At 36.8% G+C, this 70,666-nt stretch overlaps 2 protein-coding genes, 2 long non-coding RNA genes and 1 pseudogene across 18 annotated transcripts in view; 1 reads left to right on the top strand and 4 right to left on the bottom strand.

Moving 5' to 3' along the window:
* Positions 1-19,681, bottom strand: part of LOC146751162 (putative COBW domain-containing protein 7) — a 41,555-nt gene extending 21,874 nt beyond the window's left edge. For 4 of the 15 annotated variants that reach the window (XR_014941825.1, XR_014941826.1, XM_085535457.1 and 1 more), the window contains exons 1-17: positions 19,006-19,681; positions 17,919-17,963; positions 17,315-17,371; positions 15,973-16,024; positions 15,032-15,100; positions 12,830-12,876; positions 12,114-12,200; positions 11,021-11,065; positions 10,413-10,469; positions 9,072-9,123; positions 8,131-8,199; positions 5,929-5,975; positions 5,213-5,299; positions 4,120-4,164; positions 3,514-3,570; positions 2,172-2,223; positions 1,231-1,299 (exon numbers count right to left, since the gene is read on the bottom strand). Coding sequence is in view for 5 of the 15 variants with exons in the window: in XM_085535457.1 (XP_085391583.1) it covers positions 1,231-1,299; positions 2,172-2,223; positions 3,514-3,570; positions 4,120-4,164; positions 5,213-5,299; positions 5,929-5,975; positions 8,131-8,199; positions 9,072-9,123; positions 10,413-10,469; positions 11,021-11,065; positions 12,114-12,200; positions 12,830-12,876; positions 15,032-15,100; positions 15,973-16,024; positions 17,315-17,371; positions 17,919-17,963; positions 19,006-19,169 (1,101 nt within the window). In the remaining 10 variants the exon portion in view is untranslated. The other 11 variants (XR_014941829.1, XR_014941828.1, XM_085535459.1 and 8 more) reach the window with 11 other exon arrangements.
* Positions 19,682-19,793: 112 nt separating this feature from the next.
* LOC146751161 (uncharacterized) lies at positions 19,794-23,427 on the bottom strand. The gene is made up of 4 exons (XM_085535455.1): positions 23,413-23,427; positions 21,494-22,145; positions 20,673-20,710; positions 19,794-20,509 (listed from the first exon to the last, which is right to left on the bottom strand). Exons 1-4 carry the CDS (start codon positions 23,425-23,427, stop codon positions 20,237-20,239), a joined length of 978 nt encoding a protein of 325 aa, XP_085391581.1. The 3' UTR covers positions 19,794-20,236.
* Positions 23,428-33,992: 10,565 nt separating this feature from the next.
* LOC146751160 (doublesex and mab-3 related transcription factor 3-like) lies at positions 33,993-38,908 on the bottom strand (annotated as a pseudogene).
* A 760-nt stretch (positions 38,909-39,668) lies between these two features.
* LOC146751159 (uncharacterized) lies at positions 39,669-40,930 on the bottom strand. The gene is made up of 2 exons (XR_014941836.1): positions 40,320-40,930; positions 39,669-39,905 (listed from the first exon to the last, which is right to left on the bottom strand). It is a non-coding gene; the product is annotated as an uncharacterized LOC146751159 (long non-coding RNA).
* Positions 40,931-46,297: 5,367 nt separating this feature from the next.
* Positions 46,298-52,722, top strand: LOC146751158 (uncharacterized). The gene is made up of 2 exons (XR_014941822.1): positions 46,298-49,757; positions 50,294-52,722. It is a non-coding gene; the product is annotated as an uncharacterized LOC146751158 (long non-coding RNA).
* Positions 52,723-70,666: the final 17,944 nt, after the last annotated feature.

Below are 70,666 nucleotides of genomic sequence, written 5' to 3'. Positions count from 1 at the left end.
CAATAGCAGAGAAAGAACAAATATCTGTGTGGTGAAATGACTAGCAATGGAATTAACAATGGAATACTTTCAAAACTAAGTCCATTAACTCACATGCCAAACGTTGCACTAAAAGAGTTTTCATCACTTGAAAACTGTCTAAAATAGAATGTAAATATTACTCGGATCCCAAAGCTCAGTACAACAGAAGCATACTTCTAATCAGCAGTACAGCTAAGGAGTACAACAGACAGCTTGAAGTGCATCAGCACTGCCGGCTTTATGCTGCTGTTGTTCTACTTGTCAAGAAATAAACCTTTCTTCCAGTGAAGTACAAATAATTACCTTGCTGCCTCTGACACACATATGTTCTCAGGAAACAAATCACAGCACATTTGATTGTTTTCCTTAGACCTTGTCTAATCATACAATCGACTTTTTTATCATTTACTTAGCTTTGTGGTTTAAGGAAAATGAAAGTACATCCTCAAGCATCACCAACGTTCACCTCAGAACTATGCAATGAATCGTACACGGGGATGAATACACTTATGTGTAAATCACATCTTTAAAACTGCAGTCTGATGTAATCAAAAAATTTTAGGTGGACCATCACTAGCATTGTGCTGCATTGTTACACTCAATTAAACTTCTGTTTATTATGCCAATAACTGTAATCATGGACAGAAACCTGTAACTACATCCCTAACTAAGGAGCCATCTAGGTGAAATGGATGAGACCTTTCAGAGCAAAGGAGGGGAAAACAACATCACCTCCTTTCACTTATGTCCTGATCATTAATCCTGTCCCACTCATGTTTGGGACTGCAAGTCTCCCCTTTCACTACACAGCTAGTAGTACTGTGGTTTGCTTCTCTGTCAGCTACCTTGAGTGGTCTCATTGGCCAGCAGGTATTTAAGTGTCTCTACATGGATCAATGACAAACTGATGTTCTCTCTTTTGTCTGCTCTTTGACCTGTATGTGGCTGACAACACACTGCAGTTTCTTTCCATTTAAAAAGAGGGAAAGCACAAAACAAAGAGGTTGGAAGTTGCAGGCAAACCTTCAGTCTTATGACATCCATGGTACATCCAGTCCTATCTTTCACATTCTTTTCCCATGTGATTCCCTAGAATCACAGAAGATTCTACAAAGAGGAAAAATGTTTTCACAAACAGAACGGCGTAAGATGATTTTCTACAAAAGGACACAGTGATTTCGCACTTGACTGCGATGTATTAATATTTACCTGTATAAAGAGATTAACGTTTTCTTCCTTCATATTTCCTAGGACTTCAAGTGTTACTGTCACTATGTCCTGTAAATGGAAAGACACACAAGACAGACAAGATAGATGCTTAAAAGCAGCATTTAGCACAGAACTGCTTATACTCTAAAGGAGTGACAGGCCAGACCCTTTCCCCTTCAATTATTTATTAAAAATCAAAACCACAAAACAGACAAAATACTGTATTTTCTCTCTAAATAAACACAATCACCAAGATAAAAATGCAATTTACACTGTAATATGCAAGGATTGTTTTATTGCACAGAGCAAGAGAGAAGATTCTACCCTGACATAAATAAAAGCTGGGTTACATATCTGGAAAAGCAAAGCATTTCACATTCCTAACCTTCTAGCACACGTGCGGTTATAGGATTTATATCAAATTTATAGGAAAACCTAATTCACTGTTACAGGTTGATCTGTTGATTTTCTGTGTAAAAACAAAGGGAAGCACTCACAGAATGTGTCTCTCTAACACCTTAATTAATGCAAAGTTGTGAACAGCAACTCCCCAATATCTACAAACACTGACATCATTTTGACCTACGGGATAAATATCAGGTGTAAGTATAGGGCTCAATTCTCAAATCTCAATTGCTCAATAAAGGCAAATATTGAAAAGAATAGTATTACTTGTCTGTTGTAGTAATGCTCTCCATGTACAAGAACACTGTTCCAACAATAGAACTCTTAAACCATATTTGAAAGCAGAACTCAGTATATACATTTACTATCTATCTGTATCAAAGTACATGGCATTCAGTGTAATATTCCAGAGATCTCAAACATACTATTCTCTACCTGAAACCTTCTGAAAAAATAAGATGATTAGTATGCCATGGTTGCAGTTATCCTGAACTATCTTCTAACAGCGAGACTGAAGCAGTGCTTGTTGTAATTACCTTGTCGAGATGTGCATCTGTTGTCTTCATACTCTTGAATTTTTTCTGCAAGCTGTAAACAAGCAGATGTTGCATTTGCACTGGATGGATGCAGTGTCATTATCTCAAACAAGATCTACACAAACTCTTCAGTACTGCAGACCAAAACTAAAGTGCTGTTATCAAAGTAATTTTCAACTGTTAATTCAGCTTTAATCTCAGAATAGTTATGTTTAATTATGTTTGTTTGATCTTTCAAATGATCTGTGATAGGAAGTCTGCCATAGCTTAACTGCTGGAATTCCACTGTCAATTATCTAATTTGACTATAGTAATGTACAGAACCATTACGGATTTCCTTTCTAGATTAGGAAAAAAATTCTGACGTATGAGTGATAAAGCAAGGAGTGACCTATTGGATGGTCATTTCTGGTTGGATTAAAGCTGTCCTTGGGCCAAGAGAGTCTGTTATGGTTAGAAACGCTTTGTTCTAACTCAGCTCTCAGTGTCTTACAAGAAAGACTTAGGAGACCCATTTTCACAACAAGGCTAGTAGTACGACCTACTAACTTTTAACCATCATAGAGTAAGTCGCCATGGACTTCTATCTACATTTTACACTCTTACATCTTTATAAAACAAAAAAGCAACTTCTGACATCTGTGGGATGATTTGTTGGGCATCACTTTTTGAAACTATGTTAGGAAGTAAAAAAGGAACAAAGCCATTGCTTCTAAGAGTAAAATGTGCAGTATAAAATGTAGTGAAATACTATACAACGCTTTCTACTTAACTCATTCCCAAAGCTAATTCCCACTGCACACTGTGCAGTGTTTGCTAATTTAAAGCTCAGCCTCTTAGTCATAAAAGAACCAGAGGACATAACGGATCCAGGAACACGCTGAACAACATTTCCAAGGCCTAGGTTGTTGTGGAACTCAGAGTTTCCTGTGAAAACTAAGGTCTCCAGTTCATCACAATGTAAAGCAAGAAAAAAATTAAATCCTCTGAGTTTTAAGAGAACCAGAAAAAAGCACTGAGATCTTATTTAGTAGTAGTAGTACTAATGGACAACTTAAAGCCTCAACAAGGGAAACGGGGGGAAAACCCCAAACAATCGTGGGTGCTTTGGCTCTCATTTCATTTTACAAACCCTACAATTTTTTGCTGCATGTATCTCAAGTGGAAAAACATCCTCTTTCTATTACTTCTCACTCTTACTGATAATTGTAAACAAGTGTCTGAACTAGAACATGGAACAGAAATTCAGATGCAGACTCTGCCTAAATGTAAATGTACCTACTTCATGCGTCTATCTATGCAATGAGCATTACTTTTAATAAAAGTGAAATTATTGCCATACCTGATTCCAGATAGACTGTCAAAAGCATGCAGGTCCAGCACATTGGAAAGATCAACTCTGCACAGACAGGGAGAGAAAGAAAGCTTTGTATTTTCACTGCATGTAAGAATTATGTGTACTGAAGCTTCGATTACTCATTTTTAAACATATAAATAATTGTTCATGTTTGTTGTTTTTTTTTCCTGATCTCTTATTCCAATGCAAAGCACCAGAAGCTAGCCCTATTTTCACATGTCAGCAGTCAGTGCTATCTACCATGGAGTAAAGCAGCTTTCAGCTGTACAGTAATATGGGAGCATAAAAAGAGAATTTTAGTGAATACAGTTAAAAAATAAATTAATACTAAAAAACAAACAAAAAAACAAAAAAAAAAAACCACACAAGAATCTGTTTTCTGAAAGATGTGATTTGTATTGGATGCCTAAGTGTTATCTAATTCTCTGATGGGAACAATCGTTCTGTACCTCTTTGAACACAAGCACACATTAAAACACAGTACAGGTAGGTATGCATGTGCACAGCCAACAGATCATAATGAAAGCTTTGTAAAAATAATGTCAGTGGGACAGGATTTGGTACTTGTTGGAATACAGGTTAATCTAATACCTCGACCTTTGTGTCTCCAAAGTTTCGACAAGTCCATTTATTGACCTAAAACAAATAGAAAAAAGCAAAATGAGGTGCAAACGCAACTGTAATATATCGATTGAACAATTTAACAATGTAGAGCAATACAAGAAACATAACGCCATCTCTCACACTGTTACTCAATGTTTTACAGTCCAAGAGGCATCAAGAAAAAGTTTGCTTTTGTGACATTTTATAGCCGAACCAAGGTCAAAATTCACAACTTCTGACAATAAAATATTACTACTGAACATAGCATTTTTCTTCTCCCCGTACAAACTGCAAGGTTAAGAATTCTCAAGAGTCTGAACCACAAATAACGTTGCAAAGTATTTCTCAATATTCCATTTTGTCTGTCACGGTACTGAGAAAGATGGAACACACCTTTGAACACTGGTTTGATTCAGCCCATTTGTTCTTTTACATCCATGACAATTATTCAGATATCTTCCATACCCCTTTATATTTGCTAATAAACATGTATGGACTAGCAGACATTGCCCCCTGTAGTTAACTCAGACAAATGGCAACAGCTGCCCAATAGTATAAGAATGTGAGCACTTAAGACAAAGGTCTATTATAAGGCATTTTTTAGGCCTAATTTAGCCAAGGAAACGGTGTGGAGTTGCACCAGAAGAGGGTCAGGTTGGGTATTAGGAAAAGGTTCTTCACCAGAGGGCGGTAGACATGGAACAGCCCCAAGCAGCCAGAGTTCAAGGAACGTTTGGAGAAAGCTCTCAGACATAGAATTGGAATTTTGGGTGGTCCTGAGTAGAGCCAGAGGTTGGAGTCAATGGTCCTTGAAGGTTCCCTCTAACTTAAGAGCATTCTTTGATTCTATTCTATAATTCTACACTTCTGAGCAGGTAACATCAAATCTTACTTAGGCAAGCTGATAAGACTGTGGAAGCACAGAAATGCACTGGAAACATCTCCAGAAAGGGGCAGACTCTTTTTCACTGCTTTCTCACTGCTCTTTTTCACTACATGATCTGTTGGAACAATCATGAGATCTAATTTCTAATAACATTTGAGCACGTACAATGTCACGGTTATACCAGAAATTTCATACCTGACAGTTGTTCTGACTTTATTCAATTCTTCCCTTGAAACCAAATCCGTTTTATTGACGATTACAAGATCAGCTAATGCAAGCTGCCTATGCATTTGGAAAAAGAAAAAAGGAACACCTTGAACAAGCAGATTTTTGTAAGGCAGAAGCAGTATGTCTCTCATAGCACTGTAAAATTACTAGATTGTTAGTACAGGAAGGCAAACATTAACCAAACCATCAGCCAACTAAAACATCATGGAATGACTACAGTATTAGCTTCTTGAGGTTACTTGTGGCTTGTGCATTTCAGTAGACAAAAGTAGCAGCAGCCAGTGACATGAAAGACAAGCCATGGCCACTGAAATGTTTACAAGCACAGCATGCTGAGGCTTTTTCACTGCTAGCAAAAATGTATAGCTAATGGTGAGGAGACTATACTGAAAACTGTTTTTGTAGCTGAAAGTTGAGCTTCTTTCAACCTGTTATTTGTACTCTATCTGTTGTAGTTTCCATGGAAAAAAAGAGGAGGCATTATTTTCAGATCAACCTACTTATTAGAAAATTCATATCTAAGCAGAATGATCAAATGAAGTACAGAGTAATTTTTGTTTTCTACCTTTGTTTAAAAGCAAGGGAGGGGAAAACCTTAGAGAAGAAAAAGAATCAATTTTGAATGATCTTCCACACAGTGCAGTCACTGACTATGATTAAAAAAGTGGTTTTGATATCCATACCGAGATGCTTCGTTGACAAGGCCTTCTGGCTTCTCCTCTGTCAAGTGCTAGACAATAATTAAAACAACTGGATTAAGCATGTTTAAAAAATGCTCAAATTAATTTGCATTTAAACTATGCCAAAATCATTTTACACAATGTATGATTTTCATTCATACTTCTTAAGTTACTACATTGTAAGGAACTGATTTTATGGCCAACTATCAATGAAAAAGCTAGAAATGAAAAACTATTTCTGCACTTACCAATCCTCACTGTTCTGTAGGTCTGTTCTTTCAGTACACTTTACTTAGATGCCTCTGTTACCTGACATTTTATTCTACTTCCAGGCAACTAAATCATCTGTTAATCCGATACAGTATGTAGTAGTCTGCCTCACACTCTCACCCTGGGAATGAACCTATTGGTTCTTTTTTCATCTTCTTTCCATTCTATTGCAGTCTCTTCCAGATCATACAGCTCATGGACACCTTGGACTATCTCTTGATGAGATTTGCCTTGAATAGATACGAGTCCCTTACCAGAAAAATAACTGTTAGAGTATATAAACAAACCTTTAAAAACAAAATATTTATGGAGGAAAAAAAAACCCCACAACTTTACAAGTACACAGAGCAGGGAAAAACCTCTGACAAATATGCAGAGGTTGATCAAAATAACAATGCAACAGAGTCATCTCTTGTAACAACCATTCTTACAATTAAGAATTATACTTTGCTATACTCTGCCTTCAGCTTCTCAATTATACTTTGCTATACTCTGCCTTCAGCTTCTCATTTGGACGGTTACCTGGAATATTTGTGCAAATTTAAATGTCATCTCCTACCATGCCACTTTGATTGTATGTATGATATATGTCTCTATGAAAGCCTCATCACCTGTCCAAGGTGATGTAAAATAGGCAAAAATGCTGAGTCTGTTCCCACTGACTTCTCATGCTTAACACTTACACTGTCTTGAAACAGAATCTCTCAATAGCAGAGAAAGAACAAATATCTGTGTGGTGAAATGACTAGCAATGGAATTAACAATGGAATACTTTCAAAACTAAGTCCATTAACTCACATGCCAAACGTTGCACTAAAAGAGTTTTCATCACTTGAAAACTGTCTAAAATAGAATGTAAATATTACTTGGATCCCAAAGCTCAGTACAACAGAAGCATACTTCTAATCAGCAGTACAGCTAATGAGTACAACAGACAGCTTGAAGTGCATCAGCACTGCCGGCTTTATGCTGCTGTTGTTCTACTTGTCAAGAAATAAACCTTTCTTCCAGTGAAGTACAAATAATTACCTTGCTGCCTCTGACACACATATGTTCTCAGGAAACAAATCACAGCACATTTGATTGTTTTCCTTAGACCTTGTCTAATCATACAATCGACTTTTTTATCATTTACTTAGCTTTGTGGTTTAAGGAAAATGAAAGTACATCCTCAAGCATCACCAACGTTCACCTCAGAACTATGCAATGAATCGTACACGGGGATGAATACACTTATGTGTAAATCACATCTTTAAAACTGCAGTCTGATGTAATCAAAAAATTTTAGGTGGACCATCACTAGCACTGTGCTGCATTGTTACACTCAATTAAACTTCTGTTTATTATGCCAATAACTGTAATCATGGACAGAAACCTGTAACTACATCCCTAACTAAGGAGCCATCTAGGTGAAATGGATGAGACCTTTCAGAGCAAAGGAGGGGAAAACAACATCACCTCCTTTCACTTATGTCCTGATCATTAATCCTGTCCCACTCATGTTTGGGACTGCAAGTCTCCCCTTTCACTACACAGCTAGTAGTACTGTGGTTTGCTTCTCTGTCAGCTACCTTGAGTGGTCTCATTGGCCAGCAGGTATTTAAGTGTCTCTACATGGATCAATGACAAACTGATGTTCTCTCTTTTGTCTGCTCTTTGACCTGTATGTGGCTGACAACACACTGCAGTTTCTTTCCATTTAAAAAGAGGGAAAGCACAAAACAAAGAGGTTGGAAGTTGCAGGCAAACCTTCAGTCTTATGACATCCATGGTACATCCAGTCCTATCTTTCACATTCTTTTCCCATGTGATTCCCTAGAATCACAGAAGATTCTACAAAGAGGAAAAATGTTTTCACAAACAGAACGGCGTAAGATGATTTTCTACAAAAGGACACAGTGATTTCGCACTTGACTGCGATGTATTAATATTTACCTGTATAAAGAGATTAACGTTTTCTTCCTTCATATTTCCTAGGACTTCAAGTGTTACTGTCACTATGTCCTGTAAATGGAAAGACACACAAGACAGACAAGATAGATGCTTAAAAGCAGCATTTAGCACAGAACTGCTTATACTCTAAAGGAGTGACAGGCCAGACCCTTTCCCCTTCAATTATTTATTAAAAATCAAAACCACAAAACAGACAAAATACTGTATTTTCTCTCTAAATAAACACAATCACCAAGATAAAAATGCAATTTACACTGTAATATGCAAGGATTGTTTTATTGCACAGAGCAAGAGAGAAGATTCTACCCTGACATAAATGAAAGCTGGGTTACATATCTGGAAAAACAAAGCATTTCACATTCCTAACCTTCTAGCACACGTGCGGTTATAGGATTTATATCAAATTTATAGGAAAACCTAATTCACTGTTACAGGTTGATCTGTTGATTTTCTGTGTAAAAACAAAGGGAAGCACTCACAGAATGTGTCTCTCTAACACCTTAATTAATGCAAAGTTGTGAACAGCAACTCCCCAATATCTACAAACACTGACATCATTTTGACCTACGGGATAAATATCAGGTGTAAGTATAGGGCTCAATTCTCAAATCTCAATTGCTCAATAAAGGCAAATATTGAAAAGAATAGTATTACTTGTCTGTTGTAGTAATGCTCTCCATGTACAAGAACACTGTTCCAACAATAGAACTCTTAAACCATATTTGAAAGCAGAACTCAGTATATACATTTACTATCTATCTGTATCAAAGTACATGGCATTCAGTGTAATATTCCAGAGATCTCAAACATACTATTCTCTACCTGAAACCTTCTGAAAAAATAAGATGATTAGTATGCCATGGTTGCAGTTATCCTGAACTATCTTCTAACAGCGAGACTGAAGCAGTGCTTGTTGTAATTACCTTGTCGAGATGTGCATCTGTTGTCTTCATACTCTCGAATTTTTTCTGCAAGCTGTAAACAAGCAGATGTTGCATTTGCACTGGATGGATGCAGTGTCATTATCTCAAACAAGATCTACACAAACTCTTCAGTACTGCAGACCAAAACTAAAGTGCTGTTATCAAAGTAATTTTCAACTGTTAATTCAGCTTTAATCTCAGAATAGTTATGTTTAATTATGTTTGTTTGATCTTTCAAATGATCTGTGATAGGAAGTCTGCCATAGCTTAACTGCTGGAATTCCACTGTCAATTATCTAATTTGACTATAGTAATGTACAGAACCATTACGGATTTCCTTTCTAGATTAGGAAAAAAATTCTGACGTATGAGTGATAAAGCAAGGAGTGACCTATTGGATGGTCATTTCTGGTTGGATTAAAGCTGTCCTTGGGCCAAGAGAGTCTGTTATGGTTAGAAACGCTTTGTTCTAACTCAGCTCTCAGTGTCTTACAAGAAAGACTTAGGAGACCCATTTTCACAACAAGGCTAGTAGTACGACCTACTAACTTTTAACCATCATAGAGTAAGTCGCCATGGACTTCTATCTACATTTTACACTCTTACATCTTTATAAAACAAAAAAGCAACTTCTGACATCTGTGGGATGATTTGTTGGGCATCACTTTTTGAAACTATGTTAGGAAGTAAAAAAGGAACAAAGCCATTGCTTCTAAGAGTAAAATGTGCAGTATAAAATGAAGTGAAATACTATACAACGCTTTCTACTTAACTCATTCCCAAAGCTAATTCCCACTGCACACTGTGCAGTGTTTGCTAATTTAAAGCTCAGCCTCTTAGTCATAAAAGAACCAGAGGACATAACGGATCCAGGAACACGCTGAACAACATTTCCAAGGCCTAGGTTGTTGTGGAACTCAGAGTTTCCTGTAAAAACTAAGGTCTCCAGTTCATCACAATGTAAAGCAAGAAAAAAATTAAATCCTCTGAGTTTTAAGAGAACCAGAAAAAAGCACTGAGATCTTATTGATTACTAGTAGTACTAATGGACAACTTAAAGCCTCAACAAGGGAAACGGGGGGAAACCCCAAACAATCGTGGGTGCTTTGGCTCTCATTTCATTTTACAAACCCTACAATTTTTTGCTGCATGTATCTCAAGTGGAAAAACATCCTCTTTCTATTACTTCTCACTCTTACTGATAATTGTAAACAAGTGTCTGAACTAGAACATGGAACAGAAATTCAGATGCAGACTCTGCCTAAATGTAAATGTACCTACTTCATGCGTCTATCTATGCAATGAGCATTACTTTTAATAAAAGTGAAATTATTGCCATACCTGATTCCAGATAGACTGTCAAAAGCATGCAGGTCCAGCACATTGGAAAGATCAACTCTGCACAGATAGGGAGAGAAAGAAAGCTTTGTATTTTCACTGCATGTAAGAATTATGTGTACTGAAGCTTCGATTACTCATTTTTAAACATATAAATAATTGTTCATGTTTGTTGTTTTTTTTTCCTGATCTCTTATTCCAATGCAAAGCACCAGAAGCTAGCCCTATTTTCACATGTCAGCAGTCAGTGCTATCTACCATGGAGTAAAGCAGCTTTCAGCTGTACAGTAATATGGGAGCATAAAAAGAGAATTTTAGTGAATACAGTTAAAAAATAAATTAATACTAAAAAACAAACAAAAAAAACAAAAAAAAAAAAACCACACAAGAAGCTGTTTTCTGAAAGATGTGATTTGTATTGGATGCCTAAGTGTTATCTAATTCTCTGATGGGAACAATCGTTCTGTACCTCTTTGAACACAAGCACACATTAAAACACAGTACAGGTAGGTATGCATGTGCACAGACAACAGATCATAATGAAAGCTTTGTAAAAATAATGTCAGTGGGACAGGATTTGGTACTTGTTGGAATACAGGTTAATCTAATACCTCGACCTTTGTGTCTCCAAAGTTTCGACAAGTCCATTTATTGACCTAAAACAAATAGAAAAAAGCAAAATGAGGTGCAAACGCAACTGTAATATATCGATTGAACAATTTAACAATGTAGAGCAATACAAGAAACATAACGCCATCTCTCACACTGTTACTCAATGTTTTACAGTCCAAGAGGCATCAAGAAAAAGTTTGCTTTTGTGACATTTTATAGCCGAACCAAGGTCAAAACTCACAACTTCTGACAATAAAATATTACTACTGAACATAGCATTTTTCTTCTCCCCGTACAAACTGCAAGGTTAAGAATTCTCAAGAGTCTGAACCACAAATAACGTTGCAAAGTATTTCTCAATATTCCATTTTGTCTGTCACGGTACTGAGAAAGATGGAACACACCTTTGAACACTGGTTTGATTCAGCCCATTTGTTCTTTTACATCCATGACAATTATTCAGATATCTTCCATACCCCTTTATATTTGCTAATAAACATGTATGGACTAGCAGACATTGCCCCCTGTAGTTAACTCAGACAAATGGCAACAGCTGCCCAATACTATAAGAATGTGAGCACTTAAGACAAAGGTCTATTATAAGGCATTTTTTAGGCCTAATTTAGCCAAGGAAACGGTGTGGAGTTGCACCAGAAGAGGGTCAGGTTGGGTATTAGGAAAAGGTTCTTCACCAGAGGGCGGTAGACATGGAACAGCCCCAAGCAGCCAGAGTTCAAGGAACGTTTGGAGAAAGCTCTCAGACATAGAATTGGAATTTTGGGTGGTCCTGAGTAGAGCCAGAGGTTGGAGTCAATGGTCCTTGAAGGTTCCCTCTAACTTAAGAGCATTCTTTGATTCTATTCTATAATTCTACACTTCTGAGCAGGTAACATCAAATCTTACTTAGGCAAGCTGATAAGACTGTGGAAGCACAGAAATGCACTGGAAACATCTCCAGAAAGGGGCAGACTCTTTTTCACTGCTTTCTCACTGCTCTTTTTCACTACATGATCTGTTGGAACAATCATGAGATCTAATTTCTAATAACATTTGAGCACGTACAATGTCACGGTTATACGAGAAATTTCATACCTGACAGTTGTTCTGACTTTATTCAATTCTTCCCTTGAAACCAAATCCGTTTTATTGACGATTACAAGATCAGCTAATGCAAGCTGCCTATGCATTTGGAAAAAGAAAAAAGGAACACCTTGAACAAGCAGATTTTTGTAAGGCAGAAGCAGTATGTCTCTCATAGCACTGTAAAATTACTAGATTGTTAGTACAGGAAGGCAAACATTAACCAAACCATCAGCCAACTAAAACATCATGGAATGACTACACTATTAGCTTCTTGAGGTTACTTGTGGCTTGTGCATTTCAGTAGACAAAAGTAGCAGCAGCCAGTGACATGAAAGACAAGCCATGGCCACTGAAATGTTTACAAGCACAGCATGCTGAGGCTTTTTCACTGCTAGCAAAAATGTATAGCTAATGGTGAGGAGACTATACTGAAAACTGTTTTTGTAGCTGAAAGTTGAGCTTCTTTCAACCTGTTATTTGTACTCTATCTGTTGTAGTTTCCATGGAAAAAAAGAGGAGGCATTATTTTCAGATCAACCTACTTATTAGAAAATTCATATCTAAGCAGAATGATCAAATGAAGTACAGAGTAATTTTTGTTTTCTACCTTTGTTTAAAAGCAAGGGAGGGGAAAACCTTAGAAAAGAAAAAGAATCAATTTTGAATGATCTTCCGCACAGTGCAGTCACTGACTATGATTAAAAAAGTGGTTTTGATATCCATACCGAGATGCTTCGTTGACAAGGCCTTCTGGCTTCTCCTCTGTCAAGTGCTAGACAATAATTAAAACAACTGGATTAAGCATGTTTAAAAAATGCTCAAATTAATTTGCATTTAAACTATGCCAAAATCATTTTACACAATGTATGATTTTCATTCATACTTCTTAAGTTACTACATTGTAAGGAACTGATTTTATGGCCAACTATCAATGAAAAAGCTAGAAATGAAAAACTATTTCTGCACTTACCAATCCTCACTGTTCTGTAGGTCTGTTCTTTCAGTACACTTTGCTTAGATGCCTCTGTTACCTGACATTTTATTCTACTTCCAGGCAACTAAATCATCTGTTAATCCGATACAGTATGTAGTAGTCTGCCTCACACTCTCACCCTGGGAATGAACCTATTGGTTCTTTTTTCATCTTCTTTCCATTCTATTGCAGTCTCTTCCAGATCATACAGCTCATGGACACCTTGGACTATCTCTTGATGAGATTTGCCTTGAATAGATACGAGTCCCTTACCAGAAAAATAACTGTTAGAGTATATAAACAAACCTTTAAAAACAAAATACTTATGGAGGAAAAAAAAACCCCACAACTTTACAAGTACACAGAGCAGGGAAAAACCTCTGACAAATATGCAGAGGTTGATCAAAATAACAATGCAACAGAGTCATCTCTTGTAACAACCATTCTTACAATTAATAATTATACTTTGCTATACTCTGCCTTCAGCTTCTCAATTATACTTTGCTATACTCTGCCTTCAGCTTCTCATTTGGACGGTTACCTGGAATATTTGTGCAAATTTAAATGTCATCTCCTACCATGCCACTTTGATTGTATGTATGATATATGTCTCTATGAAAGCCTCATCACCTGTCCAAGGTGATGTAAAATAGGCAAAAATGCTGAGTCTGTTCCCACTGAGTTCTCATGCTTAACACTTACACTGTCTTGAAACAGAATCTCTCAATAGCAGAGAAAGAACAAATATCTGTGTGGTGAAATGACTAGCAATGGAATTAACAATGGAATACTTTCAAAACTAAGTCCATTAACTCACATGCCAAACGTTGCACTAAAAGAGTTTTCATCACTTGAAAACTGTCTAAAATAGAATGTAAATATTACTCGGATCCCAAAGCTCAGTACAACAGAAGCATACTTCTAATCAGCAGTACAGCTAATGAGTACAACAGACAGCTTGAAGTGCATCAGCACTGCCGGCTTTATGCTGCTGTTGTTCTACTTGTCAAGAAATAAACCTTTCTTCCAGTGAAGTACAAATAATTACCTTGCTGCCTCTGACACACATATGTTCTCAGGAAACAAATCACAGCACATTTGATTGTTTTCCTTAGACCTTGTCTAATCATACAATCGACTTTTTTATCATTTACTTAGCTTTGTGGTTTAAGGAAAATGAAAGTACATCCTCAAGCATCACCAACGTTCACCTCAGAACTATGCAATGAATCGTACACGGGGATGAATACACTTATGTGTAAATCACATCTTTAAAACTGCAGTCTGATGTAATCAAAAAATTTTAGGTGGACCATCACTAGCACTGTGCTGCATTGTTACACTCAATTAAACTTCTGTTTATTATGCCAATAACTGTAATCATGGACAGAAACCTGTAACTACATCCCTAACTAAGGAGCCATCTAGGTGAAATGGATGAGACCTTTCAGAGCAAAGGAGGGGAAAACAACATCACCTCCTTTCACTTATGTCCTGATCATTAATCCTGTCCCACTCATGTTTGGGACTGCAAGTCTCCCCTTTCACTACACAGCTAGTAGTACTGTGGTTTGCTTCTCTGTCAGCTACCTTGAGTGGTCTCATTGGCCAGCAGGTATTTAAGTGTCTCTACATGGATCAATGACAAACTGATGTTCTCTCTTTTGTCTGCTCTTTGACCTGTATGTGGCTGACAACACACTGCAGTTTCTTTCCATTTAAAAAGAGGGAAAGCACAAAACAAAGAGGTTGGAAGTTGCAGGCAAACCTTCAGTCTTATGACATCCATGGTACATCCAGTCCTATCTTTCACATTCTTTTCCCATGTGATTCCCTAGAATCACAGAAGATTCTACAAAGAGGAAAAATGTTTTCACAAACAGAACGGCGTAAGATGATTTTCTACAAAAGGACACAATGATTTCGCACTTGACTGCGATGTATTAATATTTACCTGTATAAAGAGATTAACGTTTTCTTCCTTCATATTTCCTAGGACTTCAAGTGTTACTGTCACTATGTCCTGTAAATGGAAAGACACACAAGACAGACAAGATAGATGCTTAAAAGCAGCATTTAGCACAGAACTGCTTATACTCTAAAGGAGTGACAGGCCAGACCCTTTCCCCTTCAATTATTTATTAAAAATCAAAACCACAAAACAGACAAAATACTGTATTTTCTCTCTAAATAAACACAATCACCAAGATAAAAATGCAATTTACACTGTAATATGCAAGGATTGTTTTATTGCACAGAGCAAGAGAGAAGATTCTACCCTGACATAAATAAAAGCTGGGTTACATATCTGGAAAAGCAAAGCATTTCACATTCCTAACCTTCTAGCACACGTGCGGTTATAGGATTTATATCAAATTTATAGGAAAACCTAATTCACTGTTACAGGTTGATCTGTTGATTTTCTGTGTAAAAACAAAGGGAAGCACTCACAGAATGTGTCTCTCTAACACCTTAATTAATGCAAAGTTGTGAACAGCAACTCCCCAATATCTACAAACACTGACATCATTTTGACCTACGGGATAAATATCAGGTGTAAGTATAGGGCTCAATTCTCAAATCTCAATTGCTCAATAAAGGCAAATATTGAAAAGAATAGTATTACTTGTCTGTTGTAGTAATGCTCTCCATGTACAAGAACACTGTTCCAACAATAGAACTCTTAAACCATATTTGAAAGCAGAACTCAGTATATACATTTACTATCTATCTGTATCAAAGTACATGGCATTCAGTGTAATATTCCAGAGATCTCAAACATACTATTCTCTACCTGAAACCTTCTGAAAAAATAAGATGATTAGTATGCCATGGTTGCAGTTATCCTGAACTATCTTCTAACAGCGAGACTGAAGCAGTGCTTGTTGTAATTACCTTGTCGAGATGTGCATCTGTTGTCTTCATACTCTTGAATTTTTTCTGCAAGCTGTAAACAAGCAGATGTTGCATTTGCACTGGATGGATGCAGTGTCATTATCTCAAACAAGATCTACACAAACTCTTCAGTACTGCAGACCAAAACTAAAGTGCTGTTATCAAAGTAATTTTCAACTGTTAATTCAGCTTTAATCTCAGAATAGTTATGTTTAATTATGTTTGTTTGATCTTTCAAATGATCTGTGATAGGAAGTCTGCCATAGCTTAACTGCTGGAATTCCACTGTCAATTATCTAATTTGACTATAGTAATGTACAGAACCATTACGGATTTCCTTTCTAGATTAGGAAAAAAATTCTGACGTATGAGTGATAAAGCAAGGAGTGACCTATTGGATGGTCATTTCTGGTTGGATTAAAGCTGTCCTTGGGCCAAGAGAGTCTGTTATGGTTAGAAACGCTTTGTTCTAACTCAGCTCTCAGTGTCTTACAAGAAAGACTTAGGAGACCCATTTTCACAACAAGGCTAGTAGTACGACCTACTAACTTTTAACCATCATAGAGTAAGTCGCCATGGACTTCTATCTACATTTTACACTCTTACATCTTTATAAAACAAAAAAGCAACTTCTGACATCTGTGGGATGATTTGTTGGGCATCACTTTTTGAAACTATGTTAGGAAGTAAAAAAGGAACAAAGCCATTGCTTCTAAGAGTAAAATGTGCAGTATAAAATGAAGTGAAATACTATACAACGCTTTCTACTTAACTCATTCCCAAAGCTAATTCCCACTGCACACTGTGCAGTGTTTGCTAATTTAAAGCTCAGCCTCTTAGTCATAAAAGAACCAGAGGACATAACGGATCCAGGAACACGCTGAACAACATTTCCAAGGCCTAGGTTGTTGTGGAACTCAGAGTTTCCTGTGAAAACTAAGGTCTCCAGTTCATCACAATGTAAAGCAAGAAAAAAATTAAATCCTCTGAGTTTTAAGAGAACCAGAAAAAAGCACTGAGATCTTATTTAGTAGTAGTAGTACTAATGGACAACTTAAAGCCTCAACAAGGGAAACGGGGGGAAAACTCCAAACAATCGTGGGTGCTTTGGCTCTCATTTCATTTTACAAACCCTACAATTTTTTGCTGCATGTATCTCAAGTGGAAAAACATCCTCTTTCTATTACTTCTCACTCTTACTGATAATTGTAAACAAGTGTCTGAACTAGAACATGGAACAGAAATTCAGATGCAGACTCTGCCTAAATGTAAATGTACCTACTTCATGCGTCTATCTATGCAATGAGCATTACTTTTAATAAAAGTGAAATTATTGCCATACCTGATTCCAGATAGACTGTCAAAAGCATGCAGGTCCAGCACATTGGAAAGATCAACTCTGCACAGACAGGGAGAGAAAGAAAGCTTTGTATTTTCACTGCATGTAAGAATTATGTGTACTGAAGCTTTGATTACTCATTTTTAAACATATAAATAATTGTTCATGTCTGTTGTTTTTTTTTCCTGATCTCTTATTCCAATGCAAAGCACCAGAAGCTAGCCCTATTTTCACATGTCAGCAGTCAGTGCTATCTACCGTGGAGTAAAGCAGCTTTCAGCTGTACAGTAATATGGGAGCATAAAAAGAGAATTTTAGTGAATACAGTTAAAGAATAAATTAATACTAAACAAACAAACAAACAAACAAACAAAAACCACACAAGAATCTGTTTTCTGAAAGATGTGATTTGTATTGGATGCCTAAGTGTTATCTAATTCTCTGATGGGAACAATCGTTCTGTACCTCTTTGAACACAAGCACACATTAAAACACAGTACAGGTAGGTATGCATGTGCACAGCCAACAGATCATAATGAAAGCTTGGTAAAAATAATGTCAGTGGGACAGGATTTGGTACTTGTTGGAATACAGGTTAATCTAATACCTCGACCTTTGTGTCTCCAAAATTTCGACAAGTCCATTTATTGACCTAAAACAAAGAGAAAAAAGCAAAATGAGGTGCAAACGCAACTGTAATATATCGATTGAACAATTTAACAATGTAGAGCAATACAAGAAACATAACGACATCTCTCACACTGTTACTCAATGTTTTACAGTCCAAGAGGCATCAAGAAAAAGTTTGCTTTTGTGACATTTTATAGCCGAACCAAGGTCAAAATTCACAACTTCTGACAATAAAATATTACTACTGAACATAGCATTTTTCTTCTCCCCGTACAAACTGCAAGGTTAAGAATTCTCAAGAGTCTGAACCACAAATAACGTTGCAAAGTATTTCTCAATATTCCATTTTGTCTGCCAGGGTACTGAGAAAGATGGAACACACCTTTGAACACTGCTTTGATTCAGCCCGTTTGTTCTTTTACATCCATGACAATTATTCAGATATCTTCCATACCCCTTTAGATTTGCTAATAAACATGTATGTACTACCAGACACTGCCCCCTGTAGTTAACTCAGACAAATGGCAACAGCTGCCCAATACTATAAGAATGTGAGCACTTAAGACAAAGGTCTATTATAAGGCATTTGTTAGGCCTAATTTAGCCAAGGAAACGGTGTGGAGTTGCACCAGAAGAGGGTCAGTATTAGGAAAAGGTTCTTCACCAGAGGGCCGTAGACATGGAACAGCCCCAAGCAGCCAGAGTTCAAGGAACATTTGGAGAAAGCTCTCAGACATAGAATTGGAATTTTGGGTGGTCCTGAGTAGAGACAGAGGTTGGAGTCAATGGTCCTTGAAGGTTCCTTCCAACTTAAGAGCATTCTTGGATTCTATTCTATAATTCTACACTTCTGAGCAGGTAACATCAAATCTTACTTAGGCAAGCTGATAAGACTGTGGAAGCACAGAAATGCACTGGAAACATCTCCAGAAAGGGGCAGACTCTTTTTCACTGCTTTCTCACTGCTCTTTTTCACTACACGATCTGTTGGAACAATCATGAGATCTAATTTCTAATAACATTTGAGCATGTACAATGTCACGGTTATACCAGAAATTTCATACCTGACAGTTGTTCTGACTTTATTCAATTCTTCCCTTGAAACCAAATCCGTTTTATTGACGATTACAAGATCAGCTAATGCAACCTGCCTATGCATTTGGAAAAAGAAAAAAGGAACACCTTGAACAAGCAGTTTTTTGTAAGGCAGAAGCAGTATGTCTCTCATAGCACTGTAAAATTACTAGATTGTTAGTACAGGAAGGCAAACATTAACCAAACCATCAGCCAACTAAAACATCATGGAATGACTACACTATTAGCTTCTTGAGGTTACTTGTGGCTTGTGCATTCCAGTAGACAAAAGTAGCAGCAGCCAGTGACATGAAAGACAAGCCATGGCCACTGAAATGTTTACAAGCACAGCATGCTGAGGCTTTTTCACTGCTAGCAAAAATGTATAGCTAATGGTGAGGAGACTATACTGAAAACTGTTTTTGTAGCTGGAAGTTGAGCTTCTTTCAACCTGTTATTTGTACTCTATCTGTTGTAGTTTCCATGGAAAAAAAGAGGAGGCATTATTTTCAGATCAACCTACTTATTAGAAAATTCATATCTAAGCAGAATGATCAAGTGAAGTACAGAGTAAGTTTTGTTTTCTACCTTTGTTTAAAAGCAAGGGAGGGGAAAACCTTAGAAAAGAAAAAGAATCAATTTTGAATGATCTTCCGCACAGTGCAGTCACTGACTATGATTAAAAAAGTGGTTTTGATATCCATACCGAGATGCTTCGTTGACAAGGCCTTCTGGCTTCTCCTCTGTCAAGTGCTAGACAATTATTAAAACAGATGGATTAAGGATGTTTAAAAAATGCTCAAATTAATTTGCATTTAAACTATGCCAAAATCATTTTACACAATGTATGATTTTCATTCATACCGCTTAAGTTACTACGTTGTAAGGAACTGTTTTTATGGCCAACTATCAATGAAAAAGCTAGAAATGAAAAACTATTTCTGCACTTACCAATCCTCACTGTTCTGTAGGTCTGTTCTTTCAGTACACTTTACTTAGATGCCTCTGTTACCTGACATTTTATTCTACTTCCAGGCAACTAAATCATCTGTTAATCCGATACAGTATGTAGTAGTCCAACCCTCTAACCTCTCCTCCCCGTACCTGCCATTACAGTCATTAAATTACCTGACTTAAACCTTAAGTCACTTGTTACCACACTGGTGTCAGAGATATGTTCTTACTCCTCCTGCTGCTAGTAATACGGATCAATGACAGTCTCTAAGACAAAGTTCTCCCACAAATTCCATAGCAATGCAAAAATTTATTTGAAATACAACCAAGGTTCTTGAGTGAAATGATAAAACCTAGAACGAAACTATTGTCGTGAACCTGCTTTACCAGGATTGGACTTGATGATCCCCATTTGTCCATTCCAACCCCCAAAGTTCTGAGATTCCATGAATCACATGTCAAGTAACCTGACAACTCTTTGCAGAGATGCTGCTGCGTTGGTAAGAAGCTGAAAATTGCATGCTTATCAGTTCTTTGTTCCTGTTCAAAACACAGTACTAGTGAGCCACAATAAACGAAATATATCCTTATTTGTTGTAAGAATTAAAGCAATTGTAAAAAAAATTAACCAAAATGAACATCATTGCAACAGCTGTTCTGGGTAGCAGTTTATCTAAAACATGTGGGAAATCCAGTATCTTACCTGCAATCCATGCTTTGCATAAACAACAGATACAATACCTAAAGGGAGAACATTAAAATGGAGTAAAACCATTAGCTGCTTTAAGCACTCCTTTCCACACAACTATCATCACATTTGAAATCGTTTATAGTATTTTCAGAACTCCCAGCATATCGCAACACAGCACTTGTCACCTGATTAGTTTGCCTTAGTAACTCATACCTGTAGCTAAAAAAAGTCCACCAAACCAGGCTAGAGAAATTCTTATTTTTTGCTTGTTTTAGTGAATTGAAAAAGCTCTTCCAGTACAGAAGCAACAAAACAAGTAACTGGACCTCTGACAAGAAATCTGAGGATATGAAAACCAAGATTATGTCTCTAAATAACAGTCATTAAATTACCTGACTTGCAACCTTAAGTCACTTGTTACCACACTGGTGTCAGAGATATGTTCTTACTCCTCCTGCTGCTAGTAATACGGATCAATGACAGTCTCTAAGACAAAGTTCTCCCACAAATTCCATAGCAATGCAAAAATTTATTTGAAATACAACCAAGATTCTTGAGTGAAATGATAGAACCTAGAACAAAACTATTGTCGTGAACCTGCTTTAGCAGGATTGGACTTGATGATCCCCAGTTGTCCATTCCAACCCCCACAGTTCTGAGATTCCATGAATCTCAGAATATCAAGTCACATACGACTCTGAGACAGGCACCTCCTTTCTAAATAAAACTCTTAAAGGTTAAAAGGAACATTGGTGCTGATATATGTGAACCATGAACAGGGCTCAGCTGCTTTATCTCCAGGCATTTTCTGGCCATGTGCATGGAGAGCTTACCCCGTTGGCCGCGGCCATCTGGACGACGATCTCGATGGCCGTCTTGCTCAAGTAGCGGCCGTCGCTGCCCACCACCATGGTGCAGCCCTGGCGGTCGCGGAGATCGACGGAGGAGAGCAGGCTCTGCACGAAGCTGGGCAGGTAGTTGCGCTGGCTCTCCAAGAGCCCCGTGGGGCGCCGCAGCCCCCCGCCGCCCGTCGGCCGCTGGTCCTCGTAGGGCGTCGTCTGCACCGTCAGCACCGGGATGGGGTTCCTCTCCATAGCGATGCCCGGTGCCGCCCGCCCGGCCGCGGCTCCACTGCGGAGCGGCGGCCTCACACAGGCTCCCGGTCGGAGCCAACGGCGGGGCGAAGAGAGGCGGTTCCGTCCGCCTCAGCGGCGCGGGCTCGGGCTCCCTGACGGCCGGCCCCCGCGGGACGGAGGCGGGTCGGCTCGCCCCTCGGAGGCCCGGGGGGCGGTGGGAGAGCGGCGCAGCGGGGGTGCCTGGGAGGGCGCGGGGTCGCGCCGCCCCTTCCCCGTTCGGCGGAGCCCCGCCGGCGCCGCGCTGCGCGCAGGGACGCGCGGGACTTCCCAGAGCCGTGCCGTCTGCAGGATGCCCACTGCTCCCAAGGCTGATCCCAGGGAGCCCTCCTGCTGGAGGGGACACCTCCCTCTAGACCAGCTTGCTCAAAGCCTGCTCACGCTTCTTTTCATGCAGTCTAGGCTACTGTTGGCCTTCTGGGCTGCAAGCACGCATTGCCAGCTCATATTGAATCTTACCTCAACCCACAGCCCCACAGCCCTCTCCTCAGGGCTGCTCTCAAGCCATTTCTCTGCCCAACACGTATCTGTGCTCAACGCAGGGGCAGGAAAAAAAGGTTCAGACAAGCTTAAGAGTGATGACTTCAGGGATGCCACATCTGTTTTTCCCAGTGGTTTCTCTTCATCAAAGGTATGTTATGACACAGCCTTCTTTATCTTCCATCACCCTTTCCCAGGAGTGCTGCAGGCCATGTTTCCTGCACACTGGTACCTGGGCACAATGCAGCCTTCCACGTTTAACATTCATAGCTTTCCTTTTTCTTTTTTCTTTTTTTTTTTTTCTGCTGCCTTTTTGCACTGTCTTATCAGAGCTTGTGTACTCAACAGCCATCAACAAAACTATCTTTTAATGTGGCAAAGATGAGTTATCAGGTTGGACAGTTCTTCAAAACACATAAATTGCTCCCGGTACCTACAGAGCTAAACAGAGGAGCCGCACAGCACGCGTGGTCTATAACAGAAGTGAGGATTTCATACACCAGCATCCATCTGCAGCATCCCTGGGAATCATATTTTTGAATAGTTTCATTTTTGTTGTATAAGTAAAATTGACGTATCCGCCAACTAACCTGACTTATCCCAGGACCTCAACTGTCTGGGGGAGAGATACAAACATGGACGCCATGATGTCTTCTCTCAATTTATTGTTGCGTCACACTCCTTATATAACATCCTAAATCCCACGCAGACGCGTACACCCACTAGGCAAAACCCGATGCACGCAAAAGAACCTATACACACACCTACCTAAACCCCCCGCCCACTAACTCTTAACCTACAGGCCCAACTCAGCTATTCTAGAACACTCCATCTACTCAGAACAATTGTATGCACTCATAAATCCTTACAACAACAACTTAGTACCCCAACATAAAATCCATGCAATTTCTTGGATTTAAATGGGACTGTTTATTTATTCGTTTGTTGAAGCTCTTTATTTTTGTTGAAGCTCTTTATTTATTTATTTTTCTTGTCTTGGAAATGTGTCCAGCTGTACTGAGAAAATGCTGCTTTCACGTTCTTCAAATACTGAAGTGTTCTTTTCACTTAGCTAATTAAATTCACCCTTCCTTCACTGACGGTGGTGGCAGAAAGCACAAGTTTAGCTCCTAATGTACCTTGGATGTCGTCATCCAATGTCGCAGTGGTGTCAGTAAAATCCTTCAACAAAAAGCTGAAGACAAAATTCTCTTAAAGAAAAAAACATTTGGAAAGGAAGAGAAAAATATCACCATGAATGTAAAAAGTTCCATCACTAAAAGTACGCAGGCTTTTCCTTCCTTGCCTTTACTACTGCAAAGAAGCATAAAGTCAAGATCAGCTTAGGAATTTCTGAGGAGAAAAGAACGTTATTGCAGAACAAAGCATGTAGAGGCAATAAAATAAATGCTACCACTAGACGGTAGCAAATACTAATTTATTGTATTCTGATAACAGAATATTTGACCATTAAAAAACAAACAAACAAACAAACAAAACCAAACAGTGAAATCCTGTGAGAAGGGAACAAGTGGGATAACTGCCTGACTGGAATAAAACTGTTCTCTCTGGAGACAATAACAGAATTTCTCATTGAGGATAATTCACTTAGTAGGCTCCAAATTCTAATTTCCTGGTCAAGTACCTGGCTTGTCTAATAGTTTGAATGTTTGTCTTCTAAGGTGCTAAGCTTTCACAGAATTATAGAATCACAGAAACCTCAGAGTTGGAAGGGACCTCTGATGGCCATCTGGTCTGACTCTCCCACAACGAACAGAAACTTCAGGGCTTATTCCACGGAACTGGAGTATGAACCTTTCAATGATCCATACTGCACATGATGTTATGATGTGGAATATTGATAGCGGCATTACAAAACCATGACACAAGGGGCGCATTGCCAGGTGTTTTTTGGCAGGGCTGTGTGGAGAGTGTTTATGCAGATACGTGCTGCCGAAGCCTGGAGGGCTGCAACGGTACCGACGTGAGTAAATATGGACAGGCAAGCAGCATATGATTTATTTTCCGCTTTTCTTAGGCGGAGGCAGTTTAAAGGTATAGACTTAGTAAAGGATCTCCCTGCTTTATTGAGCCGCGCGGTCTCATATGGCTTTTTTGCAAATCCCCACTCAGTGCACACCTTAGAGGAGTGGCGGCGGTATGGGGATAAACTGTGGGAGTTAGTTTTAGACGATGATAAGCCAGCAAAAAAGAGAAGTAAGTTGTGGAAAGCAGTGCATAACGAGTTGTTGATGAGTCAGGCGGAAAAAAGGGCAGCTCGGGAAGCTCAAGCTGCGCAAAAACAGAATCAAGATGATGGGCTGCCATGGGGCACTAGTGTCCCGAACCCCCCTGTTTTTTCCTCCGTTACCCTGCCGGCTGCAGCCTCAGCGCCCTCTGCACCCCCTCGCGAAATGCAGGCTGACCTAGGAACGGAGCCCACGGAGGTCTCCTCTAGCCCTCCCCCTCCGCCGTCCGGAGCTCCGCCGTCCGGAGCTGCCTCGGCGCCGCTCCATGTCTCGGCACCGCCTGTGCCGCAGCCGCAGCCGTCCGGCTGCTCTGAGCTCCCGGTGGCTCCGGAGCCGTCAATTCTGCGCGGGTCGGGTCCGATCTCTGGGGCTGGGTCTGATCTTGCGGGGACTGTCGCAAGGGAAAGACGCGAGTTGTGGTCTATGCTGGCAAGGCACGGGATGGAGGATGGCGATAATGAGTTAGTACAGACAGCAACTGAGAATCTTGCATTCCCTGTTGTTTACACTCCCTTGCCGCAGGGAGGAGTCCAGGCTGAGATTCAATCTCTGGACTGGAAGATGTTATCACAGTTGCGGGCTACAGTAGGGACATATGGGGTGACTAGGGAACCGGCCAGGCAAATGATAGATGATCTTTTTAGTGCGCATATCCTTCTCCCAGCAGATATTAGAAGCATAACGAAATTGATCTCTACCCCTCATCAGTTAATATTATTTAATGCTCATTGGCATCAGCAGGCTGTGGCGTCCGCAGCAGTACAGAGAGGACCAGGAGACCCCTTAGCAGGTGTAACAATGGAACAATTGTTGGGTCTTGGGGCATGGACTCGAATAGAGGCTCAGGCGATTTCTGATCCTGAAGTTTTGCGAGAAACTATGAATATAGCCAGGAAAGCTATGGATAGTATAAAAGCTGCGGGGGGAACGCCCATTTACATGGGAATAAGACAGGGGCGTGAGGAGCCGCTAGGTAATTTCATAGATAAGGTAGTGGATGCCATCAAGAAGGCTAGTGTTCCAGAATATATGCAAGGGGCATTGATTAAACAACGTGTGCTCCAAAATGGCAATTCCTCAACCCGATCTCTGGTTAATACATTGCCCGGAGATTGGTCAATCCCCGAGTTGCTAGAAAAGGCTGCTTCGGTTCCAACTGGAACCCAGGCATTCTTAGGAGTGCTTTACAGAAAATTAGTGACGGGTTGCAAGAGCAGGCAAAGGCATTTCAGGAGCAATCTAGATCCTCGCATACTCGGGTTTTAGCAGCCCTTGCACCCCTCCAAGCTGCAGTCGCTACAAGCCCACGCTCGCAGAACAGCTCCCGCATGAAATGTTTCCGTTGTGAAAAAACTGGCCACATCCGTCACGAGTGCCAAGCCACTGGGATTTGGTGCAGCAAGTGTCAATCCAACACCCACAACGCTGCTGTATGCTAGAGGGAGTCGGGAAACGTGAGAAGCAGCGCGAGAAAGAACAGCGGCCGCGCTCCGACACAAGCAGCCGTTCCCAGCCAGCGGCCGCCTGCCGCCCCCCCCCCCCCTCCGTCGTGCGCGGCTGCGTCTGTTCAGCCCGCGTGTAACGTGGTTAAAGACACGGATGGACTGAAACCAGGGGATCGTTGTGACCCAGGTCCAGAAGATCCAGAAAGCGAATCGGATGCATTTCCTCCTGATGACACTTGGAAGGAAGCAGGAATGACAAATTTCCCTACAGCGTACTGTGATGTCTTAGAGCCGTGCAGAAAAGAAACAATATGAAGGGGTGATGCTGACACGTTGCAAACCTTTCCTAATCAGGTCCCCCGTTGGGAATCCCTGCCTTACGAGGCAGTGAAGGAGCTAAGGGAGTCAGTGAGAACATTCGGAGTTCAGTCAGCCTTTCCACACAATGTTTTGGTTACAAACAGTGACAGTTACGCTATGACCCCTCACGATTGGAAAACTGTGTTAAGAATGATCCTCTCTCCTATGCAATACACCGTGTTGATGACTGAATATCAGCTACATAATTTGACTGATAGCTCTTTGCCTCAGACTCGGACAAATCCCTGTGACACAGCACCTCTTCAACTGTGTCAGACAAACGTCACTCACATTCCTGAATTTGGCCGTCTAAAATATGCACATGTAACAATAGATATTCATTCTTCTTACGTATTTGCCACAGCACATACAGGTGAACACAGTCATGATACCCGTAAACACTGGTTATCTGCTTATGCTGCTATGGGAATCCCACATACTACAAAAACAGATAATAGGCCTGCGTATACCTCTAAGGCCACTCAACCTTTCCTCCAAGAAGGGTGTGTTAGACATACTACAGCCATTGCTCATTCTCCCACTGAACAAGCTATCACTGATCACATTTATCAAACATTGAAATCCATTCTTATTATTAAACAAAAAAGGGGGAATATGGGAGACACACTACAAGAAATATTATGCAAGGTTTTGCTTGTTTTGTTTGTGCTGAATTTTTTGAATCGTGTTCATAGAGATACAGCTTATGTGGATCGTCATTTTGAGGCTTCCCCAGTGCTAAAGGAACAGCCTATGGTTAATGTTTGGAATATGGCCACAGGACTTTGGGACTGTCCCCTACCATTGACAACTTGGGGTCGTGAATATGCTCTTATTTCCACAGGGACTGGCCCTACGTGGGTTCCAGCATGATATGTTTGGTCTCATCTGAAGGCAGAAAATAGCATCCAGCCTTTATAGTAATTGTAATTGTGTGTTTCTTACTTAGTGGTATTGCTTTGTAACTTGCTGTGTTATAGATAATATTACTAATAGTTTGACATAGTGTGTGATTTTCTGTTTTACCAATGCAGTCTCAAGATTTAGAGTTGAAGGCATTAGCTAGGATGTTGTGTGCTTCTTCTATTTTAGTAATAGATCAGATGTGTATTAAACAGGATTTGATCTAATCAATGCTAGAATCTACAGGAATAGCTCTTTTAATGTTTTAGTACTGTTTGCTTATGATATTATTAGCCTATTAATTAGCTTTTCTTAATTTGCAAAGACAAAACCTGGAAAGGAATCCCAGACAAAGAGATGACCCTGTATCATAGAACAGATACCTCTTTTACATCCAATTAATTGGGATCTGAAAATATAACCATGCATCATTTGACAAAAGTGCACGCTAATAGAACTAAATTTGATAGTTTCTTTTGTTTTCCAAGCAGGTGTTCCACTTGGGCTCTATATCACGCACTGGCCATGCGGATGTGGTGTACGACTGGAAGAAATCCTTCAGACCCTGAATGCAGGAGAGAATCTGTGATGGGTGAGAGAGGAAAGGTGCACCTTGAAGCAGGGGACGCCCTGCTGGCACTATCTGTCGCATCCACCACCAACACAGCTTGCTGTTTCTCAAGGGTCAATAAGTATTAATGCCCCTAGTGATACTCTAGTCCATTTGTCCTCTAAAATTGGTTCTATTTGACATGCTACTTCATAAAATTGCACGATCATTAATCAATTATTAGCCCGGATAACTCAGTTGGTAGAGCATGGTTATGAGCATCTTAAAAGCATTTATTGCACAAATTTTAGTGGTCATTAAAATCAATATATCAGAGTATATGAAAATTGAAGACTTTTCTTTATCAGTTACAGATTAACACAATGGGACCCTCACAGATTTATTTTCAGGTTGCAGAAACTTAGGTTGCAGAGCAAACACATTTGTCCTTTACAGCAGGTTTAACAGTAATGTTGTTAAGTTGTATTTGACTTGTCTCTCTTTTCACTTTTAGAGTATTGTTAATCGAGATCTTGATTGAGTTATAATAGTTATGTTATTAATTTAAGTAGTGTTGTTACTCTATAGGCAGTATCTTGAAATTGTTGTAATACAAGAAGAATTCTACGGAGCAGCAGCCATGGATCGAGATGAGAAGTTCACAGAGCAGCAGCTATGGAGCAGGATAAAACTACATGAGAACTGATTGAACAAATGAACTGAACTGATTGTTAAATATGATTAATCGGTCAGTAAATCAAACCCCTTTTCAGTTTAAAAGAAAACGGGGGAAGTGTGGAGAGTGTTTATGCAGAATGGCTTTGTGAGAAAGGACATGAAGAGATTCCATTAGTGAAATTGTAAAAGAATGAACGTGACTGAAGACAAAGACGGTCTATCCTAGGGCCGATCACGGGCTAGGCAGCTGAGAAGAAATCAGGATGTGAAAAGACAGGGTATGTAGCTAAAGACAGGATATGTAGCTAGAGGCAAGGACGGCCTGAGGGAAAAACAAGATGTGTAGCAAGGTGAAGACATAGCTGTAAAGAAAAAGTATCCACAAGACTAACCACAAAGGTCAGATGAAGTAATGTGTAACCCACCAATCCTGAGCTTTACTTTTGCAATATGCACGAACTTATTACTGATTGTATAAATGAGATTCTGTAACACCTAATAAACGAGGCTTGTTGACCATGATAGCATGAGACTTGTCTCCCGCGGTTACTTCCAACAGGGCTGCACTGAATCCTTTCATCCCACAGGTGGTATTGGTATTGGGTTTGCCTCTGCTCAGGTGCAACATCTTGTACTTGGATTTATAGAATCTCATAATGTTACTTGTGCCCATTGCTCAGCACTGTCTAGGTCCCTCAGGATGGCATCCTGTCCCTCTGGAGTGTCAACTGGACCCCACAGCTTGGTGCCATCCACAAGCTTGCTAAGGGTGCACTCAACCCCACTGTCAGTATCATTAATGAACATATTAAAGGTAATCAGCCCCAGCATTGGTGTCCAGTTCTTACAGAGCACTGGAGAATTTACAGGTAATAGCCATGTACTCCTTGTAGCAGCTTTTTTTACCTCATGGAGATGGAAAAAGAGACATCTGACGCTCAAACTGAGCTACGAGATCTCCCTCAGATCAGTGGGCAGAGCAGGGATGTACCCTTGTGAGAGTTGCCCGTGTCTCATCTTCATTTTCCATAGAGTGAATACAGAAATAACAAGCCGCATTCCCAAAGGTTCTGTACATGTTTCTGTTCTGCTGAGACTCTAACGAAGCCTGGTCTCCAACGGCAGTTCTCCTAGAAGTATGTCTCCCTCTGCATTCCCAATCTTTCAACACATACGATGCTCTAAACTTACCATCTACAAGGTCTACTGCCCAGTACCTGCACAAAAGTTTGACCTTCCATGTGATGTCAGGACTCACACTGTGTGTCCACGTGTTTGTCACACAGCTGTGGTTACGGCCCTCTGGTACTGTGTTACTGTGGAGATCAATGTAATTAGTCTCTCTAAGGGAAATCTCAGCTGAGATTTCCAGTGTACACACAGCATCCTACCAGGAGCTGCTGAGTCATGCAGAAAGCTGCTGAGACACTGCATTATCAAAATGTGCTTGGGGAAGAAGGCTTGTTATCTGCCAGTGGCAGACGAGTGCAGGAACATTAAGATTCTGCATTAAGTTAGTTGGTTATAGGGAAGGGAGAAGAATGATGCTTGAGGGTTATATGCCCACTAGAATTGAAGTTTGGAAAGTGCGCATTCAGAAATAATTTTCTTTCCCAGTAATGGCAATATGCAATATCAAGTAAGAAATGAAATTGAAGAATTAATCTTCTTCTTCAAATACAGGATGGCTTCAGTATTAAAATTAACATATAAATTTAGCCTCAATCCTACTCGCCCACTCACGTCCACATAAGGAGTGAATGACTGAAACAGTATACTGGGAGAATCCAAATCGTTCTTCAAACGTGTCAGCACGAACGCGAGGCCAGCCTGTTCAGCCAGCGTTCGCAGAGTGGCCCTGGGGCCGCAAGGAGGGCACGTCGGGGCCGCGGGGAGCACGCAGCCAACTGCGGAGCCGCGGGGAGGGACGTGGGGCAGCGCAGCACAGCGCTGTGTTCTGATCGCAGCCGCCCCGCGGAGCGGCTGAGTGCGGAGCAGCCGGAAGAAGGGCTTCCTGCGGAGTTACCGTCTGTGTTGTGCGCACAGGCGGGTGGTGAGCCGTGAAATCACCGTCCTGACAGGAGGAGCACCACAGAAAATGCACCTGGGCTCAGCCGCTCCGCGCACCCAGAGCGAGAACTGCGCCGTGAAATGAGGGGAAGTCCTCTTGCTCCAAGTGACTCGTGGCTGCGGTATCGCCCCCTAAAAAAATAACAAATCAAAATGAAATAGGACCACTTAATTGCAGGACTACAACAAAGGCTTCGCTGATCTTCTTGATGCTTAAGCTCGTTCTTTATGGTTTCCAGACACGCAGCCAGTTTCACTCCTTCCTCTTCAGCCACGCGTCTTCTCCCTTATTTTACCACGAGACGGAGCCAGAAAACAGAGGGCTGGGACCTGGGACCTGCAGGAACCAGGGCTGGGAAGTGCATGGCCTGAGACAAAACAGGTGTTCTCAAGAACGTCTGCTGATGCAAAGGAAAAGGTGCAATTGGGTAGTGCGTGTGGGCCAGGTGCCAGGAGTGGGATGAGATGGAATGGGATGGGATGGGATGCAATAGTACATTATGGTGCATAGGGAAGCAGAGGTTCTCTCATCTCCTATTTGCCCACACTGTAAAGGCAGGATGGAGTTAGGATTACCCACAGGTAAAGACATAAGGAGCAGACTCCAGCACCATGGGGCCCTGCCAATATGCCAAGGGCCCCAGATCCTTGCTGCATGTTGAGTGAAGTCTAGAAATGACATCCACATTTAGTGGCAGCCTGGAAACACAGCTGTATGAACAGTATCCTTTCCTAGACATATAACTGCTGGTCAGTCCAATTGGTTTGTTTGGGTCAGTTTGGTTGGTTGGTTAGTTTATTTTCCTGTTGGTTTGTTTGCTTTAATGGAACTTGTAAATAGCCAAAATACTGCAGAAGTTGTCTGCAGACAAACAAAATGTGTTTGGTTTTTGTTTTTAACATGTTTATGTTTACTTTATTTAAAAATGATAATAATAATAATTGTGAATTTAGTCAAAAGATATTCTATGATTCCTGAAAGAATGACTATTTTAATTTCAGCGCTTTCACAAAGAAAAAAAACAAAAACAAAAAAACAACCCACAACAGTTTATCAAAAGAGATAGGATTTAATAATTGCTGATAACTGCATTGCTGACCCTGCATTTTTTCACCCATCATGTTTGTAGTATGAACAGTTTGCCCCAGCTTGGCCAAAGGTCATCTTTCTCTGAAAGATATGTTCCACTTCCAAGATGTCAAGGTTCTGCTCACTGAAAACCCACAGACCACAGTGCATAAGATCACTGTGAGCTGTCGGTTGCCACTGTTTGGTCTTCCTGCTGGAGGTTATTCACCCTCTGCTGGGAAACAAAAGAAAGAAGAAGAAACAGAATTCATTCAACCTATGAGGGTGCCTATACAAAAGCCTCTGCTGGAGGGAAATCTGCTTGGTGCATGAGCTCAAAACCTGAGCTCACGGACCTGTTTGTTCGCATCGAGCCTTTCACACCTAACTCCTCTACGATGTCGGAGCACAGCATTTCACTACCTCATCTCTTTCTGTTTGCAAGACCAAGCTTATTTTATGAGTGTCTATTACTTTTCTGCTTGGAGTGTCTTGAAGATGAATTTGTTTACAAATTCCATGTGGGCACAGGAAAACGTGTCAGTACAAAACTGTAATTCTGCATTATGAAAATTCCAGATGTTCTTACATTTGCATAAGGAATGCTACTTATTTTCTTTTCTCCCACTTTCCACCTTTCCCTCTTTGCTCTCTAGCATACAACTACAAATTGCTTTACTGAACAGATTGCAAAAATACACAATGAAAAGTGTATTTCTGATCATTTATCCCCCAGAGAAAATAAAAACATTATTTATTTTATTCTCCTTCTGCTTGTGCCTGTTCAATATCAGTATAAACTGTGGGATCCATTGAGTACACAAACATTACGAAGTATGAAATGCCAAATGAGAACACAGGCATTCACATTAGCAGTGATACTAGGCAACATGCCTGACAAATTCTAAGGTCCTACAGCCCACCTGCTTTAGGCTTCCCCCCTCTAGGGGAACCCTCATTGGGTTTGAGGGGTAGGGCTGATCTGTACACATGGCAGGCCTGCCAGCCATTGCATCCACACAGAAAGAAGTGTTTTGGAAAATCCAACTGCCAAGCAGATGTGGTCAGTGGCAAATGGTTCAAAAAATGGCACAAATACCTTAACAGACAAATATCTAGGTGGAGAGTGAATGTAGTGGCATTCTTCACCAGAAGCAATTTGTAGTGTTATTCTGACACTGTAATGAAAGTAGGATAAAAGGGGAGTTCATGCATGCAAACATGCAATAAATTGTTCAAATAATTACTTTTCCAGATTCGGGAAAGCTGCCATTTAACTCCACACTGTTTTAAAGAAAGGTCTGCTATTACACCCTATCTCCTATTTCTATTTCTATAGCATAGGGGGAAAAAAAAATAAAAAAAAATAAAAATTAAAAAAAAAATGTTTCTGAAGGGGCAGGAGAGCCTCTTATTGACTTATATATATTTTTTTTTTCCTGCTTACTGTGACTGTTACAAGTTCTGCTTCACTCTCCTGAACTTGGAAGTGTCTGTAGCACACATCCAAGGACCTAAGCTTCCTTCATGATAGCATTTGCTGAGACTCAGTTTCAGGCTATGAGGCAGGGGGGCAGAACCTGGACTGGGAAAAATAGACTTGCGTTGTCTGCTGTTGCTGGAACTAGACATTGTTGCCCCAGCTGGCAGTTAATCAGCTCTCTATCCTCAGAAATGCTATTTGCCCAATATAAATGACATAAACCAAGATGATCATCTTAGTTTATTTTTCTAGAGTCCTTAGCATGCTACATTAACCTGACAATGTTTAATCTTGTGTCCATTTCACAATACACTTCATGCACTTCACAGCCGTAATTGGTTTTACACTGACATTACACATTTTGACCTAGCCATGGGAAAAGAATAACTCATAAGATTATTTTTCTAAAAAATGTCCAAGCTCAAACAGTACAGAAGCAGTTCATGCTAGTTCCATGTGCATAATTCTTCTGCCTTTCCTTTCAATGCAAAGATGATGACTGGTCCCTGTTTTAGTCCATTTGCAATTGAACTACTTTTGTTTGATTTCTTATGTCCTGAGGAGTTCTCTCTTATAAAACAGCATTCAAGTATTCTAGTTTAATATCCCCAGTTGTCTGAGTTAAGGAACAAAGTAGACCTTGAGCTTCTGTTTCCGCTATGAATCTTCCAGAGTCCCGTAACCGATGGCCATAAAGTCTTTCCTTGTTGTACGCACTCAGAGCTAAAGCCAGAGTATTGCTATTTGGCATTATCCAATGAAGTGCAAGAAATTAAATACGTTATGTCTTTTTATATAGTCAAGTTTTAATACAATTGCAAGTGTTTCATGGAGTATACGTCTCTCCTCTTCAGGCCCAGTAGTTCAGCTGCACTGCAAATATCACTTACTTATCATATGGCAACTGTCATCCTAAGAAGATGTGTTGAGTATTCTTGAGTCTGAAGAATCAGACCTTTCATCATACTCATCTTCTGTGTCAAGAGGTTGCTTAGACACAATAGGACATCCGTCATCAGGGATTGAGATCCTAGGATCTTCTGATGAGCGAGAAGGAAGGACAGAAGAGCTTTGGAAGATGCTGGCCGAGTTGCTAGAGAAAGGACTGACATACTGGGACCGCAGCTGGTACTGCTGCTGCAGCATCATGGTGTTCCAAAGGGTGACATCATTAGGCAGGAAAGGACTGGACTGGTTTCTTGCCAAAGTGTTCCTCAGCATTAGTGGGTAGCGAGGTGGCTGAGGAAATGGGTGCTACAAAGGTACAGTCAGAGGATTGGGCACAACATTGCTGGAGTCAGCAGAGAACCTCAGTGTGTCAGGGACCCTGAAGGCTGAGCCCACTGACCACTTGGAAGAGGAAATAGGATAGGAACTCAGCGTGTGTTCAAAAATATGCCCATTGGAAGGTAGAACTAGACCATCTGACTCTGCAGAAGTTCTCTCACCACTGGCCACTGAAGACCGGCTGGACAAGAGAACCTCTAAAAGGGCTCATCAGGTCACCACCACATCCTTTCAGGATCAACTCCAGCACCATTGGCTTCTGGTTAGGGAAAATCTTTTTCAGCACTTCCAGTGGAGGTCTGTTGGCTTTCAAGCTGAAAGGTAAAGAAACTGTCCCAGAAGGACCTTCTATCAGTAGGTGATTCTGCTCTGCATGGTACTTGGGGCTCTCTGGACGGCTCTCTGTGCTCCCACCAGTTTTCTGAACTGCGTAACATACCTCATCCACTTATACAATTTCTGGGCTTTCAGAGGTGAAGCAGGTTCTGGCTTTAGCCATGTCTGGGGAATTCCTTTGGTCTGTGTCTTTGTCACTGTAGGTCTCAGCATTGTCTGTTCCGCTGGCATCACCCAGCCTCTCCTCACTGATGTCTGCAAAGGAAGGCAGAGAAGTCAACAAATGCTAAGTCCAAATGCCTCTATGGACACCAGAGGACAGACTCTCTCAGGGAACAGAGCAGGCTCCTAGGGAAGGAAAGAAAGAATAAAGAAAAAAAAAGCATTTTTCTGATAAAATTAAATTCTCTTTACAATGTCACGTGAGAACAAAACTGCAAGAGTCATGAGACATGACCTAGGCATTTTGTGCTTCTTTTCAGTCATCTGTCTCATTCTTCCACGTATAAGAAAAGCATCCTTTTTTCTCCTGCATCAGATGTGCTATATTAATCCTTCCATCCTTCTTCACTAGTTACAAGACAGCAATGAGCCAACCCAGTGTGCAAGTTCTCTCAGAGGAACTTGAGCATTTTCACTCTGGGATTCCTATTGCACTGGTTGTAAGATGTAAATATTCAGAGAGAATACCCTGGAAGACCAACATTTCCTCTGTAAGTGCAGCAGCACTGGTAGAACCACTGCACCACATCTGCTGGCTCAGAGCTGTTCATATAAATCAATATATCCTAGTTCTTGTTCTGCAGAAACCAGTTCATTCCCCAGCAAGAAAAACAGGTTTCTCTTCCAAACCTGATATCTTCATTGATTAGAACACAACATTTAGAAAAAAAATAATCTTTTTTTGGAAAGGACCCCTTGAAGGCATCTGGTTCAACCTCCTGCTCAAAGCAGAAGTAGCCTAAAATCTAGAGCAATTTGTTTTAGTCCCTGCTCAGCTGAGCTTTAAATATTTCTAAGGCTGGATGCTTAGCAACCTCCCTCAGCACTTGTTTCAGGTACCTTGCCTGTCGTGTGTGAAGCTAAGAAGGGCAGAGCAAAAGCCCACGGACCACGTTTTTACCAGAGGTACACACAAAAAGGGAGATACCCCAGGGCTCCAATCACAAAAGGGGGCAATGTATTTGCTTGAAATCCTTTGCAGTCATTTACCTAAGGATGTTGTTCTGCTGACCTCCCTCATGCAAGTGCAGTGCTGACCTGACAAACATCAGCAGCTGGGGAAGGGGACACTGCCAGCTGGTGCAGACAGAGGCTGTGTTCACACAGCAGAGCTTCTGAATGCACAAATGTGAAAGATGGTCTGCAGAAACCAATGGAAGTACTTGTCTGGTTTCCCAAGCCCACAGTGATGAGCCCAAGTAGATATGGCCTGAAGCAAGCAAAGGCTTCCAAATTGTGCTCACAGTCACCCCTACCAGACTGAGAGGGAACTAAGGGCATGTAAATGGAAAATCCTGGCCACTGGCCTCCTACAGGTCTGCCTCACTCTCTCACCCTGGGAATGGACAGGGCATTTCTGGTGCAATTTACCCACTTTGTCACTCTGAGAAAGGAGTCTGAGTAAGCTGAGCAGGAGGTCACCATGCTGTCCAGAACGGGAGATACATTCCTCTGCTGTAAGTAAACCATCAGCTCCTGGCAGAGCAGAGCAGACAGTCAGCATGGCAAAGGGCTGTTCTCTGCCCGAGGCAGGAGCGATGGCCGTCCTGTGGAGCCGCGGGTGTTGCTGGCTCGGGTTGCAGAAGATGAGAGTGGGAATAAAGCTGAGGTGCCCTTCTGAAGACCCCATCTTTCTCTTTGAATTGCCTGACCTGTGCTGGTTACCCGTTTTTCATCTGGTTATGCTCTCTGTCCAGAGCTAATAGAGAAGCACGTATACAATATGAGGCAACGTGCATATGAACTTCTTTATGCTCTCTGCGTTAGTCTTGCCTTAGCATCCAAGGGGAATGCAGAAAGCAAACAAACCGGTAGCATTATCTTTTTGAGAGAATGTTAAGACCTAGGGGTAGCTTTTACTTGAAAAAGAAAAGAGAACGGGAGGGTCATGCTACCTTTCCCTCTTAATCCCCCCCCCCCACCACCCTCCCCTCTCACACACACACACACATCTTCACGCCTTCACAGCCACGTATTTATTACCAGAGAAGGGATATTAAGAATAATTCACGAGCGAATGAAAGAGCAATTTACACACTTGAGTCTTAGAGAGCAGCCCGAGGACAACTAATTGCCTCTGCCCCTGTCGTGATTTGTGATTCTTAGGTCACAGATCTAGAAAGGCTAGAAACCAGCAATTAACATGTAGATGAATAAAGACGATATTGCATAATGAAAAATAGGCTGCTTGTTCCCAAAGAGCTTGAGATAGTGTATAAGATGAGCCCAAAACACCCCATGATAGTCTGAGTCTCATGTCAAATGTGACACCAAAACCATTTCTTAGTGCAAAACCTACCAGGAGCTCCAGCCAGCAGATAATACTGATTCATACACCCAAGGCTGCACAGTTGGATCTGTCATTTGCTTGCCTTCATTTCATCAGTGGAAAAAGTACCCAAGGATCCAACCCACAGCCTTCTTCCTGCCTCCAGTATTTTTGCCAGTGAAACAGAGGACTCTGGTGGAGAAAAAGGATCATTGTCATCATCCATGTTGTTGATCCTGATGAGGATTAGGGTAGTGTTACAGCATGAACCATGAAAGCTGACCTTTACAAGCAACAAATTCCATGTAGCACTTGAAAAGCGGTAGCATCTTCTTGGCCTTAAACTGTGAAAATAGCTTCCTGAACAATCACTTTGACAATGCCAGTCTTACAGGTTACACTGGTTTATATAGGCATGTCAGTAAGGCTAAGTAAAAATAAAGGCATATGAAGTGCTACATGATATATGTCAGCAGAAGACTGAAAAACAAGGGTCTAGGTCCTTTTGTGTGTGGGAACTTCAAGCTGAGTGCAGGAAGATGCTCACATATCCTCTTGTGAGCATGGAAGTGGCACTGCCTCGTTACAGTTTCCTCCTTCTTCCTGTTCCCTGAGAATGTTACAGGATAATTCACTCCCAGCACAAATGGTGGGGAAAATTTATCCTCTGCTTATGCTCTAGACCCACACCCTTGTCTGCTAGTGAAGATGTGTTCATTCAAATATACCATTATGTTGTTAAGCATGAGGAGACATCAGAGCAGCCTTTTCTCATGAGCCAGCACTTAACAGTGAAAGATAAGATCTCCTCAGCTTTTATGATAACATCCACAGAAAAGATGGCTGTGAAGTGGTTAATGTGCTGAAAGATCTCAAAACAGTTTGGATTCCTGTCATGGAGGGCCCTGCCAAGGGCTCACATCCAGTCCTTGATGTGAGTTATCTCTGGTGTGTGTGGCTGTGGGAAGGAGAGAATATCCCTTGAGCAGCTGCACATTCAGAAGCTGTGCATCTGACCAATGTGCAGATGGGGCTGAGTGGGAGCAGGAACAGGAAATGGCCTGTGATGTCTTCACCATCTGATGACAGCCACTATTGGGTCTCCAGGCTGTTTGATCCAGCAAAGTAGCTGATTGCCAGACCAAAAGCATGAAGGAGACATCTCAACTGGCTCCCATACTGCAATCTGGAGGTGAGGATGAAGATGTTATTCAGCTCACATTCTAAAATAAAATAAAATAAGATAAAATAAAATAAAATAAAATAAGGAAATATTATTTTCTATTTGATAGTTTGAGTATTTGCTTACAAATTACTAACAAAGTGCAAAATCCAATAATCTTTCTGGGTTGCTACTGGAGAACAGCCCAGTTTATTTTTCACACTGCCAAAAGACTTGTTTTTCCTTTGACAGAGGGCCTGGCAGTCATCTCCCGGTGCCTCAAACTACTGTAATGCATTTGATATCAGTCCACCCAGCAAATCTAGCCAGCAGCAAAGCCGGAAGCAACATTCAGCCACTCCCTATCCGAAAGAGCTCCTCCAGGTGCTCACAGCACCAAGCCCTTTCAGTGGTTCTCAGGGAGCGCTGCAGTGAGTTGCTGGTGAACCTGCGGGTGACGCTGAGAAGAGGGGTTACAATGCACCCCACCCCTGCTCTGCTCATATCGCTCCCAGAAAGATCCTGGGGCTGCCCGGGATCGGGGAAGGGTCGCCCCGTTCTGTAACGTCAGCTCATTCGTTGGTGACATCACCGAGCGTCCGGCATGAAACGGGGCACGGCCGCTAGATGGAGCCGCTTGCCCGACGGAGTGATCCTGGTGTACTATGCGGGTTATGGCGCAGCCGTTTTCAGCCCGGCTCCCAAAAGCGGATCGTCTCTGCTCTCCACCCTCAGGTATGTGTCCAGATTGGGCTCAGCTCAGGGATGCATTCAAAGCCAGTTGAGGTTCCAGACGCTTGGAAGTTTAAAATACAAGCCCATTTCACAAGGAGCTCTCAAATGTCTTGTATATACAGTTCACTTTCAGCTGAACTCACACATTGCCGGGGGGGGGGGGAGATGGGACGGGGGGGGGTAAGATGGGGGGGGGGGGCGGGTGACAGGACTTGAGCTGTAAGGCTGGAGCATATGCCAGATCTTCAGTATCAGTGGTTTTTTTGGTGAAACAAAAAGGCGACCCAAGTTTGTCTGGGGACTAATTGTATTCAACTGCAGACAAATTAAACCCAGGTCACTGTGGCTGGTTGCTGGCCGCTGCTTTTAGGGTGTGCAAGGGTCTGTGAAGCAATGCTGCAGAGGAAGTGAGGACTCAGAGAAGGATGGGGTGGTTGTGCTGCTCTCACCACACCCACAGCCACAGCTGATTCCCCTGTTGCCAGACCAATGTGACTGCAGAAATAGTGAAAATCTGTCAAAAGAGCAGCCAGAAGTGATGGCCAAATCAGGAAATAAGTGAATGCCAGACAATAACTCAACAAGCAGAAAATTTTATTGAGATTTCAAATGTTAAGTATATAGCAGTCATCTGCAGAGTTAGTTGCAGCTTTCCATACCCATACATTATGGAAGCCTATCAAAACCTCATGTGGTGAACTTTCCAGGAGGAAGGAAGGAGTACAGGCAGAGAGGCCACCCCACCTCAACTTCAGGCTTCTACTGTAGAGCTCCCTGTTCCTTTTTGAAGCCAGCAGAAGCAGGCACAACATCTCTAAAAAGGTAAGATAAATACATAAGTAAATACAAGATAAATACAGCTTCTTGGAAGGAAAAGAAGGGAAGGGAAGGGGAAACAAAAAGGGAAAGGAAAGAGAAAAGGGAAGGAAAAGGGAAAGGGGAAGGGAAAGGGAAAGAGAAAGGGGAAGTGGAAGGGAAAGGGAAAGAGGAAGGGAAACGGAAACATAAAGGGGATGAAAAAGAAAGAGCAAGAAGAAAGAGGGAAGAAAAGGGGGAAGTAAACAGAAAATGAAAATTAAATAGGGAAGAAAAAGAGAAAGGAGAACACGAAAGGGGGGAGGAAAAGTAAAACAAATAGGGTAAGAAGAAGCCTATCAAAGTCTCATGTGGTGAACTTTCCAGGGGGAAGGAAGGAGCACAGGCAGACAGAGAGGTCAGCCCACCTCACCTTCAGGCTTCTACTGTAGAGCTCCCTGTTCCTTTTTGAAGAAGCAGAAGCAGGCACAACTCCTCTAAAAAGGTAAGATAAATACCAAAGTAAATACAACATAAATACAGCTTCCCCAAAGAAAAGAATAGAAAAGAGAAAAGAAAAAGGGAAGGGATAGAGAAAGGGAAATAAAGGGAAAGGGAAAAATAAATTGGTAGTAAAAAAAAAGAGCAAGAAAAAAGAGGGAAGGAAAGGGGGAAGTAAAGAGAAAAAGAAACTTAAATAGGGAAGAAAAAGAGAAAGGAGAACAGAAAAGGGGGAAGGAAAAGGAAAACAAATAGGTTAAGAAGAACCAAAAGCAAAAGAAAATAAGGTGGGGAAATGGAAAGGAGAGGTGGCCAGGATATCTCCCCTCCATCCCTCATCACTATTATTTGTACCACAGTCCTGCAGATTTTTTATTTATTTATTTATTACCAAAATCAAAGCTACTGATGGCTACTCTATGATTGTGAGAACAGCGCAAAGAGGTATCAGATGCTATTTTTATATGTTTGTACGTCGAGAAGTGTCATTTCATGAATTTATTGTGCTTTTTTTAAAAAAAAGGAAAGTAAGGGAAATGGAAAAGAAAAAGGGGAAGAAGGTGAAAGAGAAAGGTGAAGAAAATAGAGTAAAAAAAGAAATAAGGGAAGAAAAAGAGAAAGAAAAAATAAAAAAGGAGAGGAAAAATAGAGAGATTTAAAGAAGCAAGAGGAAAGGAAAAACAATAGAATAAGAAAATGCAAGAGAAAAAGAAAAAAAGAAACAAGAAAAAGCAACAGAAAAAGAAAATGAAAAAAGAAAAAAAGGTTAATGAGAGGGAAAAAATAAAATGAGAATAGGGGAAAAAAGAGAAAGAAGAATAAAATAAAGGGAAGGGGAAAAAAAGGAAGATAAAGAAAAACAAAAAGGATAAGGAAAAAACAAAACCAAAAGAAAATAGAAAAAGAAAAAGGAAGAGAATAAGAAAATGGAAAAAGAAGAAAAAATAGAGAAGAAAAATAAGGAAGAAAAAAAAAAGAAAAATAAAAAGAAAAAAGGAAAGGGAAAAGGAAAGGGAAATAGAAACATAAAGGGGAAGGGAAAGAGAAGTGGGAAAGCAAAGATAAAAGGGGAAGAATAAAGGGGGAAGAAAAGAGGGAGGAAAATAGAAGAAGAATGATAATTGGGAAGAACAAGAATAGTAAAAGGAGAAGGGAAAGAAAATGGGGAAGAAAAAAAAACAAATAGGGGAAGAAAAAGCAAAAGCAAAAGGAAAGAATGGAAGACAAAGAAGAAGAAGAAAAGAGTACAAAAGAAAAGAGAAAGGAAAGAAAGGAGAAAGGGAAAGAGGAAAGGAAAGGGAAATAAAGGGAAAGAGAAACATAAAAGGGAAGGAAAAAAAAGCAAGAAAAAAGAGGGAAGGAAATTGGGAAGCAAAGAGAAAATGAAAATTAAATAGGGAAGAAAAAGAGAAAGGAGAACAGAAAAGATGGAAGGAAAAGAAAAACAAATAGAGTAAAAAGAATCCTATCAAAATCTCATGTGGTGATGTTTTCAGGGGGAAGGAAGGAGCACAGGCAGGCAGAGAGGCCAGCCCACCTCACCTTCAGGCTTCTACTGTAGAGCTCCTTGTTCCTTTTTGAAGCCAGCAGAAGCAGGCACAACACCTCTAAAAAGGTAAGATAAATACAAAAGTAAATACAAGATAAATACAGCTTCCCAAAAAAGAAGGGAAGTAAGGGAAGAAACAGAAGGGGAAAAGAAAAGGGAAGGGGAAGGGAAAGAGGAAGAGAAAGAGAAATCAAGAGAAAGGGAAACATAAAGGGGAAGAAAAAGAAAGAGCAAGAAAAAAGAGGGAAGGAAAGGGGGAAGTAAAGAGAAAATGAAAATTAAATAGGGAAGAAAAAGAAAAAGGAGAACACAAAAGGGGGGAGGAATAGTAAAACAAATAGGGTAAGAAGAAGCCTATCAAAATCTCATGTGATAAACTTTCCAGGGGGAAGGAAGGAGCACAGGCAGGCAGAGAGGCCAGCCCACCTCACCTTCAGGCTTCTACTGTAGAGCTCCCTGTTCCTTTTTGAAGAAGCAGAAGCAGGCACAACTCCTCTAAAAAGGTAAGATAAATACCAAAGTAAATACAACATAAATACAGCTTCCCCAAAGAAAAGAATAGAAAAGAGAAAAGAAAAAGGGAAGGGAAATAAAGGGAAAGGGAAATAAAAGGAAAGGGAAAGGGAAACATAAAGGGGAAGTTAAAAAAAAGAGCAAGAAAAAAGGGGGAAGGAAAGGGGGAAGAGAAAATAGGGAAGAAAAAGAGAAAGGAGAACAGAAAAGGGGGAAGGAAGAGAGAAACAAATAGGGTAAGAAGAACCAAAAGCAAAAGAAAATAAGGGGGGGAAATGGAAGGGAAAGGTCACTGATGGCCAGAATATCTCCCCTCCATCCCCCATCACTAGTATTTGTACGACAGTCCTGCAGATTTTTTTTTTCTTTTTTTTTTTTTTTTTACCAAAACCAAAGCTACTGATGGCTACTCTATGATTGTGAGAACAGCGCAAAGAGGTATCAGATGATATTTTTATATCTGTTTGTACATCGAGAAGTATCATTTCATGAAGTAATTGTGCTTTAAAAGTAAAAAAAAAAGGGAAGTAAAGGAAATGAAGAAGGGGAAGAAGATGAAAGAAAAAGGTGAAGAAAATTGGGATAAAAAAGAAACGAGAGAAGAAAAAGAGAAAGAAAAAAAGGAAAGGAAAAATAGAGAGATTTAAAAAGCAAAAGAAAAGGAAAAACAATGAAACAAGAAGAAAAAGCAGCAGAAAAAAATAAAAGAAAAAGAAACAAGAAGAAAGAGCAACAGAAAAGAAAGAAAAAAAAAGAAAATAAGATAAAGAAAAAGAAAAAAGTTAATGAAAAAGGAAAAAAATAATAGGGATAGAAAAGAGAAAGAAGAATAGAATAAAGGAAAAAAATGAAGATATAGAAAAACAAAAAGGATAAGGTAATAGCAAAGCCAAAAGAAAATAGAAAAAGAAAAAAGAAGAGAAAAAGAAAAAGAAAAAAGAAGAAAAAATAGAGAAGAAAAATAGGGTAGCAAAAGAAAAGAATAAAAAAAAAGAAAAGAAAATAAGAAAAAAGAAAGGGAAAGGGATAGAAGGGGGTAAAGGGAAAGAAAGGGGAGGGAAGGGAAAGAGAAGTGGGAAAGCAAAGATAAAAGGGGAAGAATAAAGGGGGAAGAAAAGAGGGAGGAAAATAGAAGAAGAATGATAGTTGGGAAGAAAAAGAATAGTGAGAGGAGAAGGGAAAGAAAATGAGGAAGAAAAAAATAGGGGAAGAAAAAACAAAAGCAAAAGGAAAGAAGCGAAGTCAAAGAAGAAAAAAAATTAAAAGAAGAAATGAAAAGAAGAGAAAGGGAAGGGAAAGGGAAATAAAGGGAAAGGGAAAGAGAAAGGAAAAGGGAAAGAAAGGGAAAGAGAGGGAAAAAAAAGAAATGAGGAGAGGGGAGGGGAGAAAATGGAAAGAGGATAGAAAAAAGGAAAAAAGAAAAGAAGAAGAGAATATAAGGAAAGGAAAGAAGAAGAGAAAAAAAAGTAATAGGAGAAAGATAAAAGGAAATAGAAGAGGGAAGACAAAAATAAAATTGGGGGGGGTAAAGGTAAGAAAACGGGGAAAAAAAGAAGAAAAATGATAATAGGGAAGAAAAAGAATATAAAAAATAGAAGGAAAAGAAAATGGGGAAGAAAAGAAAAACAAAAACAGGAGAAATGAACAAAAGGAAAATGAAAGAAGTGAAGAAAAAGAAGGCAAAGAAAAGGAAGAAAAAGAAGAAGAAGAAAAAGAAAGGAATGAAGAGTAAAGAAAAGAGGGAAGTGAAGAAGAAAGGGAATACGAAAGAGAGAGGGAAAGAGAAAGAAAGCGATAAGGAAACATAAAGGGGAAGGAAAAAAAAAAGAGCAAGAAAAAACAGGGAAGGAAAGGGGGAAGAAAGAGGAAATGAAAATTAAACAGTGAAGAAAAAGAGAAAAGGGAATAGAAAAGGGGGAAGATAGGGAAAAAAGGTAATGGAAAAGAAATAGGAGAAATAAAAAACAGGAAACAGAAGGGGGAAAGTAAAGATAAAAGGAAGAAAAAAAGAGGGAAGAAAAAAGAGGGAAGAATACAGGGAAGGAAATAGAAGAAGAATGATAATAGGGAAGAAAAAGAATAGGAAAAGGAGAAAGGAAAAAATGGGGAAGAAAAAACAAAAAGGGGAAGAGAAAGTAAAAGCAAAAGGAAAGAAGGGAAGAAAAAGAAAAGAAGAAGAAAAGAATAAAAAAAGAAAGGAAAAGAAAAAAAAAGGAAAACAAAGGAAAAAAGAAAAAAGAAAAAAAAAGGAAAAAGAAAAGAAAAGAAAAGAAAAAAAAAGAAAAAGAAAAAGGTAAAGAATAGAGAAGAAGAAAAAGAAACATAAAGGGAAAGAAAAAAAAGCAAGAAAAAAGAGGGAAGGAAATGGGGAAGCAAAAAAGAAAATTAAATAGGGAAGAAAAAGAGAAAAGAGAACAGAAAAGGAGGAAGCGAAAGTAAAACAGAGTAAAAAGAAACAAAAGCTAAAGAAAATAGGGGTTGAGGGGTGGGGGAATGATTGGAAAAGGAAAAAAAAAAGAAGTAAATATACGGGCTATAAAAAAAAGGGGGAAGGGAAGAGAAGAAGAAAAAAAAATTATCAAACTTTAAAAAGAAAAAAGAAGACAAAGAATGGGTCAGGGAAAAAAGAAAAGAGGGAAGATAATCAAGAAATAAAAAAGAATGAGAAAAGGGGAAGAAAAATGGAAAGAAAACGAATATTAAAAAGAGAAAAAAGCAAGAAAGAAGAAAAATAAAGATAGGGAAGAAAAAGTTAAAAAAAAGAAATAGGGAAAAAAACATGAAACAGGAGAAAGTCAAGATAAAAGGGGAAGAAAAAAGAGGGGAGAAAACAGGGAAGAAAATAGAAGAAGAATGATAATAGGGAAGAAAAAGAATAGAACAAGGAGAAGGGAAAGAAAATGGGGAAGAAAAATAAAACAAAAAGGGGAAGAAGAAGCAAAAGCAAAAGGAAAGAAGGGAAGAAAAAGAAGAAGAAAAAAAGAAAAAGTAAAGAAAGAAAAGACAGGAAAATAAAAGAAAAAAGAGAAAAAAAGATAAAGGGAAAGAAAGGGAAAGGGAAACATAAAGGGGAAGAAAAAAGGGAGCAAGAAAAAAGAGGCAAGGAAAGGGGGAAGAGAAAATGAAAATTAAATAGAGAAAGGAGAACAAAAAGAGGGAAGCAAAAGAAAAACAGGTTAAGAAGAACCAAAAGCAAAGAAAAATGGTGTGTGTGGGGGGGGGGGGGGATGGAAAAGGAAGAGGAAAACATAAACAAGTAAAAAATATATGGGAACAAAAAAAGAGGGGGGGAAGGGAAGAAAATAAGAAAAAAACAATCAAGATTTTAAAAGGAGGAAGCAAAAGACAAAATGTGGATGGGTGGGTGTCGGGGGGGGGGAAGAGGGAAGAAAAGCAAGAAATAAAAAATAATGAGAAAAGCGGAAGAAAAATGTAAAGAAAATGAAAATTAAAAAGAAAGCAAGAAAGAAGAAAAATAAAATGGAGGTAGGGAAGAAAAAGGTAAAGAAAAAGACACAGGGAAAAAAAAAACATAAAACAGGAGAAAGTAAAAGATAAAAGGGGAAGAAAGACGAGGGAAGAAAACAGGGAAGAAAATAGAAGAAGATTTGGGAAGAAAAAGAATCGAAAAAGGAGAAGGGAAAGAAAATGGGGAAGAAAAACTAAACAAAAAGAGGAAGAAAAAGCCAAAGGATAAGGAAAGAAGGCAAGAAAAATAAGTAGAAAAAAAAGAAAAAGTAAACAGAAAAGAAGAAAAAAGGGGGAGGGGGAAGGAAAAGGAAAAGAAAATGAAATAAAAAATATATAAGAACAGAAAAAAGGGGGGTGAGGGGGCGGAAGGAAGAAAATAAGAGAAAAAAATCAAATATATAGGCAAGAAAAAAATAAATGAAAGGAAAGAAAAGTATAAACGAAAGGAAAGTATAAAGGTATGCTAAGGAAAGGAAAGTGTAAAGGAAAGGAAGGTACAAAAGAAAGGAAAGTATAATGGAAAGGAAAGTATAAAGAAAAGGAAAGTATAAAGGAAGGGAAAGTATAAAAGAAAGGAAAGCAAAGGTAAGTATATTGGAAAGGATAAGAAAGTATAAATGAAAGGAATGGGTAAGTTTAAAAATAGGAATGGAAAGTATAAGGGAATGGAAAGTATAAAGGAAGGGAAAGTATAAAAGAAAGGAAGCAAAGGTAAGTATAAAGGAAGGGAAAGGAAAAGAATAGAAAATAAAGGAAAGGTAGATATAATGGAAAGGAAAGCAATGTATAAAGGAAAGTCAATGTATGTAGAATTGTAAGGATAGGGAAGTATAAAAAAAAGGAAAGGAAAGGTAAATTTAAAAAAAAAAAGGAATGTAAAGGAAGGTCTAAGGGAAAATGTTACAGAACAAAAAGGGAAGGTAGGAATAATGCAAAGGGAAGGGAATTATTAAAGAAGGGAATTTATAAAAGATAGGAAAGCAAAAGTAAGTATGAAAGGAAAGGAAAGTATAAATGAAAGGAAAGGTTAAAAATAGGAATTGAAATGAAAGTGTAAAGGAAAACAAAGTATACAGAAAAGGAATAGGAAAGTATAAAAGAAAGGAAAGCAAAGGTAAGTATATTGGAAAGGATAAGAAAGTATAAATGAAAGGAATGGGTAAGTTTAAAAATAGGAATGGAAAGGAAAGTATAAGGGAATGGAAAGTATAAAGGAAGGGAAAGTATAAAAGAAAGGAAGCAAAGGTAAGTATAAAGGAAGGGAAAGGAAGGGAATAGAAAAGAAAGGAAAGGTAGATATAATGGAAAGGAAAGCAAAGTATAAAGGAAAGTCAATGTATGTAGAATTGTAAGGATAGGGAAGTATATAAAAAAGGAAAGGAAAGGTTAATTTAAAAAAAAAAGGAATGCAAAGGAAGGTCTAAAGGAAAATGTTACAGAACAGAAAGGGAATGTAGGTATAATGCAAAGAGAAGGGAATTATAAAAGAAGGGAATTTATAAAAGAAAGGAAAGCAAAGGTAAGTATGAAAGGAAAGGAAAGGAAACTATAAATGAAAGGAGAGGCTAAGTTTAAAAATAGGAATTGAAATGAAAGTGTAAAGGAAAGGAAAGTATACAGAAAAGGAAAGTATAAAGAAAAGGAAAGTATAAAGAAAAGGAAAGTATAAAGGAAGGGAAAGTATAAAAGAAAGGAAAGCAAAGGTAAGTATATTGGAAAGGATAAGAAAGTATAAATGAAAGGAATGGGTAAGTTTAAAAATAGGAATGGAAAGGAAAGTATAAGGGAATGGAAAGTATAAAGGAAGGGAAAGTATAAAAGAAAGGAAGCAAAGGTAAGTATAAAGGAAGGGAAAGGAAGGGAATAGAAAAGAAAGGAAAGGTAGATATAATGGAAAGGTAAGCAAAGTATAAAGGAAAGTCAATGTATGTAGAATTGTAAGGATAGGGAAGTATATAAAAAAGGAAAGGAAAGGTTAATTTAAAAAAAAAAAAGGAATGGAAAGGAAGGTCTAAGGAAAATGTTACAGAACAGAAAGGGAATGTAGGTATAATGCAAAGGGAAGGGAATTATAAAAGAAGGGAATTTATAAAAGAAAGGAAAGCAAAGGTAAGTATGAAAGGAAAGGAAAGGAAACTATAAATGAAAGGAGAGGCTAAGTTTAAAAATAGGAATTGAAATGAAAGTGTAAAGGAAAGGAAAGTATACAGAAAAGGAAAGTATAAAGAAAAGGAAAGTATAAAGAAGAGGAAAGTATAAAGGAAGGGAAAGTATAAAAGAAAGGAAAGCAAAGGTAAGTATATTGGAAAAGATAAGAAAGTATAAATGAAAGGAATGGGTAAGTTTAAAAATAGGAATGGAAAGGAAAGTATAAGGGAATGGAAAGTATAAAGGAAGGGAAAGTATAAAAGAAAGGAAAGCAAAGGTAAGTATATTGGAAAGGATAAGAAAGTATAAATGAAAGGAATGGGTAAGTTTAAAAATAGGAATGGAAAGGAATGTATAAGGGTATGGAAAGTATAAAGGAAAGTATAACAGAAAGGAAGCAAAGGTAAGTATAAAGGAAGGGAAAGGAAGGGAATAGAAAAGAAAGGAAAGGTAGATATAATGGAAAGGAAAGCAATGTATAAAGGAAAGTCAATGTATGTAGAATTGTAAGGATAGGGAAGTATATAAAAAAGGAAAGGAAAGGTTAATTTAAAAAACAAAAAAAGGAATGGAAAGGAAGGTCCAAGGGAAAATGTTACAGAACAGAAAGGGAATGTAGGTATAATGCAAAGGGAAGGGAATTATAAAAGAAGGGAATTTATAAAAGAAAGGAAAGCAAAGGTAAGTATGAAAGGAAAGGAAAGTATAAATGAAAGGAGAGGCTAAGTTTAAAAATAGGAAATGAAATGAAAGTGTAAAGGAAAGGAAAGTATACAGAAAAGGAAAGTATAAAGGAAAGGAAAGTATAAAGGAAGGGAAAGTATAAAGAAAAGGAAAGTATAAAGGAAGGGAAAGTATAAAAGAAAGGAAAGCAAAGGTAAGTATATTGGAAAGGATAAGAAAGTATAAATGAAAGGAATGGGTAAGTTTAAAAATAGGAATGGAAAGGAAAGTATAAGGGAATGGAAAGTATAAAGGAAGGGAAAGTATAAAAGAAAGGAAGCAAAGGTAAGTATAAAGGAAGGGAAAGGAAGGGAATAGAAAAGAAAGGAAAGGTAGATATAATTGAAAGGAAAGCAATGTATAAAGGAAAGTCAATGTATGTAGAATTGTAAGGATAGGGAAGTATATAAAAAAGGAAAGGAAAGGTTAATTTAAAAAAAAAAAAGGAATGGAAAGGAAGGTCTAAAGGAAAATGTTACAGAACAGAAAGGGAATGTAGGTATAATGCAAAGGGAAGGGAATTATAAAAGAAGGGAATTTATAAAAGATAGGAAAGCAAAGGTAAGTATGAAAGGAAAGGAAAGTATAAATGAAAGGAAAGTCTAAGTTTAAAAATAGGAATTGAAATGAAAGTGTAAAGGAAAAGAAAGTATACAGAAAAGGAAAGGGAAAGTATAAAAGAAAGGAAAGCAAAGGTAAGTATATTGGAAAGGATAAGAAAGTATAAATGAAAGGAATGGGTAAGTTTAAAAATAGGAATGGAAAGGAAAGAATAAGGGAATGGAAAGTATAAAGGAAGGGAAAGTATAAAAGAAAGGAAGCAAAGGTAAGTATAAAGGAAGGGAAAGGAAGGGAATAGAAAAGAAAGGAAAGGTAGATATAATGGAAAGGAAAGCAAAGTATAAAGGAAAGTCAATGTATGTAGAATTGTAAGGATAGGGAAGTATATAAAAAAGGAAAGGAAAGGTTAATTTAAAAAAAAAAAAGGAATGGAAAGGAAGGTCTAAAGGAAAATGTTACAGAACAGAAAGGGAATGTAGGTATAATGCAAAGGGAAGGGAATTATAAAAGAAGGGAATTTATAAAAGATAGGAAAGCAAAGGTAAGTATGAAAGGAAAGGAAAGTATAAATGAAAGGAAAGTCTAAGTTTAAAAATAGGAATTGAAATGAAAGTGTAAAGGAAAAGAAAGTATACAGAAAAGGAAAGGGAAAGTATAAAAGAAAGGAAAGCAAAGGTAAGTATATTGGAAAGGATAAGAAAGTATAAATGAAAGGAATGGGTAAGTTTAAAAATAGGAATGGAAAGGAAAGAATAAGGGAATGGAAAGTATAAAGGAAGGGAAAGTATAAAAGAAAGGAAGCAAAGGTAAGTATAAAGGAAGGGAAAGGAAGGGAATAGAAAAGAAAGGAAAGGTAGATATAATGGAAAGGAAAGCAAAGTATAAAGGAAAGTCAATGTATGTAGAATTGTAAGGATAGGGAAGTATATAAAAAAGGAAAGTTTAATTTAAAAAAAAAAAAAGGAATGGAAAGGAAGGTCTAAGGGAAAATGTTACAGAACAGAAAGGGAATGTAGGTATAATGCAAAGGGAAGGGAATTATAAAAGAAGGGAATTTATAAAAGATAGGAAAGCAAAGGTAAGTATGAAAGGAAAGGAAAGGAAAGTATAAATGAAAGGAGAGGCAAAGTTTAAAAATAGGAATTGAAATGAAAGTGTAAAGGAAAGGAAAGTATACAGAAAAGGAAAGTATAAAGGAAAGGAAAGTATAAAGAAAAGGAAAGTATAAAGGAAGGGAAAGTATAAAGAAAAGTAAAGTATAAAGGAAGGGAAAGTATAAAAGAAAGGAAAGCAAAGGTAAGTATATTGGAAAGGATAAGAAAGTATAAATGAAAGGAATGGGTAAGTTTAAAAATAGGAATGGAAAGGAATGTATAAGGGTATGGAAAGTATAAAGGAAAGTATAACAGAAAGGAAGCAAAGGTAAGTATAAAGGAAGGGAAAGGAAGGGAATAGAAAAGAAAGGAAAGGTAGATATAATGGAAAGGAAAGCAATGTATAAAGGAAAGTCAATGTATGTAGAATTGTAAGGATAGGGAAGTATATAAAAAAGGAAAGGAAAGGTTAATTTAAAAAACAAAAAAAGGAATGGAAAGGAAGGTCCAAAGGAAAATGTTACAGAACAGAAAGGGAATGTAGGTATAATGCAAAGGGAAGGGAATTATAAAAGAAGGGAATTTATAAAAGAAAGGAAAGCAAAGGTAAGTATGAAAGGAAAGGAAAGTATAAATGAAAGGAGAGGCTAAGTTTAAAAATAGGAAATGAAATGAAAGTGTAAAGGAAAGGAAAGTATACAGAAAAGGAAAGTATAAAGGAAAGGAAAGTATAAAGGAAGGGAAAGTATAAAGAAAAGGAAAGTATAAAGGAAGGGAAAGTATAAAAGAAAGGAAAGCAAAGGTAAGTATATTGGAAAGGATAAGAAAGTATAAATGAAAGGAATGGGTAAGTTTAAAAATAGGAATGGAAAGGAAAGTATAAGGGAATGGAAAGTATAAAGGAAGGGAAAGTATAAAAGAAAGGAAGCAAAGGTAAGTATAAAGGAAGGGAAAGGAAGGGAATAGAAAAGAAAGGAAAGGTAGATATAATGGAAAGGAAAGCAATGTATAAAGGAAAGTCAATGTATGTAGAATTGTAAGGATAGGGAAGTATATAAAAAAGGAAAGGAAAGGTTAATTTAAAAAAAAAAAAGGAATGGAAAGGAAGGTCTAAAGGAAAATGTTACAGAACAGAAAGGGAATGTAGGTATAATGCAAAGGGAAGGGAATTATAAAAGAAGGGAATTTATAAAAGATAGGAAAGCAAAGGTAAGTATGAAAGGAAAGGAAAGTATAAATGAAAGGAAAGTCTAAGTTTAAAAATAGGAATTGAAATGAAAGTGTAAAGGAAAAGAAAGTATAGAGAAAAGGAAAGGGAAAGTATAAAAGAAAGGAAAGCAAAGGTAAGTATATTGGAAAGGATAAGAAAGTATAAATGAAAGGAATGGGTAAGTTTAAAAATAGGAATGGAAAGGAAAGTATAAGGGAATGGAAAGTATAAAGGAAGGGAAAGTATAAAGGAACGGAAGCAAAGGTAAGTATAAAGGAAGGGAAAGGAAGGGAATAGAAAAGAAAGGAAAGGTAGATATAATGGAAAGGAAAGCAAAGTATAAAGGAAAGTCAATGTATGTAGAATTGTAAGGATAGGGAAGTATATAAAAAAGGAAAGGAAAGGTTAATTTAAAAAAAAAAAAAGGAATGGAAAGGAAGGTCTAAGGGAAAATGTTACAGAACAGAAAGGGAATGTAGGTATAATGCAAAGGGAAGGGAATTATAAAAGAAGGGAATTTATAAAAGAAAGGAAAGCAAAGGTAAGTATGAAAGGAAAGGAAAAGAAACTATAAATGAAAGGAGAGACTAAGTTTAAAAATAGGAATTGAAATGAAAGTGTAAAGGAAAGGAAAGTATACAGAAAAGGAAAGTATAAAGGAAAGGAAAGTATAAAGAAAAGGAAAGTATAAAGGAAGGGAAAGTATAAAGAAAAGTAAAGTATAAAGGAAGGGAAAGTATAAAAGAAAGGAAAGCAAAGGTAAGTATATTGGAAAGGATAAGAAAGTATAAATGAAAGGAATGGGTAAGTTTAAAAATAGGAATGGAAAGGAAAGTATAAGGGAATGGAAAGTATAAAGGAAGGGAAAGTATAAAAGAAAGGAAGCAAAGGTAAGTATAAAGGAAGGGAAAGGAAGGGAATAGAAAAGAAAGGAAAGGTAGATATAATGGAAAGGAAAGCAATGCATAAAGGAAAATTAATGTATGTAGAATTGTAAGGATAGGGAAGTATATAAAAAAGGAAAGGAAAGGTTAATTTAAAAAAAAAAAAGGAATGGAAAGGAAGGTCTAAAGGAAAATGTTACAGAACAGAAAGGGAATGTAGGTATAATGCAAAGGGAAGGGAATTAGAAAAGAAGGGAATTTATAAAAGATAGGAAAGCAAAGGTAAGTATGAAAGAAAAGGAAAGTATAAATGAAAGGAAAGTCTAAGTTTAAAAATAGGAATTGAAATGAAAGTGTAAAGGAAAAGAAAGTATACAGAAAAGGAAAGGGAAAGTATAAAAGAAAGGAAAGCAAAGGTAAGTATATTGGAAAGGATAAGAAAGTATAAATGAAAGGAATGGGTAAGTTTAAAAATAGGAATGGAAAGGAAGGAATAAGGGAATGGAAAGTATAAAGGAAGGGAAAGTATAAAAGAAAGGAAGCAAAGGTAAGTATAAAGGAAGGGAAAGGAAGGGAATAGAAAAGAAAGGAAAGGTAGATATAATGGAAAGGAAAGCAAAGTATAAAGGAAAGTGAATGTATGTAGAATTGTAAGGATAGGGAAGTATATAAAAAAGGAAAGTTTAATTTAAAAAAAAAAAAAGGAATGGAAAGGAAGGTCTAAGGGAAAATGTTACAGAACAGAAAGGGAATGTAGGTATAATGCAAAGGGAAGGGAATTATAAAAGAAGGGAATTTATAAAAGAAAGGAAAGCAAAGGTAAGTATGAAAGGAAAGGAAAGGAAAGTATAAATGAAAGGAGAGGCTAAGTTTAAAAATAGGAATTGAAATGAAAGTGTAAAGGAAAGGAAAGTATACAGAAAAGGAAAGTATAAAGGAAAGGAAAGTATAAAGAAAAGGAAAGTATAAAGGATGGGAAAGTATAAAGAAAAGTAAAGTATAAAGGAAGGGAAAGTATAAAAGAAAGGAAAGCAAAGGTAAGTATATTGGAAAGGATAAGAAAGTATAAATGAAAGGAATGGGTAAGTTTAAAAATAGGAATGGAAAGGAATGTATAAGGGAATGGAAAGTATAAAGGAAAGTATAAAAGAAAGGAAGCAAAGGTAAGTATAAAGGAAGGGAAAGGAAGGGAATAGAAAAGAAAGGAAAGGTAGATATAATGGAAAGGAAAGCAATGTATAAAGGAAAGTCAATGTATGTAGAATTGTAAGGATAGGGAAGTATATAAAAAAGGAAAGGAAAGGTTAATTTAAAAAACAAAAAAAGGAATGGAAAGGAAGGTCTAAGGGAAAATGTTACAGAACAGAAAGGGAATGTAGGTATAATGCAAAGGGAAGGGAATTATAAAAGAAGGGAATTTATAAAAGAAAGGAAAGCAAAGGTAAGTATGAAAGGAAAGGAAAGTATAAATGAAAGGAAAGTCTAAGTTTAAAAATAGGAATTGAAATGAAAGTGTAAAGGAAAAGAAAGTATAGAGAAAAGGAAAGGGAAAGTATAAAAGAAAGGAAAGCAAAGGTAAGTATATTGGAAAGGATAAGAAAGTATAAATGAAAGGAATGGGTAAGTTTAAAAATAGGAATGGAAAGGAAAGTATAAGGGAATGGAAAGTATAAAGGAAGGGAAAGTATAAAGGAACGGAAGCAAAGGTAAGTATAAAGGAAGGGAAAGGAAGGGAATAGAAAAGAAAGGAAAGGTAGATATAATGGAAAGGAAAGCAAAGTATAAAGGAAAGTCAATGTATGTAGAATTGTAAGGATAGGGAAGTATATAAAAAAGGAAAGGAAAGGTTAATTTAAAAAAAAAAAAAGGAATGGAAAGGAAGGTCTAAGGGAAAATGTTACAGAACAGAAAGGGAATGTAGGTATAATGCAAAGGGAAGGGAATTATAAAAGAAGGGAATTTATAAAAGAAAGGAAAGCAAAGGTAAGTATGAAAGGAAAGGAAAGTATAAATGAAAGGAGAGGCTAAGTTTAAAAATAGGAAATGAAATGAAAGTGTAAAGGAAAGGAAAGTATACAGAAAAGTATAAAGGAAAGGAAAGTATAAAGGAAGGGAAAGTATAAAGAAAAGTAAAGTATAAAGGAAGGGAAAGTATAAAAGAAAGGAAGGCAAAGGTAAGTATATTGGAAAGGATAAGAAAGTATAAATGAAAGGAATGGGTAAGTTTAAAAATAGGAATGGAAAGGAAAGTATAAGGGAATGGAAAGTATAAAGGAAGGGAAAGTATAAAAGAAAGGAAGCAAAGGTAAGTATAAAGGAAGGGAAAGGAAGGGAATAGAAAAGAAAGGAAAGGTAGATATAATGGAAAGGAAAGCAATGTATAAAGGAAAGTCAATGTATGTAGAATTGTAAGGATATGGAAGTATATAAAAAAGGAAAGGAAAGGTTAATATAAAAAAAAAAAGGAATGGAAAGGAAGGTGTAAAGGAAAACGTTACAGAACAGAAAGGGAATGTAGGTATAATGCAAAGGGAAGGGAATTATAAAAGAAGGGAATTTATAAAAGATAGGAAAGCAAAGGTAAGTATGAAAGGAAAGGAAAGTATAAATGAAAGGAAAGTCTAAGTTTAAAAATAGGAATTGAAATGAAAGTGTAAAGGAAAAGAAAGTATAGAGAAAAGGAAAGGGAAAATATAAAAGAAAGGAAAGCAAAGGTAAGTATATTGGAAAGGATAAGAAAGTATAAATGAAAGGAATGGGTAAGTTTAAAAATAGGAATGGAAAGGAAAGTATAAGGGAATGGAAAGTATAAAGGAAGGGAAAGTATGAAGGAACGGAAGCAAAGGTAAGTATAAAGGAAGGGAAAGGAAGGGAATAGAAAAGAAAGGAAAGGTAGATATAATGGAAAGGAAAGCAAAGTATAAAGGAAAGTCAATGTATGTAGAATTGTAAGGATAGGGAAGTATATAAAAAAGGAAAGGAAAGGTTAATTTAAAAAAAAAAAAAGGAATGGAAAGGAAGGTCTAAGGGAAAATGTTACAGAACAGAAAGGGAATGTAGGTATAATGCAAAGGGAAGGGAATTATAAATAAAGGGAATTTATAAAAGAAAGGAAAGCAAAGGTAAGTATGAAAGGAAAGGAAAAGAAACTATAAATGAAAGGAGAGGCTAAGTTTAAAAATAGGAATTGAAATGAAAGTGTAAAGGAAAGGAAAGTATACAGAAAAGGAAAGTATAAAGGAAAGGAAAGTATAAGGAAAAGGAAAGTATAAAGGAAGGGAAAGTATAAAGAAAAGTAAAGTATAAAGGAAGGGAAAGTATAAAAGAAAGGAAAGCAAAGGTAAGTATATTGGAAAGGATAAGAAAGTATAAATGAAAGGAATGGGTAAGTTTAAAAATAGGAATGGAAAGGAATGTATAAGGGAATGGAAAGTATAAAGGAAAGTATAAAAGAAAGGAAGCAAAGGTAAGTATAAAGGAAGGGAAAGGAAGGGAATAGAAAAGAAAGGAAAGGTAGATATAATGGAAAGGAAAGCAATGTATAAAGGAAAGTCAATGTATGTAGAATTGTAAGGATAGGGAAGTATATAAAAAAGGAAAGGAAAGGTTAATTTAAAAAACAAAAAAAGGAATGGAAAGGAAGGTCTAAGGGAAAATGTTACAGAACAGAAAGGGAATGTAGGTATAATGCAAAGGGAGGGGAATTATAAAAGAAGGGAATTTATAAAAGAAAGGAAAGCAAAGGTAAGTATGAAAGGAAAGGAAAGTATAAATGAAAGGAGAGGCTAAGTTTAAAAATAGGAAATGAAATGAAAGTGTAAAGGAAAGGAAAGTATACAGAAAAGGAAAGTATAAAGGAAAGGAAAGTATAAAGGAAGGGAAAGTATAAAGAAAAGTAAAGTATAAAGGAAGGGAAAGTATAAAAGAAAGGAAGGCAAAGGTAAGTATATTGGAAAGGATAAGAAAGTATAAATGAAAGGAATGGGTAAGTTTAAAAATAGGAATGGAAAGGAAAGTATAAGGGAATGGAAAGTATAAAGGAAGGGAAAGTATAAAAGAAAGGAAGCAAAGGTAAGTATAAAGGAAGGGAAAGGAAGGGAATAGAAAAGAAAGGAAAGGTAGATATAATGGAAAGGAAAGCAATGTATAAAGGAAAGTCAATGTATGTAGAATTGTAAGGATAGGGAAGTATATAAAAAAGGAAAGGAAAGGTTAATATAAAAAAAAAAAGGAATGGAAAGGAAGGTGTAAAGGAAAATGTTACAGAACAGAAAGGGAATGTAGGTATAATGCAAAGGGAAGGGAATTATAAAAGAAGGGAATTTATAAAAGATAGGAAAGCAAAGGTAAGTATGAAAGGAAAGGAAAGTATAAATGAAAGGAAAGTCTAAGTTTAAAAATAGGAATTGAAATGAAAGTGTAAAGGAAAAGAAAGTATAGAGAAAAGGAAAGGGAAAGTATAAAAGAAAGGAAAGCAAAGGTAAGTATATTGGAAAGGATAAGAAAGTATAAATGAAAGGAATGGGTAAGTTTAAAAATAGGAATGGAAAGGAAAGTATAAGGGAATGGAAAGTATAAAGGAAGGGAAAGTATAAAGGAACGGAAGCAAAGGTAAGTATAAAGGAAGGGAAAGGAAGGGAATAGAAAAGAAAGGAAAGGTAGATATAATGGAAAGGAAAGCAAAGTATAAAGGAAAGTCAATGTATGTAGAATTGTAAGGATAGGGAAGTATATAAAAAAGGAAAGGAAAGTTTAATTTAAAAAAAAAAAAAGGAATGGAAAGGAAGGTCTAAGGGAAAATGTTACAGAACAGAAAGGGAATGTAGGTATAATGCAAAGGGAAGGGAATTATAAAAGAAGGGAATTTATAAAAGAAAGGAAAGCAAAGGTAAGTATGAAAGGAAAGGAAAAGAAACTATAAATGAAAGGAGAGGCTAAGTTTAAAAATAGGAATTGAAATGAAAGTGTAAAGGAAAGGAAAGTATACAGAAAAGGAAAGTATAAAGGAAAGGAAAGTATAAGGAAAAGGAAAGTATAAAGGAAGGGAAAGTATAAAGAAAAGGAAAGTATAAAGGAAGGGAAAGTATAAAAGAAAGGAAAGCAAAGGTAAGTATATTGGAAAGGATAAGAAAGTATAAATGAAAGGAATGGGTAAGTTTAAAAATAGGAATGGAAAGGAATGTATAAGGGAATGGAAAGTATAAAGGAAAGTATAAAAGAAAGGAAGCAAAGGTAAGTATAAAGGAAGGGAAAGGAAGGGAATAGAAAAGAAAGGAAAGGTAGATATAATGGAAAGGAAAGCAATGTATAAAGGAAAGTCAATGTATGTAGAATTGTAAGGATAGGGAAGTATATAAAAAAGGAAAGGAAAGGTTAATTTAAAAAACAAAAAAAGGAATGGAAAGGAAGGTCTAAGGGAAAATGTTACAGAACAGAAAGGGAATGTAGGTATAATGCAAAGGGAAGGGAATTATAAAAGAAGGGAATTTATAAAAGAAAGGAAAGCAATGGTAAGTATGAAAGGAAAGGAAAGTATAAATGAAAGGAGAGGCTATGTTTAAAAATAGGAAATGAAATGAAAGTGTAAAGGAAAGGAAAGTATACAGAAAAGGAAAGTATAAAGGAAAGGAAAGTATAAAGGAAGGGAAAGTATAAAGAAAAGGAAAGTATAAAGGAAGGGAAAGTATAAAAGAAAGGAAAGCAAAGGTAAGTATATTGGAAAGGATAAGAAAGTATAAATGAAAGGAATGGGTAAGTTTAAAAATAGGAATGGAAAGGAAAGTATAAGGGAATGGAAAGTATAAAGGAAGGGAAAGTATAAAAGAAAGGAAGCAAAGGTAAGTATAAAGGAAGGGAAAGGAAGGGAATAGAAAAGAAAGGAAAGGTAGATATAATTGAAAGGAAAGCAATGTATAAAGGAAAGTCAATGTATGTAGAATTGTAAGGATAGGGAAGTATATAAAAAAGGAAAGGAAAGTTTAATTTAAAAAAAAAAAAAGGAATGGAAAGGAAGGTCTAAGGGAAAATGTTACAGAACAGAAAGGGAATGTAGGTATAATGCAAAGGGAAGGGAATTATAAAAGAAGGGAATTTATAAAAGAAAGGAAAGCAAAGGTAAGTATGAAAGGAAAGGAAAAGAAACTATAAATGAAAGGAGAGGCTAAGTTTAAAAATAGGAATTGAAATGAAAGTGTAAAGGAAAGGAAAGTATTCAGAAAAGGAAAGTATAAAGGAAAGGAAAGTATAAGGAAAAGGAAAGTATAAAGGAAGGGAAAGTATAAAGAAAAGTAAAGTATAAAGGAAGGGAAAGTATAAAAGAAAGGAAAGCAAAGGTAAGTATATTGGAAAGGATAAGAAAGTATAAATGAAAGGAATGGGTAAGTTTAAAAATAGGAATGGAAAGGAATGTATAAGGGAATGGAAAGTATAAAGGAAAGTATAAAAGAAAGGAAGCAAAGGTAAGTATAAAGGAAGGGAAAGGAAGGGAATAGAAAAGAAAGGAAAGGTAGATATAATGGAAAGGAAAGCAATGTATAAAGGAAAGTCAATGTATGTAGAATTGTAAGGATAGGGAAGTATATAAAAAAGGAAAGGAAAGGTTAATTTAAAAAACAAAAAAAGGAATGGAAAGGAAGGTCTAAGGGAAAATGTTACAGAACAGAAAGGGAATGTAGGTATAATGCAAAGGGAAGGGAATTATAAAAGAAGGGAATTTATAAAAGAAAGGAAAGCAAAGGTAAGTATGAAAGGAAAGGAAAGTATAAATGAAAGGAGAGGCTAAGTTTAAAAATAGGAAATGAAATGAAAGTGTAAAGGAAAGGAAAGTATACAGAAAAGGAAAGTATAAAGGAAAGGAAAGTATAAGGAAAAGGAAAGTATAAAGGAAGGGAAAGTATAAAGAAAAGTAAAGTATAAAGAAAGGGAAAGTATAAAAGAAAGGAAAGCAAAGGTAAGTATATTGGAAAGGATAAGAAAGTATAAATGAAAGGAATGGGTAAGTTTAAAAATAGGAATGGAAAGGAATGTATAAGGGAATGGAAAGTATAAAGGAAAGTATAAAAGAAAGGAAGCAAAGGTAAGTATAAAGGAAGGGAAAGGAAGGGAATAGAAAAGAAAGGAAAGGTAGATATAATGGAAAGGAAAGCAATGTATAAAGGAAAGTCAATGTATGTAGAATTGTAAGGATAGGGAAGTATATAAAAAAGGAAAGGAAAGGTTAATATAAAAAAAAAAAGGAATGGAAAGGAAGGTGTAAAGGAAAATGTTACAGAACAGAAAGGGAATGTAGGTATAATGCAAAGGGAAGGGAATTATAAAAGAAGGGAATTTATAAAAGATAGGAAAGCAAAGGTAAGTATGAAAGGAAAGGAAAGTATAAATGAAAGGAAAGTCTAAGTTTAAAAATAGGAATTGAAATGAAAGTGTAAAGGAAAAGAAAGTATAGAGAAAAGGAAAGGGAAAGTATAAAAGAAAGGAAAGCAAAGGTAAGTATATTGGAAAGGATAAGAAAGTATAAATGAAAGGAATGGGTAAGTTTAAAAATAGGAATGGAAAGGAAAGTATAAGGGAATGGAAAGTATAAAGGAAGGGAAAGTATAAAAGAAAGGAAGCAAAGGTAAGTATAAAGGAAGGGAAAGGAAGGGAATAGAAAAGAAAGGAAAGGTAGATATAATTGAAAGGAAAGCAATGTATAAAGGAAAGTCAATGTATGTAGAATTGTAAGGATAGGGAAGTATATAAAAAAGGAAAGTTTAATTTAAAAAAAAAAAAAGGAATGGAAAGGAAGGTCTAAGGGAAAATGTTACAGAACAGAAAGGGAATGTAGGTATAATGCAAAGGGAAGGGAATTATAAAAGAAGGGAATTTATAAAAGAAAGGAAAGCAAAGGTAAGTATGAAAGGAAAGGAAAAGAAACTATAAATGAAAGGAGAGGCTAAGTTTAAAAATAGGAATTGAAATGAAAGTGTAAAGGAAAGGAAAGTATTCAGAAAAGGAAAGTATAAAGGAAAGGAAAGTATAAGGAAAAGGAAAGTATAAAGGAAGGGAAAGTATAAAGAAAAGTAAAGTATAAAGGAAGGGAAAGTATAAAAGAAAGGAAAGCAAAGGTAAGTATATTGGAAAGGATAAGAAAGTATAAATGAAAGGAATGGGTAAGTTTAAAAATAGGAATGGAAAGGAATGTATAAGGGAATGGAAAGTATAAAGGAAAGTATAAAAGAAAGGAAGCAAAGGTAAGTATAAAGGAAGGGAAAGGAAGGGAATAGAAAAGAAAGGAAAGGTAGATATAATGGAAAGGAAAGCAATGTATAAAGGAAAGTCAATGTATGTAGAATTGTAAGGATAGGGAAGTATATAAAAAAGGAAAGGAAAGGTTAATTTAAAAAACAAAAAAAGGAATGGAAAGGAAGGTCTAAGGGAAAATGTTACAGAACAGAAAGGGAATGTAGGTATAATGCAAAGGGAAGGGAATTATAAAAGAAGGGAATTTATAAAAGAAAGGAAAGCAAAGGTAAGTATGAAAGGAAAGGAAAGTATAAATGAAAGGAGAGGCTAAGTTTAAAAATAGGAAATGAAATGAAAGTGTAAAGGAAAGGAAAGTATACAGAAAAGGAAAGTATAAAGGAAAGGAAAGTATAAAGGAAGGGAAAGTATAAAGAAAAGGAAAGTATAAAGGAAGGGAAAGTATAAAAGAAAGGAAAGCAAAGGTAAGTATATTGGAAAGGATAAGAAAGTATAAATGAAAGGAATGGGTAAGTTTAAAAATAGGAATGGAAAGGAAAGTATAAGGGAATGGGAAGTATAAAGGAAGGGAAAGTATAAAAGAAAGGAAGCAAAGGTAAGTATAAAGGAAGGGAAAGGAAGGGAATAGAAAAGAAAGGAAAGGTAGATATAATGGAAAGGAAAGCAATGTATAAAGGAAAGTCAATGTATGTAGAATTGTAAGGATAGGGAAGTATATAAAAAAGGAAAGGAAAGGTTAATATAAAAAAAAAAAGGAATGGAAAGGAAGGTGTAAAGGAAAATGTTACAGAACAGAAAGGGAATGTAGGTATAATGCAAAGGGAAGGGAATTATAAAAGAAGGGAATTTATAAAAGATAGGAAAGCAAAGGTAAGTATGAAAGGAAAGGAAAGTATAAATGAAAGGAAAGTCTAAGTTTAAAAATAGGAATAGAAATGAAAGTGTAAAGGAAAAGAAAGTATAGAGAAAAGGAAAGGGAAAGTATAAAAGAAAGGAAAGCAAAGGTAAGTATATTGGAAAGGATAAGAAAGTATAAATGAAAGGAATGGGTAAGTTTAAAAATAGGAATGGAAAGGAAAGTATAAGGGAATGGAAAGTATAAAGGAAGGGAAAGTATAAAGGAACGGAAGCAAAGGTAAGTATAAAGGAAGGGAAAGGAAGGGAATAGAAAAGAAAGGAAAGGTAGATATAATGGAAAGGAAAGCAAAGTATAAAGGAAAGTCAATGTATGTAGAATTGTAAGGATAGGGAAGTATATAAAAAAGGAAAGGAAAGTTTAATTTAAAAAAAAAAAAAGGAATGGAAAGGAAGGTCTAAGGGAAAATGTTACAGAACAGAAAGGGAATGTAGGTATAATGCAAAGGGAAGGGAATTATAAAAGAAGGGAATTTATAAAAGAAAGGAAAGCAAAGGTAAGTATGAAAGGAAAGGAAAGTATAAATGAAAGGAGAGGCTAAGTTTAAAAATAGGAAATGAAATGAAAGTGTAAAGGAAAGGAAAGTATACAGAAAAGGAAAGTATAAAGGAAAGGAAAGTATAAGGAAAAGGAAAGTATAAAGGAAGGGAAAGTATAAAGAAAAGTAAAGTATAAAGGAAGGGAAAGTATAAAAGAAAGGAAAGCAAAGGTAAGTATATTGGAAAGGATAAGAAAGTATAAATGAAAGGAATGGGTAAGTTTAAAAATAGGAATGGAAAGGAATGTATAAGGGAATGGAAAGTATAAAGGAAAGTATAAAAGAAAGGAAGCAAAGGTAAGTATAAAGGAAGGGAAAGGAAGGGAATAGAAAAGAAAGGAAAGGTAGATATAATGGAAAGGAAAGCAATGTATAAAGGAAAGTCAATGTATGTAGAATTGTAAGGATAGGGAAGTATATAAAAAAGGAAAGGAAAGGTTAATATAAAAAAAAAAAGGAATGGAAAGGAAGGTGTAAAGGAAAATGTTACAGAACAGAAAGGGAATGTAGGTATAATGCAAAGGGAAGGGAATTATAAAAGAAGGGAATTTATAAAAGATAGGAAAGCAAAGGTAAGTATGAAAGGAAAGGAAAGTATAAATGAAAGGAAAGTCTAAGTTTAAAAATAGGAATTGAAATGAAAGTGTAAAGGAAAAGAAAGTATAGAGAAAAGGAAAGGGAAAGTATAAAAGAAAGGAAAGCAAAGGTAAGTATATTGGAAAGGATAAGAAAGTATAAATGAAAGGAATGGGTAAGTTTAAAAATAGGAATGGAAAGGAAAGTATAAGGGAATGGAAAGTATAAAGGAAGGGAAAGTATAAAAGAAAGGAAGCAAAGGTAAGTATAAAGGAAGGGAAAGGAAGGGAATAGAAAAGAAAGGAAAGGTAGATATAATTGAAAGGAAAGCAATGTATAAAGGAAAGTCAATGTATGTAGAATTGTAAGGATAGGGAAGTATATAAAAAAGGAAAGGAAAGTTTAATTTAAAAAAAAAAAAAGGAATGGAAAGGAAGGTCTAAGGGAAAATGTTACAGAACAGAAAGGGAATGTAGGTATAATGCAAAGGGAAGGGAATTATAAAAGAAGGGAATTTATAAAAGAAAGGAAAGCAAAGGTAAGTATGAAAGGAAAGGAAAAGAAACTATAAATGAAAGGAGAGGCTAAGTTTAAAAATAGGAATTGAAATGAAAGTGTAAAGGAAAGGAAAGTATACAGAAAAGGAAAGTATAAAGGAAAGGAAAGTATAAGGAAAAGGAAAGTATAAAGGAAGGGAAAGTATAAAGAAAAGTAAAGTATAAAGGAAGGGAAAGTATAAAAGAAAGGAAAGCAAAGGTAAGTATATTGGAAAGGATAAGAAAGTATAAATGAAAGGAATGGGTAAGTTTAAAAATAGGAATGGAAAGGAATGTATAAGGGAATGGAAAGTATAAAGGAAAGTATAAAAGAAAGGAAGCAAAGGTAAGTATAAAGGAAGGGAAAGGAAGGGAATAGAAAAGAAAGGAAAGGTAGATATAATGGAAAGGAAAGCAATGTATAAAGGAAAGTCAATGTATGTAGAATTGTAAGGATAGGGAAGTATATAAAAAAGGAAAGGAAAGGTTAATTTAAAAAACAAAAAAAGGAATGGAAAGGAAGGTCTAAGGGAAAATGTTACAGAACAGAAAGGGAATGTAGGTATAATGCAAAGGGAAGGGAATTATAAAAGAAGGGAATTTATAAAAGAAAGGAAAGCAAAGGTAAGTATGAAAGGAAAGGAAAGTATAAATGAAAGGAGAGGCTAAGTTTAAAAATAGGAAATGAAATGAAAGTGTAAAGGAAAGGAAAGTATACAGAAAAGGAAAGTATAAAGGAAAGGAAAGTATAAAGGAAGGGAAAGTATAAAGAAAAGGAAAGTATAAAGGAAGGGAAAGTATAAAAGAAAGGAAAGCAAAGGTAAGTATATTGGAAAGGATAAGAAAGTATAAATGAAAGGAATGGGTAAGTTTAAAAATAGGAATGGAAAGGAAAGTATAAGGGAATGGGAAGTATAAAGGAAGGGAAAGTATAAAAGAAAGGAAGCAAAGGTAAGTATAAAGGAAGGGAAAGGAAGGGAATAGAAAAGAAAGGAAAGGTAGATATAATGGAAAGGAAAGCAATGTATAAAGGAAAGTCAATGTATGTAGAATTGTAAGGATAGGGAAGTATATAAAAAAGGAAAGGAAAGGTTAATATAAAAAAAAAAAGGAATGGAAAGGAAGGTGTAAAGGAAAATGTTACAGAACAGAAAGGGAATGTAGGTATAATGCAAAGGGAAGGGAATTATAAAAGAAGGGAATTTATAAAAGATAGGAAAGCAAAGGTAAGTATGAAAGGAAAGGAAAGTATAAATGAAAGGAAAGTCTAAGTTTAAAAATAGGAATAGAAATGAAAGTGTAAAGGAAAAGAAAGTATAGAGAAAAGGAAAGGGAAAGTATAAAAGAAAGGAAAGCAAAGGTAAGTATATTGGAAAGGATAAGAAAGTATAAATGAAAGGAATGGGTAAGTTTAAAAATAGGAATGGAAAGGAAAGTATAAGGGAATGGAAAGTATAAAGGAAGGGAAAGTATAAAGGAACGGAAGCAAAGGTAAGTATAAAGGAAGGGAAAGGAAGGGAATAGAAAAGAAAGGAAAGGTAGATATAATGGAAAGGAAAGCAAAGTATAAAGGAAAGTCAATGTATGTAGAATTGTAAGGATAGGGAAGTATATAAAAAAGGAAAGGAAAGTTTAATTTAAAAAAAAAAAAAGGAATGGAAAGGAAGGTTTAAGGGAAAATGTTACAGAACAGAAAGGGAATGTAGGTATAATGCAAAGGGAAGGGAATTATAAAAGAAGGGAATTTATAAAAGAAAGGAAAGCAAAGGTAAGTATGAAAGGAAAGGAAAAGAAACTATAAATGAAAGGAGAGGCTAAGTTTAAAAATAGGAATTGAAATGAAAGTGTAAAGGAAAGGAAAGTATACAGAAAAGGAAAGTATAAAGGAAAGGAAAGTATAAGGAAAAGGAAAGTATAAAGGAAGGGAAAGTATAAAGAAAAGTAAAGTATAAAGGAAGGGAAAGTATAAAAGAAAGGAAAGCAAAGGTAAGTATATTGGAAAGGATAAGAAAGTATAAATGAAAGGAATGGGTAAGTTTAAAAATAGGAATGGAAAGGAATGTATAAGGGAATGGAAAGTATAAAGGAAAGTATAAAAGAAAGGAAGCAAAGGTAAGTATAAAGGAAGGGAAAGGAAGGGAATAGAAAAGAAAGGAAAGGTAGATATAATGGAAAGGAAAGCAATGTATAAAGGAAAGTCAATGTATGTAGAATTGTAAGGATAGGGAAGTATATAAAAAAGGAAAGGAAAGGTTAATTTAAAAAACAAAAAAAGGAATGGAAAGGAAGGTCTAAGGGAAAATGTTACAGAACAGAAAGGGAATGTAGGTATAATGCAAAGGGAAGGGAATTATAAAAGAAGGGAATTTATAAAAGAAAGGAAAGCAAAGGTAAGTATGAAAGGAAAGGAAAGTATAAATGAAAGGAGAGGCTAAGTTTAAAAATAGGAAATGAAATGAAAGTGTAAAGGAAAGGAAAGTATACAGAAAAGGAAAGTATAAAGGAAAGGAAAGTATAAAGGAAGGGAAAGTATAAAGAAAAGGAAAGTATAAAGGAAGGGAAAGTATAAAAGAAAGGAAAGCAAAGGTAAGTATATTGGAAAGGATAAGAAAGTATAAATGAAAGGAATGGGTAAGTTTAAAAATAGGAATGGAAAGGAAAGTATAAGGGAATGGAAAGTATAAAGGAAGGGAAAGTATAAAAGAAAGGAAGCAAAGGTAAGTATAAAGGAAGGGAAAGGAAGGGAATAGAAAAGAAAGGAAAGGTAGATATAATGGAAAGGAAAGCAATGTATAAAGGAAAGTCAATGTATGTAGAATTGTAAGGATAGGGAAGTATATAAAAAAGGAAAGGAAAGGTTAATTTAAAAAAAAAAAAGGAATGGAAAGGAAGGTCTAAAGGAAAATGTTACAGAACAGAAAGGGAATGTAGGTATAATGCAAAGGGAAGGGAATTATAAAAGAAGGGAATTTATAAAAGATAGGAAAGCAAAGGTAAGTATGAAAGGAAAGGAAAGTATAAATGAAAGGAAAGTCTAAGTTTAAAAATAGGAATTGAAATGAAAGTGTAAAGGAAAAGAAAGTATAGAGAAAAGGAAAGGGAAAGTATAAAAGAAAGGAAAGCAAAGGTAAGTATATTGGAAAGGATAAGAAAGTATAAATGAAAGGAATGGGTAAGTTTAAAAATAGGAATGGAAAGGAAAGTATAAGGGAATGGAAAGTATAAAGGAAGGGAAAGTATAAAGGAACGGAAGCAAAGGTAAGTATAAAGGAAGGGAAAGGAAGGGAATAGAAAAGAAAGGAAAGGTAGATATAATGGAAAGGAAAGCAAAGTATAAAGGAAAGTCAATGTATGTAGAATTGTAAGGATAGGGAAGTATATAAAAAAGGAAAGGAAAGTTTAATTTTAAAAAAAAAAAAGGAATGGAAAGGAAGGTCTAAGGGAAAATGTTACAGAACAGAAAGGGAATGTAGGTATAATGCAAAGGGAAGGGAATTATAAAAGAAGGGAATTTATAAAAGAAAGGAAAGCAAAGGTAAGTATGAAAGGAAAGGAAAAGAAATTATAAATGAAAGGAGAGGCTAAGTTTAAAAATAGGAATTGAAATGAAAGTGTAAAGGAAAGGAAAGTATACAGAAAAGGAAAGTATAAAGGAAAGGAAAGTATAAAGAAAAGAAAGTATAAATGAAGGGAAAGTATAAAGAAAAGTAAAGTATAAAGGAAGGGAAAGTATAAAAGAAAGGAAAGCAAAGGTAAGTATATTGGAAAGGATAAGAAAGTATAAATGAAAGGAATGGGTAAGTTTAAAAATAGGAATGGAAAGGAATGTATAAGGGAATGGAAAGTATAAAGGAAAGTATAAAAGAAAGGAAGCAAAGGTAAGTATAAAGGAAGGGAAAGGAAGGGAATAGAAAAGAAAGGAAAGGTAGATATAATGGAAAGGAAAGCAATGTATAAAGGAAAGTCAATGTATGTAGAATTGTAAGGATAGGGAAGTATATAAAAAAGGAAAGGAAAGGTTAATTTAAAAAACAAAAAAAGGAATGGAAAGGAAGGTCTAAGGGAAAATGTTACAGAACAGAAAGGGAATGTAGGTATAATGCAAAGGGAAGGGAATTATAAAAGAAGGGAATTTATAAAAGAAAGGAAAGCAAAGGTAAGTATGAAAGGAAAGGAAATGAAAGTATAAATGAAAGGAGAGGCTAAGTTTAAAAATAGGAAATGAAATGAAAGTGTAAAGGAAAGGAAAGTATACAGAAAAGGAAAGTATAAAGGAAAGGAAAGTATAAAGGAAGGGAAAGTATAAAGAAAAGGAAAGTATAAAGGAAGGGAATGTATAAAAGAAAGGAAAGCAAAGGTAAGTATATTGGAAAGGATAAGAAAGTATAAATGAAAGGAATGGTTAAGTTTAAAAATAGGAATGGAAATGAAAGTATAAGGCAATGGAAAGTATAAGGGAAGGGAAAGTATAAAAGAAAGGAAGCAAAGGTAAGTATAAAGGAAGGGAAAGGAAGGGAATAGAAAAGAAAGGAAAGGTAGATATAATGGAAAGGAAAGCAATGTATAAAGGAAAGTCAATGTATGTAGAATTGTAAGGATAGGGAAGTATATAAAAAAGGAAAGGAAAGGTTAATATAAAAAAAAAAAAGGAATGGAAAGGAAGGTCTAAAGGAAAATGTTACAGAACAGAAAGGGAATGTAGGTATAATGCAAAGGGAAGGGAATTATAAAAGAAGGGAATTTATAAAAGATAGGAAAGCAAAGGTAAGTACGAAAGGAAAGGAAAGTATAAATGAAAGGAAAGTCTAAGTTTAAAAATAGGAATTGAAATGAAAGTGTAAAGGAAAAGAAAGTATAGAGAAAAGGAAAGGGAAAGTATAAAAGAAAGGAAAGCAAAGGTAAGTATATTGGAAAGGATAAGAAAGTATAAATGAAAGGAATGGGTAAGTTTAAAAATAGGAATGGAAAGGAAAGTATAAGGGAATGGAAAGTATAAAGGAAGGGAAAGTATAAAGGAACGGAAGCAAAGGTAAGTATAAAGGAAGGGAAAGGAAGGGAATAGAAAAGAAAGGAAAGGTAGATATAATGGAAAGGAAAGCAAAGTATAAAGGAAAGTCAATGTATGTAGAATTGTAAGGATAGGGAAGTATATAAAAAAGGAAAGGAAAGTTTAATTTAAAAAAAAAAAAAGGAATGGAAAGGAAGGTCTAAGGGAAAATGTTACAGAACAGAAAGGGAATGTAGGTATAATGCAAAGGGAAGGGAATTATAAAAGAAGGGAATTTATAAAAGAAAGGAAAGCAAAGGTAAGTATGAAAGGAAAGGAAAAGAAATTATAAATGAAAGGAGAGGCTAAGTTTAAAAATAGGAATTGAAATGAAAGTGTAAAGGAAAGGAAAGTATACAGAAAAGGAAAGTATAAAGGAAAGGAAAGTATAAAGAAAAGGAAAGTATAAATGAAGGGAAAGTATAAAGAAAAGTAAAGTATAAAGGAAGGGAAAGTATAAAAGAAAGGAAAGCAAAGGTAAGTATATTGGAAAGGATAAGAAAGTATAAATGAAAGGAATGGGTAAGTTTAAAAATAGGAATGGAAAGGAATGTATAAGGGAATGGAAAGTATAAAGGAAAGTATAAAAGAAAGGAAGCAAAGGTAAGTATAAAGGAAGGGAAAGGAAGGGAATAGAAAAGAAAGGAAAGGTAGATATAATGGAAAGGAAAGCAATGTATAAAGGAAAGTCAATGTATGTAGAATTGTAAGGATAGGGAAGTATATAAAAAAGGAAAGGAAAGGTTAATTTAAAAAACAAAAAAAGGAATGGAAAGGAAGGTCTAAGGGAAAATGTTACAGAACAGAAAGGGAATGTAGGTATAATGCAAAGGGAAGTGAATTATAAAAGAAGGGAATTTATAAAAGAAAGGAAAGCAAAGGTAAGTATGAAAGGAAAGGAAATGAAAGTATAAATGAAAGGAGAGGCTAAGTTTAAAAATAGGAAATGAAATGAAAGTGTAAAGGAAAGGAAAGTATACAGAAAAGGAAAGTATAAAGGAAAGGAAAGTATAAAGGAAGGGAAAGTATAAAGAAAAGGAAAGTATAAAGGAAGGGAATGTATAAAAGAAAGGAAAGCAAAGGTAAGTATATTGGAAAGGATAAGAAAGTATAAATGAAAGGAATGGTTAAGTTTAAAAATAGGAATGGAAATGAAAGTATAAGGGAATGGAAAGTATAAGGGAAGGGAAAGTATAAAAGAAAGGAAGCAAAGGTAAGTATAAAGGAAGGGAAAGGAAGGGAATAGAAAAGAAAGGAAAGGTAGATATAATGGAAAGGAAAGCAATGTATAAAGGAAAGTCAATGTATGTAGAATTGTAAGGATAGGGAAGTATATAAAAAAGGAAAGGAAAGGTTAATATAAAAAAAAAAAAGGAATGGAAAGGAAGGTCTAAAGGAAAATGTTACAGAACAGAAAGGGAATGTAGGTATAATGCAAAGGGAAGGGAATTATAAAAGAAGGGAATTTATAAAAGATAGGAAAGCAAAGGTAAGTATGAAAGGAAAGGAAAGTATAAATGAAAGGAAAGTCTAAGTTTAAAAATAGGAATTGAAATGAAAGTGTAAAGGAAAAGAAAGTATAGAGAAAAGGAAAGGGAAAGTATAAAAGAAAGGAAAGCAAAGGTAAGTATATTGGAAAGGATAAGAAAGTATAAATGAAAGGAATGGGTAAGTTTAAAAATAGGAATGGAAAGGAAAGTATAACGGAATGGAAAGTATAAAGGAAGGGAAAGTATAAAGGAACGGAAGAAAAGGTAAGTATAAAGGAAGGGAAAGGAAGGGAATAGAAAAGAAAGGAAAGGTAGATATAATGGAAAGGAAAGCAAAGTATAAAGGAAAGTCAATGTATGTAGAATTGTAAGGATAGGGAAGTATATAAAAAAGGAAAGGAAAGTTTAATTAAAAAAAAAAAAAAGGAATGGAAAGGAAGGTCTAAGGGAAAATGTTACAGAACAGAAAGGGAATGTAGGTATAATGCAAAGGGAAGGGAATTATAAAAGAAGGGAATTTATAAAAGAAAGGAAAGCAAAGGTAAGTATGAAAGGAAAGGAAAAGAAATTATAAATGAAAGGAGAGGCTAAGTTTAAAAATAGGAATTGAAATGAAAGTGTAAAGGAAAGGAAAGTATACAGAAAAGGAAAGTATAAAGGAAAGGAAAGTATAAAGAAAAGGAAAGTATAAATGAAGGGAAAGTATAAAGAAAAGTAAAGTATAAAGGAAGGGAAAGTATAAAAGAAAGGAAAGCAAAGGTAAGTATATTGGAAAGGATAAG

Source organism: Coturnix japonica, unplaced genomic scaffold (genome assembly GCF_054131305.1).
Source record: "Coturnix japonica strain WE unplaced genomic scaffold, WE-NBRP24 Scf123, whole genome shotgun sequence".
NCBI classification, from domain to species: domain Eukaryota; kingdom Metazoa; phylum Chordata; class Aves; order Galliformes; family Phasianidae; genus Coturnix; species Coturnix japonica.
This window is presented reverse-complemented; position numbering and strand designations above follow the sequence as displayed.

Excerpts from the sequence above, each read along its gene's own strand:
- LOC146751161 (XM_085535455.1), bottom strand. Across the intron at positions 20,711-21,493 it reads AGATGGCCGCGGCCAACGGG|GTATTGTATCTGTTGTTTAT; the intron begins GTAAGCTCTCCA and ends TTCTCCCTTTAG. Across the intron at positions 20,510-20,672 it reads ATGCAAAGCATGGATTGCAG|GAACAAAGAACTGATAAGCA; the intron begins GTAAGATACTGG and ends TGTTTTGAACAG.